This window comes from Chaetodon auriga, chromosome 3 (genome assembly GCF_051107435.1).
Source record: "Chaetodon auriga isolate fChaAug3 chromosome 3, fChaAug3.hap1, whole genome shotgun sequence".
NCBI classification, from domain to species: domain Eukaryota; kingdom Metazoa; phylum Chordata; class Actinopteri; order Chaetodontiformes; family Chaetodontidae; genus Chaetodon; species Chaetodon auriga.
In genome coordinates, this window is record NC_135076.1 from 30,567,223 (window position 1) to 30,638,913 (window position 71,691).

The following is a 71,691-nucleotide window of genomic DNA, read 5'->3' on the forward strand; positions in this document are numbered from 1 at the left end:
AAATAATCAAAACTCCCCGATTTTTTACCCGATTTTCACACGGTTTGGTACGGAAACGTATTGCTGCCACACCAGGGAAAAAAGGGGGCTCAGTATCACGTAAATACGTAAAATGTTTATTGTTACAACAATATCTTTTTCACGTTATTTCGTGATAAGATGTTTTCACGTTATAAGGAAAAATATAGAATATCACCGGACGTATTTTAAGGAAAGTTAGTGTATGATTTGTAGAAAATCCAGCGCACCATCAGAAGGAGCCTTAAATACTCCCCATGATCTTCCTGATTTTGTGACACTCTACTTTGCCTTTCTTTAAAAAATAATTTTAAATATATTGACAGTTGTGTCTGCATAATCACCGAGAATCTACTTAAAATAACGCTGACTGAGAGAATTCTGATGGTGGGCTGGATTTTCTGCAAATCATACACTTTAACTTTCCTTAAAATACATCCGGTGATATTCTATATTTTTACTTTACGTTGACTTCTGTTGACTCTGGTGCGAGCCGAGAGTGAGGAGACCCAACCAATATGGCGGCGACGCTAGATTATGCTCCAGCACGTAATGAGGCGTCTACGTGGGTGGGCTCCCTTTTCTTCTTCTTCTTCTTCTTCTTCTTCTTCTTCTTCTTCTTCTTCTTCTTCTTCTGAAACTGTTCACAGAATCCACATTAAACTCCACAGTTTAACATCGAGTTTCCATCTCTCTGTGTTCTGCTTTGGGGTGGGTTATTATTTTTTTAAAAAAAATCTACTTTAAGTACATATTTACACATGTACTTGTATTTTAGTAAAGTTTCTTTATATATATATACACACACACACACACACACACACACACACACACACACACACACGCACAAAAGAGTGGGAAAAAAGAAAAAGAAAAAGAAACGTCATCCCAAAAAAAATTGTAAATAGTATTTATAGATTGTTATGTACAGGTTGTCTTTCACAGATTATTGCATTGATTACTTGGAGTAGCTTTTATTGTACAGTCTGACAGCTGCAGGGAGGAATGACCTGCGATACCGCTCTTTCACACACTTCGGATGTAGCATCCTGTCACTGATGGAGCTCCTCAGTGCAGTGAGTGTGTGTTGGAGGGGGTGGCAGTCATTGTCTGTCATGGAGGACAGCTTGGCTGTCATCCTCCCCCCCCCCCACCTCCTCCACCAGTTCCAGAGGGCACCCCAGGACAGAGCTGGCCTTCCTGATGAGTTTGTCCAGCCTCTTCCTGTCAGCTGTAGTGATGCTGCTCCCCCAGCAGACTACACCATAGAAAATGGCAGAGGCCACAACAGAGTCATAGAAGGTCTTCAGGAGTGCCCCACGCACCCCAAAAGACCTCAGCCTCCTGAGCAGATAGAGTCTGCTCTGTCCTTTTTTGTAAAGTGCAGTGGTGTTATGAGTCCAGTCCAGTTTGTTGTTGAGATGAACACCCAGGTACTTGTAAGATGTCATCATCTCAATGTCCCTTCCCTGGATGTTCACTGGGGATGGTGAAGAGTACGGGCACAGAATGCTATGCGGAAGTCCACAACAAGCATGACCAGTATTTTGTTTTAGAAAAAAACCCAATCATAACACAGTATCAATTAAACTTACTTAAACAAACTAATCTGCGATCAGTCTCAAGATGGACTCTGCCTCCTCCACTGGAGATATTTATAATTCATTCATATTCTGTGGGAAGCTGGAGCAGGCCAGATGTGGTCTTCAGGCTGCTAGTTGATGATCACTGATCTACAGGTTTTGAAACATGACAGCCTTAATAACATCTATAAGATGTAAAATATGTCACAGCCTCAATAACAAACAGAAGATCAACAGAAAATACAAATGTTCCATTTGTCCATTGTTGCGTCCACGTCAATCGGTGGTCAGAGCACATTTTCTCTCAGACTGTTTTCTAGTCAGTTGTCTGTCACTGATTTTGGGTCAGCTGTCTTTCTGTCTGCATTTTCTTGGTCAGTGCATCTGTCTCTGGTCAGTTCTCTGATTGGGTTAATGTATGAATTGAGGGCCAAGCTTCAATACTGCGGCCTCCCTCAGCTCCTTAAATCAACAGAGGAAATACCAGAAGAAGAAACACAAACACCTCTTTTACTTTCCTGGACACTCCACCCACAGGAGGCAGTTTCTTGTCTGCTCCACCAATCAGCTTCTCCAGCAATCACAGGAAGCAGTCAGAACAGCCAATCAGACACTGGTGTGAGTGTCTCCAAGGGCAACAGTGGTGACAGACAGACAGACAGACAGACAGACAGACAGACAGACAGAGACAGAGAGAGCCTGCAGACAGACAGAGAAGATCTGTAGGTAAGAACAAATTCAAAGGTGAGACTAAAGACAGGCAGACAGAAAGACAGTGAGACAGACAGAGACAGGCAATACTACAAATAGTAATGTGTATCAAACTGTTTGTTATAGTGTATTATATTGTGTTAAAATGTATTAATATGTATCATCATGGGGCGGCACGGTGGCGCAGCAGGTAGTGCGCGTGCCTCACAGCAAGAAGGTTGCTGGTTTGAACCCTGGGTCAGGCAGGGCCTTTCTGTGTGAAGTTTGCATGTTCTTCCCGTGCATGCGTGGGTTCTCTCTGGGCACTCCGGCTTCCTCCCACAGACCAAAAAACATGCTCGTTAGGTTAATTGGTCTCTAAATTGTCCGTAGGTGTGAGTGTGAGTGTGTGAGTTGTCTGTCTGTGTGTGTGTGTGTATGTAGCCCTGCGATCGGCTGGCGACCGGTTCAGGGTGTACCCCGCCTCTCGCCCATAGCTAGCTGGGATAGGCTCCAGCCCCCCGCAACCCCGAAATGGGAATGCGCGGGTAAAGAAGATGAATGAATGAATGAATGTATCATCATGTATTGTAGTATGTTATACAGTATCATTAACTTGCTTTCTGTTTGCACTGGACATTTTTACTTTTAACTTTTAGTTTTTTGCTTGCTGTGCTTTTGGATTATTTATTGCATGCCCTCTACTTTAAATTTGTGAAATATGCTGGAATTTGTGAATTTCCCTTGGGGATGAATAAAGTATCTATCTATCTACCTAGTATCATATTATAGTAGATCATGGTGTGTTATAGTGTGCTACAGTGTGTTAAATGTATTAATATGAATTATTGTGTATTACAGTACATTAGATGCTGTTGTGGTTTCTCCTCTATGTCAGAAAAGTGGTTATTGAATGTAAAATTACAGGCAATCATAGCACAACACACACTAAAAGACAAGTGCTTTAATTGTTTTTCTGTCTTTGGTACGAAAACATGATGTTTAATTTTTTTTAAAAAAAAAACACCCCACCAAATTAATTTATTAAAGTTTCAGTTTCCTGTCTGGAAAAAAACCTGATCCAGATGTTGAGAGTGAGAAAAAAAAAAAAGATATATAATGTATAGATTTCTCTTTGTCTCTTAGAGGAAATCAATAGCAGTAGTACTGATCATAAGCTCTATCTTCATATTTAAGCTTTCACCTTATTTCAGTGTGTAGATTATTATCAGTTCATTTACCATCAGATTTATTGTTTCACTGACAACAGGTTTGACACATTACTTCACTGTGTATCACTGCCAGTCTAAACAATGAGAAACACTACAGGAAGGTGCACAGTGTCATGTAGTTCTCAATCTCACAAAATACAGACATTTACAACATATTTAACTGCTAAATTATTACATTTATCTAGCTGCTTCTATTCAAAGCACATCACAAAAAGTGCCTTCAAGCATGTGGACACAACACACAAACTGTAATAATCATGCAACTACATGACCTTCATAAAATACGTTGAGTCTGAACAGGTGAGTCTTAACAGGTGTGGAGTTTCTGCTGTCCTGATGCTGATGGAGAGCTTGATCGACCACTGGACAGAAAACAGTCTGGATTTTGTTGAGTGGTAGCTATCTTGACTCTGTGTGTCTGCACTGGAAGGTGGAATGAAAAGCAAGCCGTCACTTCAAGGTGATGTTGCGTAAATACAGAAACGGTACAAGCCTCTGGTTTGTGTCCGCATTAGTTTTGTTTTTAGAACATTCAATACTCTGGTGGGATTTGTGGGGTTATCTACCTCCAGAGCTCCAGTGGTTTCCTTCCATTGGATCAATGTGTTGTCTGGTGCATTAATTCAGTCGTCAGGTTTATGCTGCTTACTGCCTGTCAAAGACTGAGACATCTGTGCAGGTTGGAGGAAACAGTCTTTATGTTGGTTTGTCTTTGGATCTTGTCTTTATTTTGTGGTTCTTTGGTTTTAAGTCATTTTGGTTCCGGTTGGTCTCCAGCTGAATGCGTCCTCTCGTGTGTCACTGACAGTCACTTGTCTCATTAGTCTCATTAGAGTTGACAGGACGTGGGAGTGGAAAAGCATTACAGCAGATTCAGCTGACGCTCATAGAGAAAATAGGTGTTATGATTTCTATGTTGCTATTTGATGTTTTCTGAAACATTAAATGCTTTGCACAGATCATTTTCTTTCACAGAAACTGTGATCTTAAAAAAAAAATGTGTTTCAGTCTGAACACAGCAGCATTCAATTAAAGTGATTCATTACTGTGTGTTTATGAATCATATTTCAACTCCAAGGTGGCGGTGCAAGAGTGGCAGCTAGTTACAGCAGTTTTGACCACTTTTCTTTGTTTTAGTACTTTTTTTATGTTTCTTTCATCACCAGTCTCAGTCAAACACTTGCACCTATGGATGAACAACTGGTGAGACAAGTTCTATGCTTTCGAGTCTTTTTTGGACTATTTAAAACAATGTCGGGTGATCCATTTGGTCATGGCTCTGTTGTTTACACTGAGGTACAGCTGTTTGCGCTGTGCAACAAGTGGGTACCCCCAGTGGAAAGACTGGAGATCCCCACGGAAATAAGGAGAAGGAGGAGGGGATGCAGAGCTGGAGCAAAGTGCCGTTAGACAATTGGACAGTATAAACCATCCATACTATCGTTTATTATGGGGAACTTGAGATTGGCACTAATGAGGCTGCAAAGTAGCGGGGAGTGTAGCATGATGTACAGAGACATGGCTGAATGAAATCACACCAGTGCATGTTCCTCTGGAATACTTTCAACTTCTGAGAACAGACAAGGCAGCAATGGAGTGTGGTAAGAGGAAAGGTGGGTTAGGGTTAGTATAGTGATGGTTGTGAACAACAGATGGTCAAACCCAGGACACTTCAGTGTAAAGAAGCAGCGCTAGCTGTTAGCATTCAGCCATATTATCTCCTGGGGGGCGTTCTTGCAAATCATCGCGTTAACGGTGTACATCCCCCTGTCAGCTAACGCAGCAGTGGCGTACAAGCTCCTACACACTGTGGTTTCGCAGCTGCAGACATCACACCCCCAGGCCCTCCTTCTCATCTCTGGAGACTTCAATCACACTTCCCTGTTGTCCACTCTCCCCACCTTCACCCAGTATGTTTAATGCCACACCAGTGACAATAGAACACTGGACCTATATGCTAATACAAAGGACGCTTACAATTCTTCTCTCCTCCCCCCACTGGACCGTTCTGATCCCAACTGGATTCATCTGCTCCCTGCATACTTAATTTTGGCGAGTAAAAAACCACCAACCATCAGTCCAGCATGGCACTGAGCGACTATAGTGAAGAGGGTCTTCATATCAGGGGACGAAGATGAGCTGAGGAGGGTGCAGAGAAAGCTGAACCAGAGATAAGGACAGGAAAGACAGCTACAGGAGGAAGCTAGAGGAGCGCCTTCAGGGGAACAATGCCAGAGAGGTTTGGAATGGCCTAAAAACCATCTCAGACCACAGCAGTGACAGTGGGTGGGACCCAGAATCTGGAGTCCGGGAATGGACAAATGAACTGAATTTTTTTTTTTTTTTTATTAACAGATTTGATTTTACTCCTGTTCTTTCACTGACCGACCAGAGCCCAGACCAGATGGCATTACTTCTCCACAGGAATGTGCCACAAACTACACTGGTGAACATCCAAGGTTTGGACATTGAGATTATGGGCAAGTACAAATACCTGGGTGTTCACCTCAGCAACAAACTGGACTGGACCAACAACACATGTCCTGTACAAGAAGGGCCAAAGTCTTTTTCCATCTGCTAAGAAGCCGCTGGTCCTTCATCCCAACAGTGATGAGAGGCTGTTTAACTCAAACATGGTTTGCCATAATACTGTATTAATGTTGTTTCCCATTACAATATCACAAACCTACTGTTTATACCATGTATGTTTTTTTCCTTTAATTTTGTTTTTATTGGGGAGATCATTCACAGTCCAAGTTTCAAATACAGTTAAGTACACAAATTTTATTTATATAACTACATAAAAAAAACAAATCTGAAATTATTGCATTACAATTTTCTATACCAAACTTCTTATTCTAGTACTCTACCTTTCATTTCACAAGTATGTATAAACATTTGAACAGAACAGTGTCACGCAATGCTTCATCAGCAACATTCAGCTCCTTGTAACACAGTCTTTTCCGTAGTGGAGTGAAGATTGTAATTTCAAGCTGAAGCAGATCTGGTCTTGTGTGATGATGTCCTCAATCCATTTTCATCACATTTCTTTAAATTTATTTTTCTGCATTTTTATAGAAAATGTTTGTCTCTCCATTATGTAAATTTCATGAATAATTTTTAACCTGTCTTTTAATGTTGGAGCATCTTGTTGTAGCCACTTCTTCGTCAGGGCTTTTTTCACTCAAATCAGTAATATTCTCATTAAGTATTTGTCCACTCAAGTTTGAACATTTCAGTGCTTTAGTACCCATATACATGGTCAAGGCATCAATGATTTGAAATACAGTTTCCAAACATTTGTGGATCTCCTGCCAGTAGGATGTAGTTTGGGGGCAATTCCAGAATATATGATAATGGTTAGCTGTGTTTGAGCCACATAATCTACAAGAAATCATTCCAACACTTTGATATTTCTTTTTGACAATGATGATGTTTTCCACCCAAATTCTCTTCTAATGTGAGGATGTAGTTTTCCACTGTGATTTAATTTTTTTTCCCATTCATCTTCTGTTATAACCATTCCTCCTTCCTTTCCCCATTTAATTTTTACATGTTGGGTGTTGGCGGCACGGTGGCGCAGCAGGTAGTGCGCATGCCTCACAGCAAGAAGGTTGCTGGTTCAGGGCAGGGCCTTTCTGTGTGAAGTTTGCATGTTCTTCCCGTGCATGCGTGGGTTCTCTCTGGGCACTCCGGCTTCCTCCCACAGACCAAAAACATGCTCATTAGGTTAATTGGTCTCTAAATTGTCCGTAGGTGTGAGTGTGAGTGTGTGAGTTGTCTGTCTGTGTGTCTGTGTATGTAGCCCTGCGATCGGCTGGCGACTGGTTCAGGGTGTACCCCGCCTCTCGCCCATAGCTAGCTGGGATAGGCTCCAGCCCCCCGCAACCCCGAAATGGGATGCGCGGGTATAGAAGATGAATGAATGAATGAATGTTGGGTGTTTATCTGTACATTTATGTTTTTTATTGACATTTTTATTGAAAAAAATGGCACATGACACAAATGTCAGTTTTGAAATAAAAGTCAGTCAAGTCATAGAGGCATAACAATTATATACGTGAAGTGCTGTGCATACCAACAGATCAAGAGAACAAGCTATACTTTCTTCTTTTTTATTTTAACAAAGTTCAGTTTTATACAAAACACAGATCCACAAATAACTAAACACAGCAACCATAGGAGAAACAATACAAAAGAACTAAATACATTAAAATAAATATAAAGGGGAAAAAAAGAAGCTGAAGAGGGAGGGAGAAAGGCCCAGAGTGAAAGAATTTATCTCCTGTATAGACCATTGAACAGAAAGTCACTGTGTGTTTTGTCAAGATGAACGAACAGTAACCTTGTTACTGCAGCAGTGCCTTCTGGTTTAGGGCAAGTTTTAGAGGATAGACTTATATAAACATAGAGTAAGAATATCCGTCTGGTTAATTTTTTCATAGGTCAAGTCAAGATGAGTGTGGGGCTCACCGGGAAAAACAAAATGAAGGGGGCTGGATCTGTGGATGCTGAACTTAACAGAGGTCAGATGGCTGCACGTCTTACAGTTCACATATTATAAGATGGAGTCAGAAAGTTTGTTTCTGTGTGGGGAGGTGGAGATGTCCTGGTCAATGTGACTCAAGAATCACTGTGTGTGTGTGTATTGTGTGTGTTTTCTGTCTTTTGTGTATTGTGTGTGTGTACTGTGTGTATAACCTTAAACTTATTTTTGGATATAAAGTGACAACAGTGTATTTTTTAGGACAATCAACAACAGAATATTGACAAACTGAAAAACAAACATTCGAAACATGCAACCTTTTTTTTTTTTCAGGGGAGAATCACCTGCCATGAAGTATTTCCTATTTGATGACTCGCTGCTTACCTAGTGTCACCTTACCCACCTCTTCACCTGGTGATGCGATCCAGATTCTCAGGGCCACAGGGTTTGGACCTGGCACCAACTCTTGATGACTCCAGCTCCTGCTGCAATGATGGGGACTCCCCTGGGTCCAGCTGCATCTCAGCTGGTGAGCTCCACTCGCTGGCCGATGTGAGCAGTCTGATGGACTTTGAGTCAATCTCCACATGCTCTTCACCCAAACACTTGGTGCACACCTGGACATGCGTCACACCTGGTGATGACCAAGGGAGCCTGCAAGAGGAGCTGAGGAGGAGCAGCTTCCTGTCTTTGAGTCAGAGGGTCCAATTGAACCGCAGGATCCTCCAACACCTGCTGACCAACCACAGGGCACACCTGTATGGTAGCCAATCAGAGAGCAGAGAGCACAATGACACAGGTAAACCACAGGTGTTCAGGACAGGGGGCAGACCTTAACTAAGACCTGCTGTCTTACGTCTGATCTGTAAATCTGTAAACATCTGAGTTTCATCATAGTTGACACTTCATTCTTGATCACATCACATTCACACATAAGATTAACAAATGATGGGACACATTTTTGTTTCATCACACTCATAGATTGCTATTTACTTATTATTATTTATGTTTATGTTGACAGTACATTGGTTCTATTGTTGTGTGCATGCACCTCTACATAGGCAATGAAGTTATTTAGGTTACGTCTCTGCCAAGATCAAAGTGAACCATGGTTCACTTAATTTCTAGAGTGTAAACAGCCTTTTGGACCAATTACAAGAAGTTCTGGCAGGCAGTCAGCAGAACCAAAAGAAGGAAAAACAACACAACAAAACAAAATGAGCCGCAGTCGCACCTGAGGAGAGGAGAGCAAAAGTTTAATTGACTTTGTTCCTGCAACTTTATATTCAGTTGGGAAAAATCTCCAAAAACCATCTGACACTTTTCAATTATTTTCCAAGAGAATGAGAGAAAGCCGAATTGAATTAAAGTGACAGCACACCAACATCAGATGTATGCCTCCCAACAGACCAATCAATGTCAAGTATAGAGAGACCCAGCTCACATAAGTGATGACGACAGAACAGAGTTCTGTCATGTATAGTTCTTTAGTGCTCTTCCAGAATTGAAATGTGAAAGCAAAGCTAACTGGATCAAATGTGAACAATGTGGTAAAAATGCGTGTTGGTTTGGACCTTTGTTCAGACCGTCAAGTAAGTTTGACTTTGAATTTATTTCTGTTAAGTTCCATTTGTGTCTCTTTGGTTCACTTCAGTTTTGTTTAATTCTGTTTCTGTTAATTTCTGTTCAATTCAACTCAGTCTTTATTTAAACAGCCTAGAATTACAAATCACAATTTGCTTCAAGGGGCTGTAGATCCTCGATTCAGTTCAAGAGAAACTCCCAAAAAAAATCTTTAATAGGCCAAAATGAAAATGAAAATTGTTTGGTTCGGTTCTGTTGAAGTTCTCTTTAGTTCTGTGTGGTTCTATCAGGTTCTGTTTAGTTCTCCCCGTTTGTGGCTCCACAACTATTATTGCTTTGAACCAATGAAAAAACAGAATGTGATGAAACATCAGCCATCTTATTTTTCCTTCTTCAGGATTGATTCTGAATGATTCTGAGAGTCTTCAGAGAGATGAAGACAACCAGAGGTACAACCAATACACAGCCTACACACACACAATGCACAGAATACACACACAGTGCCCACTATACACACAAAACACAGATACACCCAGTACACAGAATACACACACTATACACACTATACACAGGCACAATACACATAAGACAAACACAGTACACACACAGTACACAGAATACACACATAATCCGGCCACACATAGCACTGATACACACAATACACAGAATACACACAGAAGACACATAAAACAGAATACATGTACAATACACAGAATCAGAATCAGCCGTATTGAGGTATGTGTGCATGACACGTACAAGGAATTTGACTCCGGTTTGAACATTTCACTCACTGTACTTGAAAACAGATGTACAAGAAACAAAAAAACATAAGACTGAACAGTAAATTAAAATCCAAAATAAACAATAAACAATTCATGCAATGAAGTTTACACTGCGCAGGTAATTATGTAGACAGTGACAATGGATTCTAAATGTCCAGTCAATGGACGGACAATACACACAACACACATAATACACACAAAACACACACAATACACACACACACTCAGGGTAACACACACACAGTGAGTGCTGATGTAAACAGTCTGTGGTCTCGTCAAGTTAATTAGTCCTGACGAGCTGCTCAATTTAATCCTCCTTCCTCTGTCACAGACACCAATCAGAGCTGCTGATGTCACCCTTTCCCCTCCCCCACCCCATCTGTGTGTGTGTGTGTGTGTGTGTGTGTGTGTGTGTGTGTGTGTGTGCGTGCGTGTGTGTGTGTGTGTGTGTGTTCAGCTTCTTTGTGTCAGCCTGGTTGCCGCGGCAGCCACAGTTTGAGGACAGAGCTTGTATGAAGCGTCGCTGCGTTCCTCTGAGAGCCGACCATAACCTGCTGACCCCCGACACACACGCCGTGTGAGTACACACACACACACAGTTGGTGTTTCTGTTTCTGTCTGATGTCTCCTACAAATGAGACGTCATTTTTAAAGAAAACATTATCAATGCTGTTTGATAACAACACAAGGAAACATTTTAAATGTATCAGCAAACTATTCACTGAACATTAAATCTGATCAGTTTTTCCTGGTGTCTTTAGATCCTCGATGTTCAGGTTCTTTGATTCATTGTCACTTGTCTGACAGACAGACAGGACAAGTTCAATTTTTCAATACTGAACCAAAACCACCATTTTTCCTAAAGGAGAAAGCGTCATTATCCTGTTTCCGTCTGTTCCTCTGTGAACATCTCGTCGTCTGTTGTTGATCTGCAGCAGCTGCAGTTTTACTCTGTGACCTCGGCTGCTCTGAGTTTGTTGTTGTAAATGTTTTTTTCTCTGTCTTGTGCTGTAACGTGGTCGATGATGAGAGCAACCAATCGCAGCTGAGCTGGTACGTTGTGGTGGTGTTACAGGACAGTTTGTCGAACCTGTGATGTTGTGCTCCGTATACTTACAGCTCCCCGGCTGTGCAAACATCAACAGACCTTATTCAATGTAATTAATTTACAGTAAACAATCAGCATCAGCTCAGTGCAGTGAGAAGTAAAACTGTTAAAAAAAGAAATTTATTTTGGTACCAGATTTAAAATGTGGACGTAAAATGACACAAATTATATCAATCGCTCATAGTATGATGATAGGCTGAATGTTTCAGTGAATCCATCACAGCAAACTGAGCCAAGTCCTGTTGTTTGGACTCTCAAGCCGTCTAACCGTGGTCTGTTCACAGGTCGGGGGTCAGGCTGCATCCTGTTGACCAGGTGAGGTCGGAGGTTGCGGCCTCTTTACCAGGACACCTGAGTGACTTGTCCAGCAGCGAATCAGCCGTCAGGTTGATGAGGCGACACCCCCCTGCGACATCTCCAATTCGTTTTCTGCGATTTGAGGATGAGACAGAGACAGAGGCGGAGACTCGTTACCTGGAGCGACAGAGGAGACGGGTGGGGCAAAGAGGAACAGGTGTCCTGGTCTCCAAACCAGACCTGAACCTGTATGTCAATGGCAGAGCGGGGCCACAGGGGTGGGGGAATGTTGTTGACAGACAGCATAGAGAACAGACACTGGTGGAAAACCTGAGCCTCCATCTACAACCACCTGTACCTGAAGACCGGGGTCGAAGTCTGTATAGGCCCCACCTCAACCTGCGGACTGAGCCAATCAGAGAGACTTACATCGGCTCTGTCACACCTGGTGAGACTAGCAGGGGAGGCAGTGGAGAACGGCGTGTTGCCAACAACCAGGTGAGGAGAAGGACAAATCCAATGGAACTCAATGGAAATCAGGTGACTTTCCCACAAGTCATGCCCACCACGGACCTGCCAATCAACCCCTATGCCCCCAATCAGCTGACCACTCCGACTCAGCCTTCATATTTAACCCCACCCATCTCCAAATGCTCCTCCTCCTTGTCTCCGCCATCACTGATGATGTCACAGAGTATTAGGCTCAATGGCACAAATGTGGAGAAGAATCAGAACCAGAACCAGGAGGATCTTGGGACACCTGAAGCAGTAAAGCCACACAGAGAGCTCCAAACTGGTGAAGAGCTGAAGGAGATGAGCCCCTGTGTGGAGGAGCATGGTCTACATCCTAGGATGAAGAACTCCTCCTTGACCTCAGAGATAACAGGTGAGAACATTTTCATGACACTACATTTACTGACATACTGACTGTTTACAGACAGAGATAAATATATATGACAAAAACACCAGTAACAGAGTACAGTATACTGTCAGCCACATCACAGAGTGCTGATGCATCATATGGAGTAGTAGTCAGTGTACAATCTTTGGCAGTCTTCATGTCCGACATGTAACAGCCACTGTGAGTCTAGTAAGCAGACTGAACTGTGATCAGAGTCCTGCTGGAGGCCTCACTCAGCTTCATTACATTTCATTACGAGTTTAAGTGTCAGTCAAAGTTTAAAATGCTGCTATACATCCAGGTACTTCACCTGTGAGGATCTATCTTCTTTTTCTAAAGGCAATTTTACCACATAGATAGATAGATAGATAGATAGATAGATAGATAGATAGATAGATAGATTCACAAATTCCAGCATATTCCACAACATAGGTCCAGAGGATTTTCTTGTCAGCCCTGGATGTTTCACGAACTACTATACTTCTCTGTCAGAGATGTGAAAATATCTTATATCAACTTCATCAAGGCAAATTGTCACGACAGCTAGTGCTGTAAAATGATTGGATCTGATGTTAAGATAAACTTAAGTGACTGACGAAAGTTCATCAGCTGACCTCACTCACACTGCGAGCGTGACACTTGTGTTCTTCTGATCTGATTGCACTTGCATTGTTTGACAAACAGGCTACATGATGTCACACATACCTGTAAACACTAATGACTCATTTTATGATTGGTTTACAGCTGACAGCCAAGCTTCACCATCCTTAAACAGCAGCAGTGATGGACAGGTCAGACATCCAGTGAGAAAAGAGCTTCACAATGATGACACTTCGCTTCCTGAACAGTGAGTTTAAACCCAAACTGAGTCAGTGTAATGCCCCCAGCCCTAATCCCTGATCCAACACTAAGCATGTAAACTGGTGTGTCTGACCAAGACTACATCTCTACTGAACAAACAATCCAGCTTGTCAGCTACATTGTATTCAACAAGAGTTGAATCAAGAGCAACTGGACTTGGTTGTAGATATTTGAAAATGTTTCATCTCTAATCCAAGGGTCTTCTTCATTTCTAACTGGAGTCCCAGGTATTTTACCTCTGCGTGGTTGTTATGAAGGTCATCGATACCAGTTGTGGATCATTGACCCAAGTGGTGGGTAACAATGACGACAGTCATTGGAGTCATCACATGCGGCCAATTGTGAATAATTGTCGAATCTCTTGGGAAGGGATGAAAGGACACTATAATACCTCCTCTTATGTTGATAGATGGTTTCTCTGTTTGTACACAAACAGCCTCCTTCACCCCTCTTTCAAAACACGTGGCCTCCCTGTCCAAATTATGTACATTGTTGTCCTTTAATGAGTATCTCTTATCTTTCAGGTAGATGATGAGTCTTCACCTAAGAAGTTGGTTCTCCTGTGTTGAGTCATATGTTTGTTTAATGATTTTTATTTTCCTGATATATATGTCTGTGCATTCCTCATTGCATTGGACTACATGCACTAGATAGCGTTATTTGTGTTTGTTTGTTTGGTCTTTCAGATGGAGTATAGTTTCTGTCTTGGTGTGTGCTGGCTTAAAATAAACACAGGGATGCAGTGTTTTTTTGAGTTTCTCAGACACTCCAGGCGTGTCTTTAATGAAAATGTTGCTGTGTTTCTTCTTCTTTTCTTCACCACCTACAGTGTTGGTGTTTTTCCTGGATCTTGTGGCCGTTTTCACAAATGTCCAATTAGGATCCACAAGCTTTAGGTGGATCCCTCAGATGTTTGAGCTCCTTCCGTTGGGCCTGGGGAACTTGTTGGTACACTATCAGCTCAGTGGCGCAGGTTTTTGATGCCTCCTAATGGTTTTTGATGCCTCCTAATGGTGGTGAGAGTCAAAGAGTATTGTTTTGTGTGTGGGTTTCCTGCAGTTTGCCTTATTCCTTGCAGAGGTTGGCCATAATGGAAAATACTGGTAAGCCATTGGCATGGGCATGCCTTTTTCTGTAAAACCTACTATTGTATTGGAAGTAGGTTGTGTTCAGACAGTTGAAGACAGCTGAAGTTGGTTCTATTGTTGAGGGTGTTGTCTTTTAGTAGTTTTGTCCTTGGTTTCCACCGCTTCCATAGTTGGGATGCATGTGAACAATGAGGTCATATCCTAGGACACCATGGTTTCATCTACGTCCAGTTTCAGTCATCATTCCTTGTTCACAAAGTCCACGTAGTTTTGAATATGATGAGGCACGTTGCCAACCAAGGGGGCAAAGGTGGTAGATATATGTGATGGGATCTGGGAAAACCAGTCACGTGTCGAAATTTTACCTTTTGGAGATTTTAATATCACCTAGAAGCTTATTTCAAGCTCTTTTCAAATCTGTTTTCATGATTTTTAGATCTGGTTTGCATCAAGTGTTATGATCACTCAAAGTCAGCTGATCAGTAGGATTTTTTGGAACAGAATTTTGAGAAAAACAGGTTTAAAGACAAGGATTGTAAATCAGAACATGACCAGCTCCCTCAAACTCTCTCCGTCTCTGAAGCTTTGACATCTCTTTGTGTGTCTCGTAGCATCTGACTGAGGTGTCAGAATAATGTTTGATGATGAGGGTGACCTGATGTCCCGCTGTGTGCAGGACAGCCACGCATTTCCATTACTTTTCACACGTCCCACAAATTGTGATGTTGTCGCAAATTGTTAGCGACACTGTCAATAATAATTCACAACAACATCACAATTTGCGGGATGTGTGAAAAGTAATGGAAATGCCTGGCTGTCCTGCACAAAGTGGGACATCTGGTCACTCTAACTATGATCGATAAACCGTCTACGTAGACTGTGTAGACTAACACGTTAGGGGCGCATTTCATGCGCTGTTCGTTTTTCATTCGTAGGAGATAACAACAAACAGCGTGCCTAATTTAAATAATATTTTTAACATATTAAACATGCGAAATATAATGAGATATTTCCAGGAATGATAGACAAGAAGTTGTAAAATAATAATTTAATGAAAACCCAATTTCACCAATATTTTGACTTTCGACCTATTTTCATGTTTTCCTGGAAAAGTGCCATCCAACGGGTTTTCCCAGATCGCATCACATATGTTTTGCAATTTTCTAAGTAACTGCGTTGATGCTGCTTATAATCTGCCTGAGGGATTCCTTCTTTGTGAATCTTGGGGAGCCCATACATTCATGGGATGATTTCTACACGATATAGGTAATCATGTTGTTCATGATTGATGAGCTTCTTTTTCTGTAGCACTTCTAACCATTCTATGGCCCTTTTCTGGTGTTCACTGGTGTGATCTCGCCTCAGTGTTTCCTATGTATTTGTGTCACCGAGTAGTGAAGTGTCCCTGGCATGGCAGTTGACTGCGTTTACAACCAACCTCCTTTTCTGAATGGTCAGGTTGGTAGGAGGTGCCTTTCTGTTCAAGAGAGGCACTGATGCCTTCAACCTGATCTGTTCTGCATATGTTTCTGTTGTTTTTTCTGATGGCTGATTCTGTTGTTTTGATGAGGTCAACTATTGGTAAATGCTATGGTGTGATGGTGAAGTTTAATCCTTTAGCCAGTTTCACTGTTCACTCATGTCCTCACAACAGGTTTACAGGCTTTAATTTCTGCCTGTATGCAGTACTCAGAGAGACTGTGACATGGTCAGAGAGACCCAGTGCAGCATAGGGATTGGAGTGATAGACTTTGTTGATTGTAGTGTAATAGTGATCCCAAATATTCTGTCACAAGTGTTGGTTCAACTGGTTTGTGGAGTCACAGGGAAAGCAGCTGCATCAGGCTAAACCGATTTATTGATTTATTTTCATAAATGAGCCTGCATCTTGTTTCAAACTGGATGAACTGATGTATTCAGCTTACCAGGTTGTTTGATCGATATTATTGATTAATAACAGGAGCTGTACAGCAGTTTTTGACTGTTTCACTTGATCTGCCTCAGCAGATTCTTCTTCTTCTTTTTCTTCTTCTTTGTCCAGTTGTCATAGAACTGTACATGTTTAAATTTACATTTTATTTTAGCACTTTAAGGACTCCTATTCTGTCTTGGTTGAAAACCTGACATTGAAAGTTCATTCTTGACTTTGGAAACAGTAGTTCAGATGCAGATGTACTTTTCCATCTTTTTCTCTACTGACACAGATTCTGACTCCTGAACTCAGATTATGTGTTGATACACAGAACTGATCTGATATCAGCTAGTCTGGTTTTTCACAGAAAATCTGTAAATCTCCTTGTGTAGAAACAAGAAAAATAATTTGGATGTAAAGCAACATTAGGTCAGCAGCTGAGATTGAATGAATATAACACACTGAGTTTTCTAACTGATACGCAGAAATAACCTGTATTTAATGTGGATCCATCTGATACTGATACATGAGCCACTTAACTAGGTCAGTAATACCACCAATACTGATTTAGAATAGTGTTGGTGCATCTGAACCATCAGCTTCAATTCTCTGAGTGTTTCAGAATCTGATCTGATCATAAATCATTTCTGTTTCTTTCAGCTTCATAATGAGAGATGAATCCTCCCGTCTTTCTCTGCGACGCCTTTTTTCCACTGTCACACTGAGTAGGACTCGAACTGGCAGCCTTGACCGCCTCAGCTCACGGCTCTACCCCTCAGTGCATGATCCCACCCCATCATGTCCCAGGAAGTCCTCGAGCCTGCTTAAGAAAACCCTGTCTGTTCAGTCACTCAGTGGGGTGAGGAGATAATCAATTATTATATCTCAGCTGCAGTTTTTAACTTCTGCAGAGGTCACCATTCTTCTTCTTCTTCTCCTCCTTCTTCCTCTTTTTCTTTGACCCTGTATGATTCATGTTTGTCTAAAAGGGGTCACCCTTTTTGCAGTTGAGGAAGTCATCGTCAGTTCAGAACTTTGGGTCAGACCAGAAGAGGAAGAAGGATCGTTCAGCTGACTACAGACCATCTGCTGAACAGTAACACACCAATTTCTGATTTTAATATTCTGTTCTCCAGAGCAACTCAGATCATCTGGAAATAAAAATGAAACCAATCGCAGCTTCTGTCCTCACAGGCTGTATTACTGTCTGTCTCTCTCCGTCTCTGTCTTCCCGTCTGTGTCTCAGGTTCTTGCAACGATGTCTCAGTCTTGAGGATGTCGGTTGTCCATGTTCAGTCCGGTCTGTTGGTCGAGTTCTTCAGGTTTATTCTGATGGTACATTTCTGTTGGAAGTCAGTCGACCAAAGAACCGAATATATGGATTCATCATCAGCAGAGGGAGAGGACGACCTGACTCTGGTACTGTAACGACCAAAAATTTTACTGCAAATATTATTAATAGCACTACTAAAACATAACCCAAGTGTCCTGTTTAGTACCATTAACCAGCTTGTAAATCCCCCTCCTCCTGTCATTCCTGCCTCGTCTTCTGCTGACTGCGAATATTTCTCACCTTTATATATATATATATGTAATATAAAGGTGCACACAGTGGATGTAGTCTGTTGCTGAAGGAGCTGCTTAAGGCCTCCACCATCTCATGCAGAGGGTGAGAGGGGTTGTCTGTGATGTCAGCTTTGCTAACATCATCCTCTCACCCACCTCCTCGATGTTGTCCGGAGGGCAGTCCAGGTCAGAGTCAGCTCTCCTGAGCAGTATGTTCAGTCTTTTTCCGTCCCTCCCAGAGTTCCCACAGCCCCAGCAGACCACTGCATTAGAAGGTTGTAGATGCCATCTCAGAATCGTGAAATGTTTTTATCAGTGTCCTGCATTCTCCAAAGGACCTCAGTCTTCTTAGCAGATGGAGATGACTTTGGCCCTTCTTGTACAGGGCATGTGTATTGCTTGTCCAGTCTAAACAATACAGCTGTGGCTGAATGGATTTCCTGATGTTGTTTTAAATAGTCCAGAAAGTAAAAAGCAAATCATCAGTCTCACCAGTTTGACATCCATACATGTACATGATCGACTGAGACTATTGATGGAAAAAACATGGAAAAAGCACAAAAATACACTAAAACAAAGACAATGGCTGGAGCTGCTGTAACAAGCAGCTTATGGCCAGCATGCCAATTCCTCACTAGGTAGGCTGGCCCATCTGACATCGGCCAGAATTGCCAGATTGCCAGTTCAAGTCCAGTTGAGGAAGTCAGTTTGTTAGTTTGTAGTTCAGCTCTGATACTGTACTGATCAGCAGTGACACTTCTAATACTGACAGTCCTGCTAATAGGCATCTACCAATATTCCATTCAATTCAATTCAATTTTATTTATATAGCACCAAATCACAACAGAAGTTGTCTCAGGACACTTTCCATACAGAGCTGGTGCAGATCAAACTCTTAATCTACAGAGACTCAACAAATCCCTCATGAGCAAGCAGTTGGCGACAGTGGCGAGGAAAAACTTCCTTTTAACAGACAGAAAGAGAGAGAGAGCGAGAGACAGAAATGCAATCACAGTAACAGTGACAGCTCTAATAATAAGACTCTTAACTAAAGGTAGTATATATAGCATAGTATACACATGTAAGTGCTATCGTATAGTATAGTACAATACTAATACTACAATTATTTTTACTTATGGTACTGCAGCTATAGGACTGGTTTCAGTGAAACATTTTTTGTTGACACTGAACTATTTACTCAACATGTTATTGGTTTCTTACAGTTTTTGCAGAATGTAGGTCACTGATGATGCTAATACAGAATTGACAGTGTATTACCAATGTGTTAACAGTGTATTAACAGAATAAAAACATGTGTACTATAGGTGTATATGTGGAGGACATGGTGGATAGCAGCACTGAGAAGTTGTACGCTGGCCTGCTGACAGTTGGAGATGAGCTCCTGGAGGTGAACGGGGAGAAGGTGGCTTCTCTCAGTCTGGACCAGGTGACCCACCTTCTGATCCAGAACCCCTCTACCACCATCCGGGTGCTCCGACACAGAAGGACATCTTCACAGTGACCACAACACTGACTGTTTGCAACTACAACCACCATTAAAACAAACACATCCTCAGAGTAGCTACCTGACCCTCACTTCACAATCAAATCACACCTTCTGGTACCTGGTCCAATCACAACTGAAAGTCCAGAACTGAAAAATGTACTTTACTGAAACTTTTTTGCATTCTGAAACTCTTAGCTTAGCACAAAATGACTGGCACTACAAACTATAAACAAATGGTCCAACCAGGACACATCTATTGTTCCAACCCACTTAAGATGAAACCAAGGCAACCAAACCTCTGTATGACAAAATCCTCAAGAGCTGATATCCCAGTTCATCTCTTCAGTTGCTGTCATGCCAAAGTCAGCAAGCTAATTTTCTGTCTCATTTGTGATCTGATAAACATTAAATTCAAGAAATTCAGTCTCCCATGTCACTATTTTCAAAGCTACTATAGCTGCCATATTTCATGGGTCCCACGTGAGTGGTACCTCGATGGGAATGTTGTCATTAAGGCTTTCATCATACAGAAGTGGAACTAAAGTGGGCTGGGAAAAAGGACCTCCCAGGACCCACCTCTGCCCTCACTTCCACCTTGGACTGTAGGTATCAGACTCTGAATGGTTAGAATAAACAGGAGTCTAAAGTTATAACTTTATCATCACCTGACAGTCATTTGTTCTGCAGCTGTGTTGGCACAACATCATGTCTTTATATCTGACCAACATAAAGAAGAAGAAGAAGAGACGTACTTTATTAATCACTCCACACAACCACATGCATTACATTCACACACCATGCTTGAAATTAATTCCTCTGCGTTTGACCCATCATGGTAGTCCTTCCTCTGCGGCAGACCAGGAGCAGTGGGCTGCCAGCTGACAGCAGCGCCCGGGGACTCAGTTCCTTCCTGTCACCATGGTGATCTTTTCCATTCTAAACAACCTGTTTTGCTGCGTCTGGGATGCCCCATGAAACCCCAACACAAAGAATAGCATGTCAGATTTTTATTGTCTTCACTCAGCTAGTGTGACATCTCCCACAATATGTTCCTGCACGATGACCAATTAGGTGGTCTCTCCAGAGCACAGTAAGGTAACCATGGCAAGGAGGAGGAGGAGGAGAGATGCAGAGGTTACTGCTGTCAGGTGAGACAATGAAAGAGAAGAAAAGTTGGTTGAGCTGTGGCAACAGTACCTCTGCCTGTTTCCTCAAGGCTTGAGTAAAAAAAGACAAATGTTGGCAAGAAACACTTGAAGCTCTTTTTCAGCTGGTGAGTAGCTGCTGTGCTGTCATCACATCATCCCCGGTCCAAACTGCAGGAATATGGTCATCATTACTAATTCCAGATCAAAGGCTAAAGTGACCTGTTTGACAAGGCCAACAAAGCTGAGCCTGCTGCTTGTACAATAAATAACTATGGAAATAAAATTACTATATGTAAACTTGTTGTATCTGTCGTAATTGTTACCCAGATGCTACCCAGTGGATATATAGATAATGACGCCTCTTGCATTTGTATTTAATGTTATGTCATCCACAGCTGTTCTCTCTTTCTTTTTTTTTTGGTGAAGAAGACTGCCAGCATCCTACAAGTTTCTGTCAGTTTGATTAACAGCTGCTTCACCTGCCTCCCTGATGACATCTGAACTGGTGCGTGAATGTGAGATAAGACGTGCTGTGATCGATTGGGGTCATATGTATAGTCTGTTACACATATACTGGTGAACAGCTGTCATCTGCGTTAACCAGTGAAGTCACTGGTGATATTTATTTGAGCTGCAGAGGCGCTACATATTTGTTATTCAGTCAAGTCTCTGATGAGGCAGAAAAAAAGCAGATTGTTGTAAAATGTGGGGTGAGCTCAGTGCTGTCTCTAGTGGCAGAAAAGCATCAGTTAAGTAACTGCAGTATCAGCGCTTTCTGCTCTCCAGACACCAGAAACTTTATTCATCTGAATAACAGTATGAATATCAGCAGGTTAATCTGATAATGAAAAACAGTTTTTGTTTTGGATACTTGTTGTACTTTTCTTCACCTTCAGAGCTGCTGGAAGGATTAATAACTAAAATGACATTAAGTTAACTGACATTACGTAATGCACTAACAGTGTTGTACTGGGTCATTTGTTATCTCACATAAACATTTAAAGAATTTAAAGAAACCTCTGCAGTGTTTCTGTCATTTATTTTTATGTTTGCTTATATTTTCAGACAAATTAAAGAACTTATGATCTGTAGCTTCATATCTCCTGTTGTATTGTTCTGAGATGGGGAGGATGTAAAAAATATAAATATTCAGTTTTAATAAATAATTGTTTCCCTGTTCATTTTAAAGGATTTTTTGTTTTCATTTCTTGTGTCTGTTTGTATTTCTTTCATTTGCAGTTGTCTGGTAAATACCCTATGATTCTATATAGATAGTGTTCTGTGTTCCTGCACATCTAAGCTGACACTTAATGTGGACCCTAACAAACAAAAAAATCTAAACATTATGTGCAATATTTTAACTATAGAATACAAATTCAAATTCCCAGAAAAAACATGGGAACTTGTCTAAAACCTAACAGAAATAAATTCTAATTAAATATTTGTAATGAAAATAGCCAAAGATTCAATACCAAATTACAGTATGTTATCAGCCATTAATTATTTATATACTTGTGATAAATGTCAAATATGGGGTCAATGCCTGGTTCTGGCTGCTGTTGCAAACATGAAAAATTTTTAAAGAGATCAGTCTGTTTTTCTTTTTTGAGATCAGTTTATTGAAACAAAATTCATCCACAGACACAAAAATTCTCAGCTTCTGCTGTTGACAAAAAAGAAAATAATAAAGACAATGTTTTCATTCACTCATCAACAACATAGTTTACCTAATTAAACTGATCAGTAACAGTTTTGGCCTTCACTCAGTTGTATTTCAGTCATTGATCTGTTTTGTTGGTCTGATTCATGATATGTCAACAAGATACAGAGTTATTATTATTATTATTATTATTATTAATTGTTGTTTGTTTTCAGAAATTAAGTTAGGAATATAGCTCCTCAATGTATATTTAAATAATTAAAAACACTTAACAATAAAATGCAGTCTGACAGTAAAGACCAATTAAGATTAATTAAAGATGAAATGTGAAATTTTTGCCTGAAAGAAAAATGCAAAAAATAGTCACTTTTTTGTGAAATGTGTTGGAAAATGACTGCATTTAAGAAGAGTTGGTGCTGAAACATGCCGACAGATTAAACAGAACAACACAGTCACTAATTGCTGAAGTTAGTGAATTTAATTTCCATCAGTCAGAGGTCTGAACACTGCGGTTTTATTTTTTCACAATAGTAACAGGAAATAGTTTTACTTCTAACAACATTTCATCACCTTCAGCTGTGCAATTTTCACTGCCATGCGTACCGTAAGCCTGTTGGTGGGGGATGATGTAATTAGCTATTTCATGCAACTGTTACCTGATTACAGCCAATTTATATCATACAAGCAGTGACCTCACTTGCTAATCTTCAGGACACTTCCTGCTGCTGTGTCATAATAAAAGCCTTCCAAACATTGACTAGAGAGAGGCTTCTATTGCAGAGAAGCAGCAGGAAGTGTGTGGTTTGAATTAATGATAATTTAACACTACAACAGTCTACTGATCAATAAACTGATCGATACGGTACAGGAAACAAAACATAACATAAATGAAATAAACCATATGAGGAAACTAAATAAAAAATAAAACATTAAAACACAGTTGTTTAAATTCAATGAAACAAACAAAAACAAACACAAACTGTAAACGGAAAAATCACAAAAGCAGTTTTAGTGTTCTTACACTATTATTCAAAAAGATTATTTTCTTTCCAGAAAACCTTCAACGAGCCTTAACCTCAGAATACACAGCAGGATTAAAGTTGAAGGTAAACCAGGATTAAACTGATGTTAACATAGACCAAAACCGTTAAAAGTTACACTGGGTTTAAATGGAGAAAACCTGAAGTCAGAATTGCACTTAACTTGAAATTAAGATGGAATTTAACTGGAGTTAAAAGAAAAAACACAAAAGAGGGCTAACACGGAGTTAACGTAGACACAGACAGAAGTTACACTGGAGTTAAATTTCATTTACTATAAACTCACAGTCAAACTGGGATTAAACTGGAGTTAAAACACAGATAAAGTGGAGTTAAAGGTGTGATATGTAAGAACTGACCTCCAAAGAAACAGGGGCAGCATATCAGCAAAGTAACTGCCAACTGCTGCTCACTACACTCTTTGCTGTAGCTTCTAGCTGCCATTAGCAAGATAGATCAGTTAGCCGCGCAGCTAGTGGCCCTGTGAGCTGACTGGAGTCTGCCCTGATTGAAAGCTCGGAGCACCGGGAGATTGTTGAGGTTTACATCATGGGCAACAGAACTAGACTCAACAGCCTCCCAGTGAACACAGCTGGACCAGAACTGAACACAGAGGGAGGAGGCCAGAAGACAGAGAAAACGCAGAGGTGATTTACAGCGGCTCTGACCAGGACCCTGACTCCGAGGACGATGAAGACACGGCAGGCTGGGACAGGAGAGCCGTGAACTGGGAGAGCAGCAAGAGGAAGGTCGGTCATCAACTATGTGGAAAAGCAGCGTCTATAGCCGCAATATTTTCACATCTAACTGAAAACCAAACCTGGTTTTTCAGAGTTGGTGACTGTTCTAACAGTTGAAAGATAAGATAGTTTTGGTGAGTTTGAATAAAGTGTGATTTATGATGAGTTAACTTAGCAATTAAGCTAGTCTTAGTTAATTAAGGAGAGAAACTTGAATTCAGAAAGTGTAGTGTTGTATTTTTATGTTTAACAAGGAAAACAAGAGTAAAAATATTTCTTGTCTTGACATTTTGTAGATTATTTTGTTCATTGATTACGCTAAAAAAAGCTAAGAGAGCTTAAGAAATGTAGCAAACTTGCATACATCTCCCACCTGAAACTATGGGTCCTATACTACTGGACAGGACGGGCTGCAGCTAGCTGGTTAGCATGCTAATTTCAGTAGATATCTCTGCAGCACAATACATACGTCTTTGACACAACATCAGAACTATTACTTCTTTATGTTGGGTTGATCATTTACATGTTGTAAGATTTAAACTTAAATTCTTATGCACTGCATCTTTACAGTAGAATTAGACTGAAGCTAAAGTGGAGTTAAATTTATGTTACTAAACTCACAGTTTAACTGGGATTGATTTGAGAGTTTAAGAGGAGTTTTACTAGGTAAAGTGGAGTAGATTTAGACTAAGTTAAATTGGGATGTAACTGGAATTGAAATTTTCAGCCCTTTAAATAAAACATCCAAACAAACACAATCATAATTTTGTAAAACGTGAAACATTAAAACACATCAAAAATGTTTACACTTGCTTTGACTTTTGACCTCTGCCACGATTGTAACAGTCAAACACTCAAAGAACCAAAGTGCCTTTTCAGTCCCACTCAGAGGAAATGGAACATCCAGTAGAGTCCAGCAGAGTCCAGTAGCTTCCCGCACAATCTTGTATACAGAGTGTGGTCCAACAAAGTCTGTCTGTGGTATCAGAGATCAGTAAAGTCCAGTTTAAACAGTAACTGGTTCAAACTGAACAACAAGCTTTTGGTTTCCAGATTTTAAACAAAGTTCTTGTTTAATGTAATTACTGAGAGAAAAGGATGATTTTGTTTGACAAAGACACAAGTTCAGTTTCACTAAAACATGACAGAGCATTATCTGCTGTTAAGTTTAAGTAGAGCTAAACTGGAGTGTGCCTGTTTTACGATCTCTGTTGTGCCGATCTTAAACAACATTAAAAACTATTTGTATGTAACAGTGAGTTTGAAGGTGGACTGATGGTGTCTGTTCTTTAAGATTTCAGGCTGCTTCTGCTGTTCCAGGAGCCTGATTGGGTGATTGTTCTCTGCCAACTTAGGTGTGTTACTTGTCCTTAGGTGTAGATCTATGCATCAGGAGTCCAGCTGGCCCAGGGTGAGGAAATAAATGGACTGACAGGTGTTTGATTTTTGACTTTTCGTTTCAAAGCGAACCACCAGAGTCCAGGAGAGTTCAGTAGAGTCCAGGAGATTTCAGTAGAGTCCAAGAGATTTCAGCAGAGTCCAGGAGAGTTCAGCAGAGTCCAGAAGATTTCAGTAGAGTCCAAGAGATTTCAGTAGAGTCCTGGAGAGTTCAGCAGAGTCCAGCAGACACAACATTAGGACGGGTTCTGTGCTGACAAGATCAATCAAAGGATGAAGAAGAGGAGGATGACGACCAAGAGGATCGCGAGCAACACACCAATAGCACACCACTGACGACGATCTGCAAAAACACAGTGTTAATGACTTTACAACAACTATAACTATCACTATCAATAATCCCAACTATCACTAACTTTAGCTAGTAATAATAAAACATGAATAGAAATAACTAGAACTGACTGTCTAACTAACTTAAGCTAACTATTATTATCCATATCTAAGTGTAACAGTAACTGGTCCTTTTCTCATCTTTCTGTTGTCACCTTAAAATTTCAGTCTGAGGAGCTTCATCCAATCAGAACACGGACTGATGCTCTAATACAGGTGAGGTTTTGATTACAGAAACCTGATTAATGTTACTCTGTGATGCCGTTTCTGATATCTGATCAATACTGAGAGCTGGTCACATTCGACAGAGTATTTACAGTAAATCTGGTCTAACAGAAGCCTGAATCCATAAAGAGATAAAGTAAACACCTTTAGAGCTAAAAAAAATATTACTTAGTTTTCTGTTCTGTTGTTTTATTTCTATCACTAATCCAGTAGAAACACTGAGGGAAGATTACCACTGGTCATGTGGGACACTTTGGCCAGTTTCTTCATGACGTTGTCCAATCTCGACTGAGTGTTGTCCATCTCATGACTGAAGTCGTCCAACATCCTGCAGCAAAAACACAAAATAATTTCACAAGGCCAGAAAACAACCAGAGGCCATGTGTTCCCTGAAAACAAGGACCTGTTCTCAGCCCAAACACCTGTTGTCCTTCACTTTCCATTTTTACCCCAAACACCTCCTGGTGTGGACTCCACCTCTTTTGTTGAAGTTTGTTGAAAGTACAGTTCACAATTTTGGACGTACGATTTTCTTCCTGCAATGTACTGGGGCAGTGGAATCAGAGCTGGAGACCAAAACAAACTGAACATTCTCTCAGCAGCTTAACAAGGTCGTCACCTGGAATGATTTTCCATCAGTATTGAAGGAGTTCCCATAGGCTTGCAAAAGTTTGGGTAAAAAATAACCTGATTTCCACACTGCATTAAGTCAAAGATGACACATTTTTTTCTTTAATATTCCAAATGAGATTACTTTTTTATTTCCATCTTTTACAGTTTTAAAATAAAAAGGAAAAGGCTCAGAAGCAAGTTTGGGCACTCTGCATGGTCAGTACTTAATAACACCAACTTTGGCAAATATTACAGCTTGTAAATGCTTATTGTAGACAACTGGGAATCTTTCAGGTCTTTGGATGTTTGGGGTTTTTTCACCGATTTTTCCTTTCAACAGGCTTCTAGTTCTGTGAGATTCTTGGTCTAGCATGCACTGCTCTTTTGAGGTCTATACACAAATGGCAATGATGTTTAGGTTGGGGGACTGTCAGGGCCACTGCAAAATCTTGGTCCTGATGAGGTAGTCCATTGTGGATTTTGAGGAGTGTTATGATCATTATCCTGTTGTAGAAGCCATCTTCTTTTCATCTTAAGCTTTTTTACAGACATTAACTTCCAGAGATTATTGGTATTTCATTGAATCCATTCTTCTCTCTACGATGCAAAGCTGCCAACAAGGCAAACAGTGGCTATTTAGAAGAATCCAAAGAATAAAACATATTTTGGTCTAACACGTCTTTGTTTACTACATAATTCCATGTGTTCTTTCATAGTTTTGATGTTTTCAATACTTATCTACAATGTAGTAAATAATAAAAATAAAGACAAACCATTGGATGAGAAGGTGTATCCAAACTTTTGACTGGTACGGCACTATGCTTCACTGATGTTGCTGCTTCAAATCTCACCATTATGTCACTTTGCTTGAGACAGTATTGTACTAGTTCAAGTACAAGACGTCACATAAATAGATTGTTGGAAATAAATTTACAACGTAGAGGATTCTCAGTGATAAAGAATCTTCATAATTAACGTAGTGACTCTAAGTTCTTACACAGCCTGTTCGTCCAGCTCCATGCCAATCCTCTCTGACATGTTCTTCAGGACTCCGATTGTTCCTGAAACGAGCTCCAGCTGTTCATCCTGCTGCTCTGCTATCAGCTGACAGAAACAAACACATACGCTTTATTTAATTGTTTTATTATTTTTTTCTTTCATCCTAAACTTTCTCACATCTTCATACATATTTTTTAAAGCAAATTCTTGTTTATATCCTTAGTTAAATTGTATTTTTAATACATTATCATAATATTATAATATGTATTATATATTATAATACATATTATATAACTATATATTTAGTTAAATTCACTGCTGTTGTTCCTGTCTATATTTTTTTGTCACTTTTCACTTACTTTTTAAAAAAGATTCTTGCATACATTCTGTGGTCGTCTGTATTTTTAATTGCTACTGCAACAAAATAATGTCCCAAATTGGGATCAATAAAGAAGCAGTCTAAAGTCTACTGATGTCTCAGAGGTCCACTGTTGCCTGTTTTATTGGTCAGCTGTTACTGTACCTGCTGCTGGACCTGCTGCTCCTCTATGAACTGAGAGTTGGCGTTCTGCAGTTGCCGGTCCAGTCGGCTGTATTTATCAGGACTGGGCTGCCAGATCGGACCCTGAGCACCACGCTCACCAAGCAGAGCCTGGATGTCACAACAACACAAACACATACTGTTAGTTTTGCTGCAGCATCTCAATATACTGGGTACCCAGGGCAGGTACTTCACCGGCTCTTTGGCCTTTCTTAAAATTTTATATCCATCGCTCACTGTTGCCTTTGTGCCCCAGTTTCCCCAGTTCTGAGTGTTTTGTCTTGCTCTTTCCAACAGTTTCCCATGGCTATCTAATTCCAAGGCAGCCACCTTTGTGTTTTTGAAAAATTTTAATTCCAACAAAAACCAAAACTATTGTGCCTTTCATCAGAAAATTGCTTTGTTGTGCTTATACCAAGCATGTACACATTATGGTACTGGAGTGTGGAGGCAATGGGGAATGACACATTCACAATTTCTGCAAGATGAAGGTTAAATGATGAACTACCGTAATTTAAATAAAAAAAAAATGCACTAAGTCACTCAAAAAAATAAAGTTAGGGTCTGATTAGTAAGTCATGCAGGGGATGTGAAGTATTGTTCATTATGTTGAGCAGTTTGTGCAACATTCTTCTCTGAACAACCAACTCGAAAATTGCACTTGCAACAACAGAAAGATCTGCAACATCTTGCTACACACACTAAAGAACCAAAGCTTCCTCGATAAATAGAATATGCTCTGTCCCTTCTTGTAAGCAGTCTGTCAGTGTTACACTTCCAGTCCAGTCTGCTGTCAAGGTGATGGCCTGTACGCTACATTCATGTTCTTTGCCAGTTGCATGCCTGTCGAAGCGATGAAATGCACTAATTGTGGGGGTTTTTAGAGATGTAACAGAAAGTTTTATACTCATGCTACAGTTTGTGCCAAAAAACTTTCAACACCAGCACCAGTACAATGGTATGTGCAAAAATGAAATGTACAGCCTTGATATCATTACCACTTTCTTTTGATCAGACAACACATCAGTAGACCCCACTCTTTAAAGTCTTTAAAACAAAATAACAAACCTGTTCTGGTAGGTTACCAGGTGAGTGTGTGCAGTTACCTGTTTGTTCTTTCTGTCCACTGATGCAGCAGCTGGACTTGACATATGCTCTTTCATTTCCTTCAAGAGAAAAGTCGGTTTCAGAAGGAAATGGAACAAACCTGCAGAGCCTGCTCACCTGAGCACATGTCAACAGTCAGGTGAGTTTTAATTAATTTTATAAATAAAACATACCTTGACAGTCTGTCTGGTGCTGGTGATGAAGGCCTTCCTCTTTGACAGCTCAGCTGCGTCCAGGTTGAACTTCTTTGGGTTGGACTCGACGATACGTTCACGAACAGTTAAGTAACACATCAGTCTTTACGTTTTCACACTTTAAATTGCCGAACTCACAGAGACAGTAAAAACACACACTGTCACTGTTTAAAGGATATTGATGGTCTCGTCAAGGTCCTCCAGGTCCCACTCGATGGAGCGCAGACTGTTCCTCAGTTCATTGGTCGTCCAGTCCATTTCTTCCTTGGAGGCTCCACCCCCCTCCTGCAGCAGCTCGCTCCATCTGTGATGGAGGCTCTGAGCTGCGTTCACCGCCTTCTGAACTTCACTGATAACAATCAAACAACATGAAATAATGGCTGTTAGGGCTGAGTGAATGAAAATAGGAATGCACTGAAAAACATGCAGACTGCTGAAGTTTCACGTTTCTAACTTTTACTATTACTATTATTATTATTAGTCACATAATCTCCATCTGGATTTTAGAAAGAGAATAAAATCTACAGTTCTCAATCTCTTACAGTGTTGTTCAGGATCAAGTTTGAACAGAGCGAATGATCTCCCACATCAACCTCTTCTTACATGGACATGAGAGGCTCGGATCAATAAAGGCATAAAAAACTAAATATGTCCTTTAAATTTGAGATGAAATGAAAAAATGCCTTTTTAACCCTTTTAGATTACATTCTCAGGCGTATTCTAGACCTTATTTAACAATATATTCTTAAAAATAAATTTCTTTGTATTCTCATGTCAAAATCCAATTTTGGAATTTTTTCCCTGGAAAATAAATGATGTGCACTTACGCAAACTAGCACCAATCACTCAAAACCAATAATATCATGACATCCACTCATCAATTAATCTTCAACTTTTAGCAGCACAGAGCTAAAATTCTACAACAGGATGGTACATTGTTGTGTCTTGGAGTCTTCACCCCTTCAAACCTTATTCCGTTTACCTAAAATACCCTGATTACAGGCCTGCTGGCTAGAATTTATTCACTTTGAGGAAAGTGGTATATGACAGCTCCAGATTACGTGCAAGGCATTTTACAGTGGACTAGTTCAGCAACTTCATGGGGCATACAAGGTGCTTTGTCTCTCTCTTGGTGTACGCCTTCAGGATACCAGTAACCCTCCACCTCTTACAGTTCCAGTGGATGAAGGTGTTGAAGGAGACGAACAGTCCACTATGATAGAATGGAGGCTAGCATCCAACTCTGAATCACTGTAATTCTCTAAGTTTGTGACAGCATGCCCAAGATTCAAATTCCTCCCAACATTATGTCAAGCCTGCCTATGCGCTTTAACTAGGAAATACATCATGATATGGAGGGTAGATAGTCTCCAAACGCTGTGTCATCTGGATTTTAACCCCCTGTGCTTGACAACAGCGGTAGCGCGTTTATTTGATTTTTGTATAAACATCTTTTCAATAATAAAGCGCAGAAATCCGGTTCAAATGTTGTCAAAGTCTGTAGCGATGAGGAACATGAACCTTCAGAGTGTGAGAGTTTAACTCTAACCCTATGATGAAGATCGATATCAATTTTATCTTTTTTCCATATCATGGCAAGAGTTCAATGTGACCATCTTGGTTGAAGGTTGCTTCTGTGACTAACATGAAAAAAATGATTTGTGGATCAATAGTTTTAATAGAATTGACTGTCCATTAGAAAAGATTTCCTCTGTATAAAAGATTTATTATTATTATTATTCTTTTTTACAGAGGACTCACAGCCACCGGGTGGCATTTCGACTTTTCTTTTAAATGTATCTACTATTTTATTCTTATATTACACTTCTTTTGTGAAGCTGACACTTCGGGAAACCCCGAACTTAAAGTTAAACTGCTTCTTTCCAAAATGCTCCAGGACAAACAGGGGCCTTTTTCCTCAAAGTTTGAAATTTAACACGTAGACAAAATCTTCTATGTAAAGTCTATGAAAAGGTGAACTTAAAAAGTCGCATTAAAATGGAGAAAATGAAGTATGACGGGGTTTTAACATTTCACTAAAACGGAGTTCAACGAAGAAAAACACAATAAGCCTTTGACACTTCATGTCTGACATCACTGTTACATTATTATCATTCATAGAGAGAAAACGCCGCGATTTGATTTACAATAAATAGAAATGTGAGACTTTACTGTAGACTTGACTCTGATACCTGACGAGCTCTGTGCTAACATCACAGCATTATGCTAACATGCTAACTCACTCACAAACGGCTGATAGCTAACGTTAGCATAGCTGTTAGCTAGCTGCCTGTCTGTGCGCAATTAAACCACGAATAAAACGGGTGTCCATCCCTGTGGCTACACTGATTAACGATAAGCTATCAGCTCTTCGCAGGCTAACACTAGCAATTAGTCCCTGTTAGCATTAGCTTGGTTAGCACGATGTAAACAGTTCTGACCCCTTGACGACGAAGAACGGGTCTTCCATGGACATGTTGCTGGTTCCGGTTCAGTCGCAGTGGGGCTCCATCACACAGACTCTCAGCTCCGTATCCGTTTTAACAAACTGAACTTTATTCACTTAATCTCTGATTAAAATGATTTTTTCTCCATTAGACCTGCTGCTGCTAACACCGCTTTGTTTACATGCAGTAACGTCTTCCGCAGCGGAAATGACCCCCTCACGTCACATACACATGGGTAGGGTCATCACCAAAAAAAAAAAAAAAAAAAAGACGCTGATGAAAAATAGTGCAACGACTAAAAATAAAAAGCACAGACAATAAGAACAGTATCTATGTACCATAATTGAAGCTAATAATAATTTGGTCCAGACCAGTGTGTGCTGAATTGATGATGGATCAGCTGATCTGGAGTCTGTCTGCTGCTCAGATTACAGTTTGTATGTAACGATCCATAAATACTCACACTCCTTCGGGCCCCCAAACAGCAGAACTGGGAGACTTACTGCTGCGGACCATACCATCCCAGGGTACTCATGCACATGACCCCTGTCTACCCAGTAATGCCTACCTGTCTACCTGTGTACCCTCTCAACATCTTCTTTGGGAGGTTTGATGCACGAAACAGCACTCCCACGGAGAAAGCTGTTCCCCAGCAGGATGAAGAGGCACTCTGTCTCGACGCAGCTGATGTGCGGAAGTCTCTGAGGGGAGTCAATTCATGGAAGGCTCCAGGCCCTGACAATATACCTGGGCGGGTGCTCAAAGAATGTGCAGATCAGCTGGCTCACATTCTAACAGACATTTTTAACACCTCATTGCATCAAGCCAAAGTCCCGTCATGTTTCAAGTCTGCCACCATCATCCCAGTGCCAAAAAGACCTCAAGTCACATCATTCAATGACTTCCGGCCTGTCGCACTCACTCCCATCATGATGAAGTGCTTTGAGAGGCTGGTAAAGGAGCATATCATCTCCAGACTCCCCCCCACGTTTGACCCCTTCCAGTTTGCCTACCAGCCTAACTGCTCCACCGAGGACGCTATCTCCTCTACTCTCCACCTGAGCCTCGCTCACCTGGAGTAAAAAAACACTCATGTGCGGATGCTGTTTCTGGACTTCAGTTCAGCATTCAACACCATCATCCCCCAGCATCTGGTTGAAAAACTGGGACCCCTGGGCTTCAGCACCCCCCTGTGCAACTGGCTGCTTGACTTCCTCGCTGAAAGACCTCAGTCGGTGCAGGTCGGACAGAGCACCTCCCGTGTCATCACCCTCAGCACAGGCTCCCCTCAGAGCAGTGTCCTGAGCCCACTGCTGTTCACACTGATGACACATGACTGCGTCCCGCTCATCCTCACTATATTCTACAGAAGCACCACAGAGAGCATGTTGACCAGCTGCATCTGTGCGTGTGTGGAGGCTGTAGCACCGCCGACTGGAAGAACGTGAGGAGAGTGGTGAGGACAGTGGAGAAAATCATTGGGACATCTCTCCCCTCCATTCAGGATATAACCCTAACCCTGAAAACATCATCAGGGACTTCTCACACCCCCACCATGGTCTGTCCTCCTGCTGGCCTCTGGAAAGAGGTTCTGCAGCATTCAGTGCAGGACCTCCAGGTTCTGCAGCAGCTTTTTCCCTCAGGCCATCAGACTGCTGAACTCTAAATGAGTATCTTTTGCACCACTGTTGTCACCTCAAGTCATTCTTCTCAAATACACTTTAAAATTACTTCAATTGTATATTTGTGCTACTCGTTTTTTCACTTCCAACATATATTCCTGTTTATTGTTTACACTGTTTATTCACATACTGTATATACCATAATTATTCTGCTGTTTATTTTAACATTCTTTAGGGTACTTGTACATATTTTCACTACATACTCTTCATTTATATATTTACATATATTGTACATACATGTATACTTTTTAGCTGTTTTCTACCCTATGCTGAGCCTGCTGCAATAGAAATTATGTTCAGTGTACACCTGCTGTTTACTGAATGACAATAAAGTTTCTGTATGTCTATATCTACGTCTATGTCTAATGTAAAGATGTTTTAAATCTGTGGCCACCAGTAATAAAGATGTTTTTTTTTTTTTTTTTTTAACTGAGTAAGCTCTATAGAAAAGTTCAATGGGGAAGTAGTTCAGGGGATTCATGATGAAACTGTAGGCCACCTGCAAGGACCACCAGACCTGACTGCGATGTGGTGACAGCATGACACATGGTGGGGGCAAAAAAACCCAAAGTATTAATAAGAGAAGTGTTCACAGCAATTTGAGTTTATGTTTTAAAAAAAATTCATACAGTTCATATGAAACTGCTGGGATGATTTAGATTTTATTCAGTGTTTGAACATTAAATAAGTTGGCAGGTAAAACATATGTAGGGTAATGTTTTATTCAAGCATGTTCACAAACATCCTGAATATGATCCAGACAAGGAATAGACTACAAACAGAGATTCAGTGCTACCAGTTAAAAAAACAAACAAACAAACAAACTAAATCTAGATGTTTGTTCCTGAATTAGCAGTAGTCAAAAACACACAACATGAAAAAAACTGCAGCAGTTTTTTTTTTTTTTGTTCAATTTATCTTCCTTTCTTCATTTTGCGCCGCAGCTATATACTCTCCTAAACTGAGTCCATTGGAGTTAGGGTTAGGGTCAGACTGTCACACACAAAGGTTCCAGCCATATGCATGTCAAGTGTGTGCTCTCTCTGTAATAAAATGAAGTCAGTCTACTTTTACAGATCAATGCCTGACTAATGTAGAGCAGAGTAATGCAGTGTTAATGTGCAGTATAAATAGTATACATATACACCACAGTAGATACAGAACATTAATTACTATCAGATCCTGACCAAAGCTACAGCTGCTCTGTCACATGCATAAATGTGCACATCATTTTCTCAATGTCCAGACAGACTTATCATTTAAGATGCTGTGTGATGCTGCAGGTGTTGATTAAGCATAAAGGAAAGAATCTGACACACAGCCAACTGTGAACAGCAAAGACAACAACACCTAACACATTTCACTCCTCCCTGAGTCACATTAATAGCAGTATTTTGATTGGCATTTCAGTAAATTATGTTGTAGTATACATGAAAGTTGGTTTTTGTGTTGGAGCTGAGTAATACCATGCAAAATGACTTGGCTTGGGTGGTCTCTGTAATTTTCATTGTAGACCCATCTCTGTGCTGAAAGGTGAAGGAAAGCACTGGAGACAACTTGTCTCACTGTAAAAACAACTTCACTGATCTTATAATAGCTACATCCATGGCCTGAACTATGTATCTTCAATTCAGTTCAATTCAATTTTATTTATATAGTACCAGATCAAATTGTCTGAGGACAGTTTCCATATAGAGACAGAAAGGCAAAATGCTCTGGCTCTCATTCTACTTTTGGAGACTTTCGGAACCATAAGCAAGGCTGCATTCTGGGAACACAGTGTTCTAGTGAGGTAATAAGGTACTATGAGCTCTTGAACATAAGATGGTGCCTGACCATTTATGGCTTTGTGAGTAAAGAGGAGGATTTCAAATTCTATTCTAAACTTTAATGGGAGCCAGTGCAGAGTGGCTAATATCAGAGAAATATGATCTCTTTTCCTTGTTTTTGTCAGAACACGTGCTGCAGCGTTCTGGAGCAACTGGAGAATTTTCAGCAACGAATTTGGGTAGCCAGATAGTAAAGAATTGCAAATAACAAATGCATGGACTAGTTTGTCTGCATCGTTTTGAGACAGGATGAAATAAAGCAGTCCTTGAAATTTGTTTTACATGGGAGTTAAAGCACATGTCCTGATCAAAGATAACTCCCAGATTCTTTACAGTGGTGCAAGAAGTCAGCACAATTCCATCCATATCTGCCATATCATCAGAAAGTGAGTTTCTAAAGTGTTTAGGGCCGAGTACTATAACTTCAGTTTTGTCTGAATGTAGCAAGCAACAAAAAAAATTGCAGGTCATCCAGGTCTTTATGTCCTTAAGACATGCTTGGAGTCTAGTTCATAACGAATTTCCCAAATTGGGATCAGTAGAGTAAATTCTAAGTCTAAGTCTAACTGATTAGTTTCTTCTGGCTTCATTGATAAATACAGCTGGGTATCATCTGCACAGCAATGTAAATTTATGGAGACTTTCCTGATAATGTTCCCTGAAGGAAGCATATATTGGGTGATATATAGGCATCCTGTTGTGTGTAACACTGTATTCCCTGTGTCCTCCAAAACTCCATGTTGTGTTCTGCTCTTTTTGTCACAGTGAGTGATTATCAGACCCAAACCAGGATGAGAAACAGTTTAGCAGTGTCAAACAGTTTATTGCATTTGAATGTGCAAAACCCCAGAAGAGCTGAGCCAGACGAGCTGGGAGAGTGGCAGAAAAATGACAGACCAGACGGGTTAGGCAGGCAGAGTTGGCTGTCTTACGGCTGGAGATCCAGGTGGTGAGAGGCTTGAGGTTTTCTACACCGGAGACACACAGCACAGGATGACACAACACCTGGCAAAACACAACTAGTAACGAGAGCAAAAGTAAGAGCTGAAGGGTCAGGATTTACATATCGCAGGGGTTGATTGACTGATGAACCTCAGGTGTGCAGGTGGGCTGGCATTAGGAGGGATTAGGTAGCCACAAAACTGATGTCATGCCAATTTCAAAATATGTGGCCGGGGGGCAATTTTCGACATGGTGGAGACATGACCTCTGCTCCCCACAGCAATTACAAACATATATAATATCACTTTGTGTACCCAGAGAAAGACAATTTGAGGTTAGGTTAGTTTTGATGATGGAAAAGACTGGCAGAAAACTAAGGGTTACATTTCCACGTTCAGGGCCAGGACTTGAAAATGTAATTTAATTGTAAACATGTATTGCATTCAGCAGCACACTCTCTCATCACAAGTACATGTAGATAATTTGGTAACATCCAATTAATTAGGAATTCAGTACAATTACAACCCTGCGGATGCTCATTGTATTCTCCCATTAGATGGGCAGCCCACATATTGCCAATACTGCTGCACTGTCCGAGCTAAAGGACTGTACTCTTACCATCAAAACTTGATGATACAGTGGTACTGGAATGATTTTTTTTAATGATATTTCAGTTAGCAAGCAAATAGTAGCCCAATGCAAAGTACATAGTATATAACTTGTTAACACCTTCTGCTAGTTTTGCTGACTAATTGTTTCTGTGTGGGATGTAGCTTGAGTGAGCATGCCAACTGAGGAATTTTAATTAATCTGTTCTATTCATTCTTGTTAATTGAGTCGACTCATTTAAGTAAAGGTCAGTTTTCTAAAATACTGAGTTTTTTTCATTTCTTTTAGAATGGTTTCAGTTATGTCTGCTCACAATATGGTAAAACCTTTTGTTTCTGTCTGCATATACATGCATATATGCATTGGGACAGATCTTGACTCCCCTGAACAACTGGTCATTACTTTTACACACAGGGTTAGGGAGAAAGAAATACCTGTGGACAGCATTTCATCCCTTCTCTAAAAAAACAAAAGCAATAAATCTGCAATCATAATTCATTTTGTGAGCCGAAAAACACACACACGGGAGAAAGTTTAGGTGCACAAACATGTGAACAAACATTTGACCAAGAAAATTGCAGACACTGATGTACAAGAGCTGTTTGTGTCAATGACCGCAATCTGATTGGTTTAATGTAAAAGACTAAAATGCCCAAGTGTGTAGTTCAAATTGTGTACCACAGGTCTCATAAAAGATGGAATGCAGACTCATTTATGAATGATGTTAAAGATTGAAAGTGGTCTGATGTTTGTCAAGAAAATTATGTAAATGTTGCTTTGAAAGTTTCATGGATTACTGATATTGGTGAACATGCATGGTCCACTTCAAGATAGGCCTGTAAAGGGCAGAAGTGCACCGTGGTTAGATGTCAAACTGAGATCTTTCATGTTTCAAAGAGACAGTTTCAAAGCTGCTGGTCAGAGATCAGGGTGCTTTTTTGATAGCAAAAAATTGGATATCTATAAAACATCATTATGGAAAAGAAGTCAGGCAACTCCCCAAAAACATGTTGAATGTGCAAGTCAGTTCATTCAATGCTGCTAATTATTTAAACAAGTTTTTTTTGTCAACAAAGTGGACCCTAACCCTAACCCTCTGCATATGTTCCATCTTTTGTTATGAATGATGTCATTCGCTCACTTGTTTTGTCACACCTGCCCAGTCATCTGCTTAAATGCTGCTGGAAAATATATACATAAAAACTTGATCTGAACAGAACAGAGCTGTCAGATTAGTTCTACATTGACTAGTTCTGCCCATGCTAATTAGAGTAAATTACATAAATGACTATCCCCACTAACTGTGGAGGCTAGGGTTATTCATGCACACTATCATAATACACAGCGCTTCTTCTGTGAAAAGGTAGTATAAAGCGGTTTGTCATGGGTATAGGACACGACAAATAAGTTGTTGGCTGGCAGTAGCTAGTCCTCCTACAAATTGCATGATGAAAGCCGTTCTGTATACAGGTTTTTCAGCCTGGAAAATGCTTCCTAACATCAAACAGGTCAAGAAAAGATTTTCCTTCAAGAAGTCTCTTAAATTTATATCACATAATTTATTGTAGATGCTAATGGTGTTTGGTACCTGTATTGACAGCCCTTTTTTGTCCTATGCGTTTGTGACAATTTGTGTTTTTGTTTCAAATATGGGTTACTGTCATTGTTGTTCTATTTCTGAGTGATATGTGAGAAATGAGTTATTTCATGATTTCTGATCTTTATGCCATGTTCATATTGTGTTTTTGGTCTTACTGATAGAGTGTGATTTTAATTTGCATTTTGTCAGGTATCTGTAGATTAAAGAATATGGTCCTGACCTGCTCTTAATGCCAAGTGTTCTGATACAACTTCTGTTGTGATTTTGCATTACATAAACAAAACTGATCTGATTTGATTTTGATTTTTGATGATGTGTCATCTGCGGATGCTAATGGGGTTCCTATAAAAACTAAAAAATAAAGAATATGCATGGTTAATAAAGCAAAGCAAATGACCCCTATATTTCCATGCTATTTCCCTTCATTTTACATAAATTTCTTGTTGCCAGCTCGAACATTTGTAAAATTTTGCAAGGCCATTGAGGATATAGCAATTTATACAGAGGATGAGCATATATGTCGGTTGACTCATGCACATTCAAGCAGCAGAGGTTCCTATGAAGTGCCTGTCACTGCACTTGACACTGCTAACAGTGGTTTCAGTCTGCATTCATTCGTTCAACTGAAACCATGAGTGCCGCAAGGGAAGAACGGCATCAGCCCCTATGATGGAGAGAATATATGGATACACTTTGGTAGCAACTGAATGACAACTTGTGGTGATAAAAATTCATATGTACATCGCTTTGGATAAAAGCGTCTGCCAAATGACTAATTGTAATTGTGAAAAAAATTTTGTGTGTATTTTTAAAAATATTGAGTGACAGACTTATGAATTTACCATAGGTTGCCATAGGCTGTTATTTGTATAGCACCAGAAATGTAAATTGTATTTTTTTTTTATTTTTTATTTTTATAAAACATGTCAACATGTTTTTGTCACTCTGTTTCGTTTCTATCTAGAGGCTGCGTTTCATTTTGAGGCCAGCAGGTCGCGGTAATCATTTGATTATGCAACCTCCTGTTAAGAAGAAGAAGAAGAAGAAGACGAAGAAGAAGAAGCAGCAGCAGCAGCAGCAGTAGTAGTAGTTGTGATATCGCGATACTTTGCTGCACTCAGTGCGAGTTTTCTTGCTTTGTGTGGAGCGTAGATCAGCTAAACGCTAATCTGTTGTGTTAAAGCTTGTTTGTTGGCCAAGCACCAGCACAACGTCCGTCCGCGGATTAATATAAGAGAGTATCCAGACAGTCAGTCACCTGCCCACCACGGTAACAGGTAAGAAAATGACGTCTGTTAGCAACCTTAGCTCCTGCCTTTAGCCGCTTAGCCTCTTTGTGTGGCCACGGTGCTAACATGTGGCCGAGGTTAGCGTGGTTAGCTGCTCGTTTGTTGGTTTTAAGCTCCGTATTGCAACATTTTCCTAATTACAGACGCAGTAACACAAACTACTACACATCGGTACACCTCCGCCAGAAGGCCTGTTACCGGAATGTCCGCAGGAACCGGCTTTGTTCCGGATCAGTCCCGGTTTTAGTGTCGGCGGGAAACGTTCCAGAACGTTTAAGCGGAAACGTTTGGTGCAGTCAGATTTCATTGATGTAGAATCGTAAAGGTTTCCCGATGATTCAGATGGTAACAGACACAACACGGTGTATTGATTAGTCTACAGCTCAGCCTGCAGTGGCACCTTATAGCAGCTAAACTGAAGTATTCCCTAACCCTGCTGAGACCTGATCAGAGACCAGTCATAACACCTCTAGACGTGTCTGACTGAACTGATCAGATTGTGATCACAGCATGTTCTGCTGCATTAACACATTTTATCGGTCCAGATCACATATTAATGCCAGGTGGAGGTGGGTTAGTCCCGACTGATCACTGCTGAGTAATGAACAGTTAGTAACATGAAGCTGGTTTGTTTCAAGTGCAGTGAACCACCGGAGTTGTCTCCATGGCATTAAGACGAGGACACATCAGGTACCTGAAGGTAAGTTGATTAATAACTTCCCGACTAGATCAATAACTCATCAGACACAGATGTAGTAATCACTCTAGATCAGGTGACAGGTGAAACACCCCAACGGTGGGACTACATTACCTGTACAGACCTTTGTATTGGTGTGTTTTTTGTGTGTAACGTGAGTGTGTGTGTGTTTCAGGTGTGCGAGGTTCAGACCTCTCAGAATGACATCAGAGATGGTCAGCATGCCACCAAAGGAGCTGCTGGAAAGGTGACTGCTGCCGTCTGATTGGCTCAATCAGTTATCATACAAATGATATTGATGATCTGTCTTGTTGCTGCTGTAAGATGTGAATTTCCCCCCATTGTGGGATAAATAAAGTCTATCTTATCTTATATTGGCGTTTGAGTCCAACTGTTGAATTGTGGGAGCTACAGGTGAGTCGGTGATGTAACTAAAGGTAGGTTTGTGTCTCTGTGTGTGAACCCAGGAGCTGTATGATAACGGATACAGCGAGCAGATGATGGAGGACGATGACTCCAGAACCAACCTGATCGTCAACTATCTGCCGCAGAGCATGAGCCAGGATGAACTGCGGAGTCTGTTCAGCAGCGTGGGCGATGTCGAGTCTGCCAAACTCATCAGGGACAAAGTGGCAGGTAACTCCCAACGTAATACTACTGCAGTAGTGCTGTTGACACTGCAGAGTACTTGTACTACAACACCAAACCTCCAACGTGGCAGAACAGGGTTAGCCCCCTAACCCGCTCCGAGCTGCGACTCCTTCAAATGTACGTTCAAAAGTACTGCAGCTGTACCACAGAGCAGACACGATAGTATTGTATTATTATGTCGTCTCCTTTGTGCTAAAGCTGCTAAGGCTAGTTCAGAGAAATGGCACAGTACCACTGAGATAGAGTAAGTATGACTAGAACTACTGTAAAGCTTGGGATCTGATTCACTGTACTACAGTACTAATACCGCAAGTGGAAATTACTGAGTAAATAAGTGTACTTCATGGCACTTCATTGTTGTAGTCCTAGCTGCAGTAGTTGTAGTAGTTGTAATAGTAGCAGCAGTAGTTTTATTATCGTAGGAGTACTATCTGCAGTATTTCTTGTGTACTCTGCAGCAGCTGTTAATATTTCAGATTTTTAAAAAATGTTTTCAGGTTTTTTTCTTTCTCACTGCGAATCAGCAAATTTTTGTTAATTTAGTTTTTGTTTTTAAATACACTGTTTTTTTTTAAGGGCAAGTCTGTGAGTTTTTTTTTTTGTCTCAAATGAATATTTTTCTTTTCTGCACTGTTGTAAGATTTTTTTACTTTTCACACCAGGTTTACTGACAGTCTGAGTGTTTAAAAGGTATTTGATGATAATTGATTAAAAAGGGTTTGGCAATATGGATCAATATTCAGTCACAATACTTTTTATTTTATATTTGTGGCATTGTTGTGCATCATCTTACAGTAAACAGAATGTTGATCCTTTATGTTGTAAAAATGCTTTAAATCAAACAGATAAATTAGTTAAATATCATACAAATGTGTCCTGCACATTGATGATCACACCTACTGATGATGGTCAGATAAACTAGTAAATATTAAGATATTACATCATGTTGTTACAGAAGAAGTTAAATGCAGAGACACTTCAACGACGACAAAATAAGTATTGCCCAACCCGACAAACTGTTTGTTTTTAGTATTTCAACTGATTTTAACAAGAATGTACACCTTTTTTAAAAGCTGTTTTCACCTGTTTTATTTTATTTTTCAGGCCTTGAAAATGTCTGTAAAGTTTTAATAACAAGTGTTTGAACATCCTGAACTTTTTGATCTGATCAAGTCTAGAAAACTGTTGACTGACTGATATTCCACATTCAGTTTCTGCACTCAAATTTTCCTCAGAGTGATCCTCCAGTCAATGTTTATTCCTTTTTCCCAAACGAGAGGGCACCACCAAGTGGCCAAAATGTATATACATGTTTCATTCATATATATATATATATATATATATATATCTACACAGACACACACGCGACTCTTTTATATATGTAGGTGTATATAATATGTCAGCATGCATTCAGGGAGCATCGTTCACCTGAGTTCACCTGGGAAGAGATCCAGAGTCGACTCCGGCGAAACAGTGACGCCTCGGCTCTGATTCGTCACCGTCGTCATTGTAATTTGTCGTTTTGAATGTCGAAATGTTGGTGATTGATGAGCAGCTTTTGATGGGAGGTCTCACTCTGACGAAATAACCAGTGTTTAAAGAAACTGAACGAGTCATTGTGAGTTTTCTGGATTTGTTCAGAAGAATTTAATGGACACACTGTATGAAAGGTTTTCTGCTGTTGATTTATTGCCTGTACTCAGTTTGTGAATATCCAGAATGTGTGGAGGCTGTAACACAGACAGTTTTGTTATTTTATTTTGTTGTTTTCCTTTGTGTTTCTCTAGGCCACAGTTTAGGTTACGGCTTTGTTAACTTTGTTAACCCTAGTGATGCAGAGAGGGCTATCAGTACCCTCAATGGCCTGAGGCTACAGTCTAAAACTATCAAGGTAATGTGCAAAAGGTGCTCTTTGATTTTCCTGTCTCAACTGATAGATGTGTTATGTTCCCTGGACAGTAGAGGGCGCTATCTCCTGCAAACTGTCTGATGGATGAAGGTATTTTTAAAACTCTGCTGTCATGTTTCTGTTTTTCTGAATTGGTAAATTATTTTCAGCCTGTTTTTAAAATCGACACATGATGACACCGAATCTGTGATTTTTCTTCAGTTCAGTGTGACTCTGTGTCGAACTTTTATTTTCATAAATTTATTCTTTCATTTTGACAACATGCCTAATGATCTGAGCCTGTTTGGATGTTTTTATTTTGTCTTTATTTTTATATTTTATTTGGGAAAATTCTGGATAACGAGTTCTTTGTTGTATTTCTTCACATTGATATTTAAACATTTAATACATTCCTGGATTTTCTTTAAAGACCGGATGTAACTGTATATTTTATTTTGTTCAGTGTTGATTATTGTTATTTATTTGAATTCTTTCTGGTTTTGATGACGACAGCCTGAGACGTTTCCTGTTTCCTCCCGTAGGTTTCGTTCGCCCGGCCGAGTTCAGACATGATCAAAGATGCAAATCTGTACATCAGCGGATTACCAAGGACGCTCAGTCAGCAGGACCTGGAGGACATGTTCGTTCGCTACGGACACATCATCAACTCCAGAGTGCTGGTGGACCAGGCCTCCGGTAACGCAGTCGTTCACTAATCATACAGTCACGTAGACAATCACAGTCCCTCAGTCCTGACACACCTCACCATTAATCTCATTGGCTCTTCAGGTCTGTCACGGGGTGTGGCCTTCATCCGGTTTGACAAGAGAGCTGAGGCCGAGGATGCTGTCAAACACCTGAATGGACACACGCCCCCGGGGAGCTCTGAGCCAATCACAGTCAAGTTTGCCGCCAATCCGAATCAGGCCAGGAACTCCCAGATGATGTCGCAAATGTACCATGGCCAATCACGGCGTTTTGGAGGACCTGTCCATCATCAGGCCCAGAGGTTCAGGTACAGTTACCTGTCAGTGTTTGTCCAATGGCAGGACAACAGCCAACATCATGTGACAGATTACCGTTTCCTGTCACCATGATTTAAGCATTTAACATGGTCACAGTAATCGGATTACTGTAAACTGACTGGTGAGTTATCAGATTACTGAGATGATGTGATGGGAATTCCGTCTCTTTCGGCTCCCAAGTGGCTCCTCAGATTTTTTGTCACTTAAATTAATGTATTACCAAAAACAATGTAAAATTATGTGTAAAATGAATTACTAATGTACAGAACATACATTATCGCAAATGTTTATTATTTATATGGCTTATTATAGTCAACGGGGAACAGAATGCTACAAAAAATACATTTTAAAGTGCAAAAAACAATTACCCATCTCAGTTTGACAAAAAGATCCAATCTGTGCTTGTATGTATAAGATTTATAAACTTTTAACTATTTACAGTGAAACAACATAAAGAAGCTTAGAGAATCACTCTGCCTTTGTATTTTCTCTGTCATTAAAATGTGTCCAAATTTTACTGCATTTCCTGCGGCCACTCACCTTTTACTTTGCTCACCTTTCCAGCGTTCTCTCTCTGTCTCTCTCTCTCTGTCTGTCTGTCTGTCTGTCTGTCTGTCTGTCTGTCTGTCTGTCTCCCTCTCCCCCTCCCCCTCTCCCTCCCCCCTCTCCCCCCTTCTCTCTCTCTCTCTCTCACCCACTCACTCTCTCTGTCTGCCCCCCCCCCATCTCCCTCTCCCTCTCTCTCTGTCTCTGTCTGGCTGGCTGTCTCTCTCTCCCTCTCTCTCCCTCTCTCTCTCTCTCTCTCTCTCTCTCTCTCTCTCTCTCCCTCCCTCTCTGCCGGCTGTAAGAGCCATTTCGTTCGCAACCGACACATCACTAATGAGATGCTGCTGACTGATTGGCAGCTTTCATTGTACTTCCCATTTTGTTTTAGGTTTTCTCCAATGAGCGTTGACCACATGGGCGGCGGCGGCGGCGGCGGCGGAGTCTCTGGGAACTCGTCCACCGGTTGGTGCATCTTCATTTATAATCTTGGTCAGGACGCAGATGAGGCCATCCTGTGGCAGATGTTCGGGCCGTTTGGTGCCGTCGTCAACGTAAAAGTGATCCGAGATTTCAACACCAACAAGTGCAAAGGCTTTGGCTTCGTCACCATGACGAACTACGAGGAGGCTGCCATGGCGATCCACAGCCTGAATGGGTACCGACTGGGAGACAAAGTCCTGCAGGTGTCCTTCAAGACCAGCAAGGGACACAAGTAAGGAGCAAGTGATGGATGAAGAGGGGGAGTCCCGACTGTGTTAAGAAGAAACAAACAAGTCAGATAAGTTTTTTGTTTTTCTGCAGCTGTCAGTTGAGCCGAACAGTTTTTGGGTTAGGGTTTGTCAATGTGGGTTTATTTTATTCTTCCCAGCATGCCCGGTTTCTTTCAGGCTGTATGACATCATTTGTTGCAGTAAAAAGTTTTTGGTTTGTTGATTGTCTTGATCTGTGTGAGCAGCAGAATTTGGTTTCACATGTTTGAAGTTTCTCTGCTTTGAAAACAAGGTGGGAGTCTGTAATATGAATCCAAAGTTCTGCAGATGTTTCAGAGGAAACTACTAAGTGATACTGAACACACAGACTCAGACTGTAACATAGTTAAAAAGGGGAACTTAATCTGCTGTTGGACTTCCTCAGTCAAGGTTGTTTTTTTAACAAAGTGAAGCAGTTGGTCAGTTTCTTTTTTCTGTGTAGAAGTTTCTCTTGCATACATGAGTTGGTAGCCATTAAAATGTATTACAGGTATAATTAAAGGTTAATGTCACAGATTCAAATGATATAAAACATAAGTGGTTCAGGTAGAAGAAGCGTGTCTGAACTGTTAAGATGCTGAGGTGAGGTGATTGACAACTCCCTCAGCCACTAAGCACACAAAAGGCAGGGCTCCGTGGCACATGCAGTTTGCAAAGTTTCTGCATGAACAAAATTGGATTTCATATTTTTACAAATGGCTTCCAAGTAAAAATCACCTAACGTACAGAAACTGCAACCTTTTTTGTATACTGATCCATTTTTCTCTTATTTTCATTTGTATTTCGTTTTTGAATTGCAGCTAATTGTGATGTTGGACTGTTTATTGAGTAATAAAATTCTTTATGGAACCCATTTCTTTGATGCATTTTTACTTTCTCATGTCTTTTGCAGTTTAGTGCAAAACATTTATAGAAATGGAACAGAGAAAGATCTTTTTCCTGTTATATTGGAGACCTTTTATTTGTGTTTATGTAGTCAGTATTATCTTGTTTAACCCCTCCTGTGGGCTGTCTAATTGAAAAAGTGAGGCTTGACCTGGTCTAATCAGTGCATGCAGGCTTACACTATGTTTACACTTAGCTGGCTATTTTCATAAACGGACATTTCACCGTCTCCGTTTTCAAAAATAACAGCGTGCTCACGTGTCCGTTTTCAGAAAACTTTTCCTTTACACTGACCTGTGTATGTCGTCGACGCTGGCGGTGACGCGGACTGGGTCTTTGTGTTGGGGGGGGGGGTGTCGCAAAATTGCTGGACTCCGAGCCCTCATTCGTCTTGCTCCTCGATATAATAGAGCTGCTGTAGCAGAGCTGCACATGCAAACATAGGAAAAGGGTTTGCACCAACATAAATGCGACTGCTGCTCTGAATGCATCCATGATCATAGGTCGCACTTTTGGTGCAGGTGCAAGTTCTGTGTGACGTTGGCTACCTAAAACTCTGTTTTTCTCTGTTTACACGCCAACGTGCAACCGCAGTTGTCCAAAATCTCCACTATGACCAGAGTTTTTAGAATGCATCATTTCAGAGGCGAACTCTCCATTTGCGTGTAAACGAAGGGCACAAATGGAGGGACATGTCTTCATTTTTCAAAATATCCATGTACATATAAACAGGACTTCAATCCATTGCACATTTGGCAAGCCAGGATGAGGAGGTGCGACTACGTCAAACCAGGTGTCAGTAATTTGGATAAGTGCGTGTTCATGGCTTTCTTAAACAGACCACAAGGTTGATCACTGATTAACTGATGCAGAAACGGAAAAGACACATACTGCATACTTCTCCCCAAGTGAGCAGCAACTGATAATGGAATCTTATGAGGAGGTAAAACATAAGTAAAAAGGACAATACGCCCCTGTAATTAAACAGAGAGAAAAAGCCTGGCAGACAATAGCGGACTGACTGAATGTGTAAGTAGTAGGGATGAGCGAGTACACCACTATCTGTATCTGTTCAACCATCTGAATTATCTCTATCTGTGGCTGTACTCGGAGTGGGCGGGGCCTGAACCGGAAATGGGCGTTGTAGTAAAAATCTGAAATTGGAAATGGGTGGGGCTTAAATCGGCACATTATATTAAGTCTGAAATTGATATACAATAAAAATATTAATATCAGCTACTTTGTGTGTTCAGCTATATGTGTGTATGTGTGTAAGTGGTGTGTAAGACTGTTTATTTTTTAATGATCTGTGTGAACTTGGTGATTCATGCAAACATCCAGTGATGGCAAACAGGGAAACAATGTCAGCCTTGTTCACTGTATTTTTCTCAAAAGTCGTGAGAACAGAGCAGAGCATGAAGACAGTCAGTTACCCAGTGAGGATTTTCCTTCAGCACAAGCACGGATAGTGACGAGTTTCACTCGTATCATGCTCGTACTTGTCAAAAATGCTTTATCCGTACCGGATACGATGAGTATCTGGCTCAACCCTAGTAATTACTTCAAGAATATACACTTATTGACCAATGCTCCACTGAAACCATAATAATTACAATTCAAGGAGTTTTCATGGGCCAGCCCCATCCCTCCCATTGAAATAAATAATGATTTATTTTTATCTATGTGCATGATATACATTATATATTATATTTTGTATCATACTGAATGTCTATTCGTATACAATATCAATATACACATATGTACATATACAATACACATATCCACACACACACATATATCCATATATCTATATCTAAATTGACCTATATATACACACACACACACACACACACACACACACACACACACACTCATATATATCCATACACATATCCATATATACACAAATCTATACAGTTATCTATATCTAAGCCATTCACCTCTAAATCTGCTTACACACACACACACACACACACACACACACACACACACACACACACACACACACACACACAGGTTAGGTTAAAGGAGAATGATTTGCACCCTCTAGAGGTGCAAATCTGCACTGGCACAAGTTCTCTGTCATTTTATGTTAAAATATGTCTTGTATTTTCAAAGAAACAACTCCCTAAAATTTCAATGTAAGACCCAAAAGAAAATGTAAGAAATCAATAAAAAAAGAAGTTATAAAGAGAAGGGGGTAAAAAAAGATTTACCAAAACACAGAGGAAAAGAATATATGTGAAATTATAAGAAAACCAAAGGAATTACATTTATATATATATTACCCTAACCCTACCTATAGATCAATGCGCACTCCATCCAGCCCCCCCCCAGGGATGGGCCAGCCCCATCCCTCCTGGTAAGTATATGGTAAGTATTTTGTTCTTTTTTATGCACCCATATATATATATACACACACACATTCATATATAAGAGAAATACACATAGATATGTGATATGTACTACATTATATTTCATTTATATCCATCTATCAATCCATCCATATAAACACTTATCCACATCTATCTATCTATCTATCTATCTATCTATCTATCTATCTATCTATCTATATATACACACATTAATACATATATATCCATATTCATATTTATAATCATATGCATCCATCCATATATGTATAGGTAAGTATTTATATTTAGGCCCTTCACCTCTCCATCTGCCTCCCAGGGTTATTAAAAATTAAAGTGTAATAGGCAAAGCAAGGCAAGGCAAATTTATTTGTATAGCACAATTCATACACCAGGCAATTCAAAGTTCTTTACAGAAGCATAAAAGTACATTAAAATCATACATTTCAAAGAAAGAAAGAAAGAAAGAAAGAAAGAAAGAAAGAGATAAGAAGAGAATAAAAAATAAAAATAAAATACAGTTAAAGGAAAATTTAAAACAAAAGCCAGTAAAAGACAATAATTTAGCATTAAGAATGATTCAAGTCATTGAACAAATACATTTACCTTCAGTAAAAGCTGTAGCAAATAATAATGTTTTCAACCCTGATTTAAATGAGCTGACGGTTGGTGCAGACCTCAGGTGTGCAGGGAGAGTGTTCCACAGGTGAGGAGCATAATAACTGAAAGCCGCTTCACTTTGTTTGGTTCTCATTCTGGGAACACACAGTAGACCAGTCCCTGATGACCTGAGAGGTCTGGATACTTCATATGGAGTTAATAAATCTAAAATATATTTCGGTTCTAGACCATTTAATGCTTTGTAGAGCAACAGTAAGATTTTAAAGTCTATTCTTTGACTCACAGGAAGCCAATGTATTGATCTGAGGGCTGCTGTGATATGGTCCATTTTTCTGGTGTTTGTAAGGACTCGTGCAGCAGCATTTTGAATCAGCTGTAGTTGCTTAATTGATTTTTTGTTTATGCCAGTAAAGGCTCCATTGCAATAGTCTAACCTACTGAAAGTAAATGCATGAACCAGTTTTTACATGTCTTCTTTGGACAGACATCCCTTAATTCTGGTTATATTTTTCAGGTGGTAGTAGGCTGATTTAGTAATGAGCTTTAACTGGTTGTTAAAATTCAGGTCAGAATCAATAATTACACCAAGATTTCCGGCTTTATCTGTTGTTGTCAGTGACATGGCATTAAGGTGAGCACTGATCTTTGACCTTTCATTTTTGGGGCCAAATACATTCACTTCTGTCTTATCTGCATTAAGCTGAAGAAAATTCTGGCACATCCACTCATTGATTTGATGAATACACTCACTCAGTGAGAGTAAGGGACTGTAGTCATGTGATGACACAGAAACATAAAGTTGTGTATCATCTGCGTAAGTATGATAAGAAATATTATGATGGTCCATAATCTGAGCTAGGGGCATGTAGATATTGAAAAGAAGTGGTCCGATAATGGACCCTTGTGGCACCCCACGCATCACACATGCTCACCAATTGACACAAAGTAGTCTCTATCTTGTAAACAGGATTTGAACCAGTGTAGGACAGTACAAGTAAGTCCCACCCACTTTTCCAGTCTGTCAAGAAGTATGTCCTGATCAACTGTATCAAAGGCAGCACTGAGATCTAATAATACTAAGACTGAGGTTTTGGAAGCATCATTATTCAGATGTATGTCATTTAAAACTTTAGGGTAGGACAGAAGATTCTTAGATCCCGTCGCTCCCGAAGGCAGCGGCGGGATCATTGCACACTCCATGACAGCCCCCCAGGGATGGGCCAGCCCCATCCCCCCCGCACATACAGGTAAATATGATTCTATTAATTTATTATATAATATGTTATAAAATATATACATCCATATATATAGGAATACAAATCACATATCAAAAGTATATAACCATCTTATATATATATATATATATATATACATACATATACATATAATTATGTAATAATAACAATATTGATATATAATAAAATTATTCTAATATATTCTTTTTCTTCTTTCTTTACAGGTCCATCATCCCTAAATCCGGCTCCCAGGTGAGTAAAAATTAAGGTAAGTAGGGTTAAAATAAAGGTAAGTAAAAAAATATAGGGTTAGAATAAGATTAATAATTACATAGGGTTAAAGTGGTTGGGAGAGATCAAATTTGGACCCCGTCGCCCCCAGAGGGGGTGGCGGGGTCAGTGCACGCTCCATCCAGCCCTCCCCAAGGCGGCCCAGCTCCATCACTCCCCCCGGAGACTCCAGGTAAGTGGTAAGTATTAATTTTAATTTTTTTGGTTTTTTTATTCTTTTTTTATTAGGGTTAGGGTTAGGTTAGGGGAAAAAAAACCATCTCCAACAGGGGATGGGTGGTGCACGGTCCTTCACACCCAGAGGAGCTCCCGTCCCACTGGTCCCGTGGGTCCACCACCGGAAGGTGGTGGGGCTTCCAAAAATTGGACTCAGATCGGTCCTATGCCGCGACGTTTCGGCCTTAATTGGCCTTCCTCAGGCGATACCGATCAGCCTGGGAGGTGGGGTGCCTAATTTGGCTTTCTGTCCTCACTCCTGTCCCTTCTAACTTTCTCCTCCTTTCCCTTCTTCTTTCCCTTTCTCCTGTATCCTTTCCCTATATGTGTCACTAATTTGTGTTTTTGTTCTTTCCCTACAGGTTCCCTTATCCAGGTAAGTTAAGTTGTGTTTGTCAAATTTTGTCTTCAATGTAAGTTCAGTTTGAGTTTTCTAATTTGTGTTTCTGTTCTTTCTCCACAGATTTATCCAGGTAAGTTAGGTTTTTTGTGTTTTGAGTTTCTAATTTGTGTTTGTATGTCTAAATACAATAAAATGATTTTATATAAAATTAGTCTTGTGTTGAGGTTTCTTTCCCCTTATCCTTACCTCTATTCCACTCTGTCTCCATCCTCCACTCCTCCGTTCCATCTTCTCCCTCTGCCACACTCTTTCCTTTCCTCCCCTTGGCCTCCTTCTGTCCTTGACTGTGTCTTTTAGTACCCTCCCCTTCCTTTTTGGGCTTTATACTTGGGTTAAGAGATACTAAAGGCATGACCAATTAAAATTAGGATTAAAATAGAGGGACAGTGGGCATAGGGTTAGATTAGTAAAGTGGGCAAGGGATAAATGAGAACAAAAGAAATGAATTTTAGAGCCAAAATAGGATAGGGTAGGTAAGATAAATAAATAAATAAACAAAATTGGATAGGGTTAAATTTGGTTGGGGTTAGGCAAGATAGGGCTAAGGTTAAGGTCAGGGTTAGGGAAGGGGTTGTGAACCGGTGCCCCCTGACGGGAGACCGGAAAGGCACGGGCCATCCCCTGGGGTCCCAACCCCCGTTGACCCCAGGACCGTGTATCAAAATCAATGTTGGGAGGACGGCGTTGCCGTCTCCCATAGCGGACCTCCGTCCACTCACCTTGAGCGCGGTCGCTCATCTGGAATTATAGATTATATATAGAAAAAAATGAAATTGTTTTTAATATATGAAATAAAACTGTTTTTAATTATTTATTTATCACTGTAAATGAAAATATGATGAAATGTGAAGTTTTTAAATAAAAAGTATTTTTAACTTATTTATTATGCAAAAAAAATATAAAAAAAATAAAAAAATAATAATCAAAATCACCAAAAAACTCCCTCAAAATAAACTGTGTGCCACGCGCGACGTTTCGCCGTATAGACGGCTTCCTCAGGCAAGGCACACCAACAAAACCTATTTGTGGCAATGGCTATCAATAGAGATGTTCTCTCTTCGAAAGTTAGAGCAGAAATGAGAAGGCTCTGCTGGAGCACCTCTATTTATACCCTCTCCCTTTGTTAGATTTAACTTTGGTTATTTTCCCACTTTCTTAAATCTGACTTGTTTTAGTTTCCTGCTTTCTATGTTTAAAACCCCTTAGTGTCCATAAAAATAAAATGTACATAACACCAAAACATTAAAGTTGCAAAGGAGAATGTGAAATTATTTTTATTTTTGTTTTTTCTTTTTTGTTTTTTGTTTTTTTTATATATATTTTTTTTATGTTTTTATATATTTTTTTTGTTTTACTTTTTTTCTTTTTTTTCTTTTTATGTGTTTTCTTCTTTTAAACAATTGTGGTTCGTGTATTAGTGTGTATATGAAGTCCCAATGATTTTTGTAAGTAGTGTTTTTTAATTAATTGGATTTTAATATCGATTTTAAACAAAAATACATCGCTCCAATGAATTGTTTTTAATAAATTATGTTTTTAAAGGGCCATTTCACCATTTTAAACTTAAGTTATTAGGGTTATATACATTGTTGAAAAAAATATAAAAATATATAAAAAAAATATAAAAAAATAATAAAAAAATTAAAAAATAAAAAAATTAAAAAATAAAAAATAAAAAAATAAAAAAAGGGGGGTGGTAAGGGTTAGGGATAGAGAAGAGGGAAATGTTAAGATGAAAGATTTTTGGGTCGGGTCGGCCCCGAAGGGGTTAGGGTTAGGGTTAGGGTTAGGATAGGGGACAAAATCCCTCCTCCGGAAGGAGGTGGGAGGTGCACGGTCCTTCCACCCGTAGGACCACCCGTCTCCACGGTCCCGTGGATATTGGGGTTGCTGGGCACGCTCCCGGCGTCTGCCGTAGCGCACCTCAGTCCAACCCCCATCCATACTGTCACTTGTTTTTAATCAAAAATAAAATCAACCAAAATCACTCTCCAAAAGGGAAAGGATGTTCAAATGAACTTACAAATTCTAAAGTGTTTTTACTGAAAACAAAAGGAAACTTACCGTTGTAATACTATTTTTTTAGTTTTTTAAGTGTTTTTCTGAAAAATAAAAGGAAACTTAGCGTTTTAATACTATTTTTTTTAGTTTTTGTATTTTCTAATTTTTTTTGTGTTTTTTATATTTTTCTAAAAACAAAGAAATAAAAACAAACTGAGAGTGCTTTCCAAAAGGGAAAGAATTGTACTATTTAACTTAAAAAGACAAATAAAAATATATAAATGAACTTAAAGTGCTTTCCCAAAAGGGGAAAGAAATGAACTAGTTGTTCAAAGAAACCAAAAAAGCACTTGTTTTAGTGTTTCCAAAAACGGAATAAATAAAGTTGTTTTGAATAAAAAAACAAAAAAGGTCTTGCTCAAAAGAGTATTAAGAGACAAAAAGAGTGTGCCAAAGTCGACGTTTCGACCCTGGCCGGGTCTTCCTCAGGAAAAGGCACACTAACTAAAGCCAAGAAAGGCTGAAAAGAAATAAAATGGCTGGCAACAGACAAAATGGCGGATCAGCTGTCTTACCGCAATTGCTGGAGAGATGCTTTCCCCTCGGCTGCCAGAGAGCAAGTGAGCTCTCACTCTAAAATGGCCGGTTATATAGCGCGACCCCGTAGCTCCGCCCCCTCGCGCGTCACTTCCGCATAACTCCGCCCCCATAATTTGAACATAAAAACTAACAAAATGAATTTTAATCATAACCAATAATGAAAGTAGGGCTTTTAAATGCATTTTAAGCAAACCAAATGAATTAAATTAATTAATACTCCAAATAAGGGCTGAAATTAAGGTTAAGGAAAAAACAAGGTTAGACTTAAAACAGAGGGGGGGAGGGGTTATGGTTAGGGTTAGGGCAGGTCAGGGGTTAGACTTTTAGGAAAAAAGGCGGGGTTACGCCTCGCGTTCGCTCCGCCCCCTTCGCGTAAGTTCGCGTAACTCCGCCCCCTCAATTTTGGCCAAATAATAATAAAAACCATCTGGTTAAGGTTTTGAACATAGGGTTAGGGTTAGGGTTAGGGGGGTTAGGGGGGGTTAGGGGGTTAGGGGTTAGGAGAAAACATTTTTGGGCAGGGGTTAGGATAGGGGACAAAATCCCTCCTCCGGAAGGAGGTGGGAGGTGCACGGTCCTTCCACCCGTAGGACCACCCGTCTCCACGGTCCCGTGGATATTGGGGTTGCTGGGCACGCTCCCGGCGTCTGCCGTAGCGCACCTCAGTCCAACCCCCATCCATACAGTCCACTTGTTTTTAATAAAAAATAAAATCAACTGAAAGCGCTCTCCAAAAGGGAAAGGACGTTCCAATGAACTTACAAAATCTAATGTTTTTACTTAAAATGAAAGGAAACTTACCGTTTTAATACTATTTTTTTAGTTTTTTTAAGTGTTTTTCTAAAAAATAAAAGGAAACTTAGCGTATTAATACTATTTTTTTAGTTTTTGTATTTTCTTATTTTTTTGTGTTTTTTATATTTTTCTAAAAACAAATAAATAAGAACAAACTTAGAGTGCTTTCCAAAAGGGAAAGAATTGTTCTGTTTAACTTAAAAAAATAAAAATATATAAATGAACTTAAAGTGCTTTCCCAAAAGGGGAAAGAAATGAACTAGTTGTTCAAAGAAACCAAAAAAGGACTTGTTTTAGTTTTTCCAAAAACGGAATAAATAAAGTTGTTTTGAATAAAAAAAATAAAAAGTATCTTGCTCAAAAGAGTGTCAAAATGTAAGAAGAGTGTGCCAAAGTCGACGTTTCGACCCTGGCCGGGTCTTCTTCAGGAAAGGCACACAGTAACTAAAGCCAAAAAGGCTGAGAAAAACTAAAATGGCTGGCAAAAGGACAAAATGGCAGATCGCTGTCTTACCAGAGTGCTGGAGAGATGCTTTCCCCTCGGCTGCCAGAGAGCAAGTGAGCTCTCTCTCTAAAATGGCCGGCTATATAGCGCGACCCCATAGCTCCGCCCCCTCGCGCGTCACTTCCGCGTAACTCCGCCCCCATAATTTGAACATAAAAACTAACAAAATGAATTTTAATCATATGCAATAATGAAATTAGGGTTTTTAAATGCATTTTAACCAAACCAAATGAATTAAATTAATTAAACACTCCAAAAAAGGCTGAAATTAAGGTTAAGGAAAAAACAAGGTTAGACTTAAAATAGAGGGGGGGAGGGGTTATGGTTAGGGTTAGGGCAGGTCAGGGGTTAGATTTTAAGGAAAAAAGGCGGGGTTAGGGTTAGGGTAGGTTTAGGTAAAAGCGTAGTGCCCCTGGGGGGGAGCACTGCGAAGGGCACGGGCTCTCGGGGGCAATGGGGATCCAAAGGATCTTGGGACCCTCCTTAATTGTAATAAAAATGGATCTTTGATCCTTAAAAAATACTTAAAAGTGTGGTCCAATTTTTAGAAGTGCATGGAGGATTGGGCAACGGTGCAGGCTGGCAGTGGGACTTTGTATATTTATCAAAATGTCCCCTCCCCCTTCAGGGCCCCTGCCATGATACTTACGGTAGTCATTACTTCATAGGAGCAAGTTTTATAAGAAAATAACTAAATAAATAAATAATAAGTGCTTGTTTGAAATTTTAAAAGGTTAGACATAAAACAAGAGAAGTTAATAAGACATAAGTGCTAAAATGATAAAAGAAGTGCTCAAATGATAAAACAAGTGCTCAAATGCTAAAACAAGTGCTTACAAACAAGTGCTGGTAAAAAACACACCGTATATGCATGCAATGTATAAAAGAGAACCACACATATGTACATTTTAAGATTGGAGTAAAAACATGCATAGTACTGTTGTTTATTGTCTAAAACCTTTCTTTAAAAAAGTTCAATTTCAAAGTAAAAAACGCTTGCTCCTGCTAAAAAATGATAATCATAATAATAATAATAATGACAACAACTTTCCATAGGTTTTTTATAAGATATGTTTTATTTGAAACCAGGATTTGCAGGAACTCCGGCTGCGGTGAGGGGCTTCACATGAGGAATAAATGTTTTTAGAGATTTTAGAAAGAAATAGTAAAAATCAAGTATATATATGTGTGTATAAAAAGAAGTTAAAATTATAGTAAATGCATAAGAAAATTAAATAAATAAATAGTTAAAAGATCTTTGTAAAATAGTGAATCAATAAATAAGTAAGTAAAAAATTCATGATTTATAGGAGGTAAAAGTTACAATTAAATAAATTTAATATATAAATATGTCTTAAAATATAGAAAATTAAGGAGGTAAATAAATAAATAAATTTAAAAAAAAAAAAAAAAAAAAAAAAAAAAAAAAAAAAAAAAAAGGACAAAAGAGTTTCCTTCTTGGGTCACCGCAGTCGGAGTCCTGCTCAAAACCTGTAGGGGGAGAAGCCCTGAAAAGGGAGGAGGTGAGCACTTCTAGCAAATGCTGCAAAAAAGGTTGTTATTTATCAAGTGGAGATGGACTCATCAACCATACTTTTCGTTTAGGCCGGTAGGGTCTATGGTCTTTAGTAGATGAATCCATCTCCTCTCCGCTGCCTGTCTCTGGGCCGTGGTCCAATCCCTCCTGCTCTCCAGGCCCATGCTCTGGACATTGTGTTGGCCATGGAGTTTAAAATGTGCATACAGGACACTGGTGCCACTCCCGTTGTTCATGATATAAAAATGCTGTTTTATTCTGGTTAAAATTGAATGTTTAGTCTGCCCCACATACATTTTGTGGCAGGCCCTGCACCTAATGGCATATATGACATTATTTGTTGTTGGCTTCAGGGCCTGCCCCGGGTTTATACCTGTTTTTGCGTAAGGGTTAAAAATGTGGGGGAGGGAGATAAAACCAATTGCCGAGCCTCGACGCGCTTCCCCAGGTGTCCTTGAGTCGTTCAGGTCAGAGTGCACCAATAAATCTTTAAGATTTTTGTTCCTGCGGTGGGCGGAGATCAGCCGGTAGTCCCCCAGCGCGTCGCAGTTGTTCCTTGCTCTTTCAAAGTTTGTCTTAAAATTGGAAAGAAGGTTTCTGGTGGTCTCCGAATAGGTGACCACCAGGGGGACAAGATTCGGGCTGGCTGGTCGGGGGACGTTATGGTGGTATTTTTCTTTGAAGGTCCGGCTGACCTCCGCCTTGACACTCCTGAGGAAGCGCCTCGAGTAACCCCTAGGCCTCAGCGCACTAAAGAGGGTGCTTGTAGCTTCCTCCACATGCTCAGGGAAGGTGCAGATCCTGTGGAAGCGTATCAGCTGGGACTTTATCAGACCTCTGTACGTGTGCCTTGGGTGGTAGCTGGTTTTATGGAGGAGTGCATGGCGGTCGGTGTCTTTGAAATGGACTTTGGTGGCCAGTATCTTGGTTTGGTCGCTGGAGTCGCGGAAGAAGACACTCGTGTCCAGAAATTCTATTGAGTGAGGTTGTAGATTGTACTTGATTTTTATCTTCGGATGGTGTGAATTGAGTGTGTCGGTGAAGGTGATGAACTGTTCTGGTGTGTTGTCCCAGAGGCCGAAAATGTCATCCAGGTACCGGAAATACAGTCGGGGTTTGACGGGGATGTTGCTGAGTGCTGTTTCCTCCCAGTGGGCCAGATATATGTCCGCATAGGACGGCGCATACTTCCGGCCCATCGCGCAGCCGCACAGCTGGAGATAGTGCTGGTTGTTGAACATAAAATCATTTCTGGTGAGGGTTATTTCCAAAAGTTTCAGGATGTGGTGGTCAGGGCGAGTTGAATCTGGATGTTTGTTGAAAATTGACTGAACGGCGGCTAATCCTAATGGAGTTTCAATGTTGGTGTATAAAGAGTCTATATCTATTGTAAAAAGGAGGGTGTGACCGGGTACCTGTTGGTTTTTTATTGTCTGTACAAAATGATATGTGTCTTTAATGTAACTGGGGTGGAGTTTGGCGAGGGGGTTAATGAAATGATCTATATATTCTGTTATGGCATATGTTTCTGAACCGCAGTCGCTTACAATGGGGCGGCCGACCGGAACAACAGAAGGGACCGTCCACGTTTCAGGGGGCTTGTGGATCTTGGGTAACAGATAAAAGAGGCGGGGCCTGGGTTCATCGGGGCCGTCCAGGTACTGTTTTTGTTTTGTAGTGATGTATTTGTGTCTGTGTAATGTGTCTGTAATGTTCCTAACTAATGTTTGTGTTTCCTGCTGGAGTGAGGTGTGTAGTGGTCTATAGTATGTGTTGTTGTTTAACTGTCTGTGTGCTTCTAATATGTAATTGTCCCTATCTTGAATAACAATTTGGCCCCCCTTGTCGGCTGGTTTAATAACTATGTGTTTGGATGTGCCTAGTGTTCTGAGGGTGCGTTTGTGTTCCTGGCTAATGTTGGGTGTTCTATGTGGACGGGGGTGCCAGTGTGTGAGTGCCCGGTTGTTATCAGTGATTAGTTGTGTTATGGTGGGTGAGATGGTGTCCGGGTGTGGTTGCCAAGTGGACGGTCCCGTGAAGGGCACAGGCTCCCGCCTCTGGGCCCCCTGAAAGTGGTCTATCAATTTAAGCCGTCGGTGGAAGGCATGAAGGTCCCTTCTGAGTTCCGGCCGGGTGGGAGGATTGGGGGTCGGGATGAAAGTGAGTCCTTTTTCTAGGATCTCCAGCTGCGCGGCTGTGAGGGAGAAAACAGCAGAGAGGTTAGTTATATTGGAGAGTTGTGGGGGAGGTGTGCAGTTGTCTCCCTTTACAAGTTTAAGTGTTCTTTCCAGTACCTGAATATTTGTTCGGCCACCTGGGCAGTCCAGTGAATGTTGTCGGCCGTGGTGTGAAAAAGCAATGGGTTAATTTCCGGAATGAAGTTGTACTTGGAGGCTATGGTGTTATTGAGTCGAGTGAGTAGTGTTTGCTTTCGCTGGTCCAGTTTCCGTGAAAAATTTATGATGGGGAAGTAAATGGTGGCGTTGGGAAAGGTGATCTGGCTGGTGCTCCACATCTGCTGTGCTTGTTTCAAGAAAGTGGATGGTTCATGTTCTGACAGACAGTTGTTGAGACCGACCGAGAGTATTACCTGTGTGACGGTGTGTTGAGGTGGCAGTTTCTTTAAGATGGCGGTGATGTGGTGGAATGTGGCTCCGGGGAAACTGTCTACCTGAATGTGTGAGTGTCTGAATGTGGGGATGCGGGAGAGGTTTGAATCGCCTATAATGAGTATCCTCTTCCGCACCTCCAGCGACCAATCCTGAATTTTACGAAAAGTGCGTGGGTGTGTGTGTGGTTCTGGGGGGTTCGGGGAGCCAGGCGCCGCCGCAGGGACCCTGGTTGGGCGAGAGGTGGATATCTCAGATGTTAAGGTAGTGTTCAGCTTAGCTTTCATTTTACCCTTCATCATCATAGAGTTGTTATCCACCTCAGAGATTTCTAGGGCTCTACAGGCCCCTGCGGCAAACAGCTCTGGCTCCCTCTGCTGTGCGTGTGGTGGATCTGGAGGTGGAGAAGAGGAGATTGTGTTACTACAGGGGAGAGCTACATTGCTGTATGTCTGTGTAGTCTCTGTGGGGTTATGGACTTTGTGTGGAGAGGGGGGGTGGTGGTGGCGGCAGGCTGGGGGGGAGGAGGAGGGAGCGGGGAGGGCCCCGGCAGAGGACCCAGCCGACTGCGACCCCAGGCGGTCGAGTACAGCTCGAGGGATGGGGTTGAGCTGCACCTTTACCTGTCGCCTGGGGTTGCGTCTGGGCAACTGGGGCTGCATCAATCCATCGGGGCCCCCCACCGCCGCCGCAACCTCGCCCCCAGCCAACGCACAGAGGTCTGAAGAGGGAGGAAGTGTAGTTGGGATAGGAGGGAGAGTGGGGGGAACAGGAGAGTCAGAAGGGGGAGAAAGAGTGTCAGGTTTAGGGGGAGAGTGGGGGGGAGGACGGGGCAGGGGGCTAGGGTTGGGATTGAAGGGGTTGGGGAGGTCAGAGGGGTTAAGGTTAGGAGAGAGGTGGGGGGAAGGGGGTGGGAGGAGGTTAGGGGGGTTGGGTTTAGGGGAGAGGTGGGGGGAGGGGGTAGGAAGGGGGTTAGAGGGGTTAAGTTTAGGAGAAAGGTGAGGGGAAGGGGTAGGGGGGAGGCTAGAGGGGTTGGGTTTAGGGGAGAGGTGGGGGGAGGGGGTAGGAAGGGGGTTAGAGGGGTTAAGTTTAGGAGAAAGGTGAGGGGAAGGGGTAGGAGGGAGGTTAGAGGGGTTGGGTTTAGGGGAGAGGTGGGGGGAGGGGGTAGGAGGGTTAGGGTTAGGGTTAGGGTTAGGATAGGGGACAAAATCCCTCCTCCGGAAGGAGGTGGGAGGTGCACGGTCCTTCCACCCGTAGGACCACCCGTCTCCACGGTCCCGTGGATATTGGGGTTGCTGGGCACGCTCCCGGCGTCTGCCGTAGCGCACCTCAGTCCAACCCCCATCCATACAGTCCACTTGTTTTTAATAAAAAATAAAATCAACTGAAAGCGCTCTCCAAAAGGGAAAGGACGTTCCAATGAACTTACAAAATCTAATGTTTTTACTTAAAATGAAAGGAAACTTACCGTTTTAATACTATTTTTTTAGTTTTTTTAAGTGTTTTTCTAAAAAATAAAAGGAAACTTAGCGTATTAATACTATTTTTTTAGTTTTTGTATTTTCTTATTTTTTTGTGTTTTTTATATTTTTCTAAAAACAAATAAATAAGAACAAACTTAGAGTGCTTTCCAAAAGGGAAAGAATTGTTCTGTTTAACTTAAAAAAATAAAAATATATAAATGAACTTAAAGTGCTTTCCCAAAAGGGGAAAGAAATGAACTAGTTGTTCAAAGAAACCAAAAAAGGACTTGTTTTAGTTTTTCCAAAAACGGAATAAATAAAGTTGTTTTGAATAAAAAAAATAAAAAGTATCTTGCTCAAAAGAGTGTCAAAATGTAAGAAGAGTGTGCCAAAGTCGACGTTTCGACCCTGGCCGGGTCTTCTTCAGGAAAGGCACACAGTAACTAAAGCCAAAAAGGCTGAGAAAAACTAAAATGGCTGGCAAAAGGACAAAATGGCAGATCGCTGTCTTACCAGAGTGCTGGAGAGATGCTTTCCCCTCGGCTGCCAGAGAGCAAGTGAGCTCTCTCTCTAAAATGGCCGGCTATATAGCGCGACCCCATAGCTCCGCCCCCTCGCGCGTCACTTCCGCGTAACTCCGCCCCCATAATTTGAACATAAAAACTAACAAAATGAATTTTAATCATATGCAATAATGAAATTAGGGTTTTTAAATGCATTTTAACCAAACCAAATGAATTAAATTAATTAAACACTCCAAAAAAGGCTGAAATTAAGGTTAAGGAAAAAACAAGGTTAGACTTAAAATAGAGGGGGGGAGGGGTTATGGTTAGGGTTAGGGCAGGTCAGGGGTTAGATTTTAAGGAAAAAAGGCGGGGTTACGCCTCGCGTTCGCTCCGCCCCCTTCGCGTAAATTCGCGTAACTCCGCCCCCTCAATTTTGACCAAATAATAATAAAACCAATCTGGTTAAGGTTTTGAACATGCCCAATGATGAAATTAAATGTTAAAATGAATTTTAATCTAACCAAATTGGAGTAATTTTAAAAAAACGAAATGACCAATATAGGATTGTGGTTAAGGTTAGGGCAAGAACAGGGTTGGGCTTAAAAGGGGGGGGAGGGGTTATGGTTAGGGTTAGGGCAGGTTAGGGGTTAGGTTTAGAGAAAAGGGGAGGGGTTAAGGTTAGGGTAAGAGGAGGGGTCAGGTTAAAACAATGGGGTTATGGTTAAGGTTAGGGCAAGAACAGGGTTGGGCTTAAAAGAAAGGAGGGGTTATGGTTAGGATTAGGGCAGGTTAGGCGTTAGGTTTAGGGAAAAGGGGAGGGGTTAAGGTTAGGGTAAGAGGAGGGGTTAGGTTAGAAAAATGGGAAAGATCAACTCAAGGGTCATTTTTTAACTCATGAAATCTCTAATTAGTTTTAACATTTAACCCAAATGGTTCCCTTGTGCCCAAAGCAAATATCCAAAACCTTTCCCTCTTCTTCCTTTCCCAGTCCGTCCAAGTAATATCCCTCTGTAATCCAGCCATCCTCATGGAAGCCAAGCCATGGTCCAAAAAATGTTTAACTAAAGGTGTATCCACCTCTTTCTTGTTCCTAATATTATATCTATGCTGAACCATTCGTGTAGACAAAGTATTTTTGGTTTCTCCAACATACTTCACTTTGCACTGAACACAATAAATAACATAAATACAGTTCCTTGACCTCGGGGAAAACCCCTGTTGAATCCTAAGAACTGTTCTGTTCTTATCATTTTTAATAAAATTCAGTCTAGAGAATTGTTTGTCCAGCATCACTGGCTTAAGCGAAGTCAAAGCTGGTAACTTAGCATGAACCAATATATCCTTCAAATTGTGATTCCTCTTATATGCTGAAATCACTTTGGAACTCGGAAGTATTTCTGTCTGGCCTAATACAGTCTCAAAATTAGTCTTAAATTTCCCATGAAGAAACTGAGTCATAGGAGAAAATGTGGAAATGAGAGGAATTAAGTTCCCATGCTCTCTCTCTTTCCTTTCCAGAAACGTTTTGAGGATACGTCTCAGAAAGGGCCTGGAATAACCTCTCTTCTGGAGAGCCTGAAACAAGGTAAGTACTGCTTCTCTAAAATCTTCCTCTCTAGTACAAATGCGTTTAAACCTAAGCAACTGTGACTTAACAATACCTCTAAAGGTATGTTTTGGATGAAAACTAGTCTTATAAAGCAACGCGTGCGTATCTGTGCTCTTGAAGTACACCTTGACATCTAATGCAAGAGTTGTCTGAAAATCTGGTCCCTTAAAAACTGTGGTATCCAGAAAATCTATTGATTGGTCATTAAATTCTGTTTTAAGTTTAATAGAGGCATCATGAGAATTAAGAGTCTCAACAAACTCTCGAAATTCCTGTTCAGATCCCGTCCAGATCCCCCAAATATCATCCAAATAGCGTAAATAAAATGCTGGCTTCTTCTCACATTTCAAAAACACTTCCTCCTCCCAATTGGCCATAAAAATGTTAGCATAGGCTGGGGCGAACCTCTTGCCCATGGCTGTTCCTTTGATCTGTAAATAAAAAGCCCCATCAAAGACAAAGTCATTCCTAGTCAAGTTGATTTCCAATAGTTTTAAAAGCTCCTCATCTGGCCTTTTGGGATCAGGATATTTCTGAAAGATCTTTTTAACACAATCAATGCCAGCTAGGATGGGAATATTAGTATAGAGACTATCCACATCCATAGAAAAGAAATAAAACTGTGACGGAATCCTAATACTTTTAACAATGTCCAGGAAATGGTAAGTATCTCTAACATAGGCAGGGTGTTTTGTGGACAGTGGATTCAAATAATAATCTAAATATTCTGCTGTGAAATAGGTCTCACTTCCACAATCCGAGACTATTGGTCTCCCTGGAGGGACTTCGAATGGAACTGTCCATGTCTCTGGACTTTTATGGATTTTAGGTAAGATATAAAATCTTCTTTCTCTAGGCTGTAAATTCCCCATCAGGTATTGTCTCTGTTTTGCATTAATAAATTTCTTCTTTTTTAAGGTCTCCAAGATATTGGCTACTAAAGGAATAGTATCCATATAAATCGGTTTATCTAATTTTTTATAGTAAACAATATCATTTAATTGCCGCTCAACCTCTAATATGTATTGTTCTCTGCTCAGAATAACTACAGCCGATCCTTTATCGGCAGGTTTAATCACAATGTGTTTAGCATTTTTTAACTCACGTAGAGCCTGTACTTCTTCTAATGAAATATTGCATTTTTCATGAACTAACCTATAATGCTTTTTAAACTGTTCCAGATCCTGATGAATTAACTCTCCTACTTCAGGCGGCAAGTCCTGCAATGGCGGTGTCCAAGACGAAGGACCAATAAAAGGTAAGTGTTCTTTTTTATTAGAGTTCTTAAAGTAAGTAGCTAATTTAATTTTTCTATGATAATTCTGCATATCAAATTGAAATTGTGTTTTCTGATCCCTGCCTATCATCGAAGTTGGAACAAACGACAATCCTTTGCTCAAGAGATCATATTGTGGTCTGGAAAGAGCAAAATTTTTTGCTAAAATGACCACATCCCGAGCCTGAAAGGACTGTACTCCATCAACCCCCTCCTGTGGAGGGCTCAGGGGGTCCTGGAGTTTAAAAATGTCTTCCAATGCTCAAACATTGCGGCACCTGTCTCAGCAGTCCAGTGCACCTCGTCACCGTCTACATGGAACCTGCTCTCAGGTAGAAGAGGAATAAAAGGCATATTCCTCTCAATGTGTTCATTCAGAGTCTGGAGATTCTCCCTTTCCTCTGCAGGAAGAGTAGGGGAAAAGTTGACCAGGGGAATCCAGATCTCGGCATACGGAAATTTCCGTTTAGTGGACCTAATCGCACCCTGGACATTCTTGACTGTTGTTTCCTTACACTTGTTCCCCCTGCTGTTCATCCCGAATGACAACACTACTTTCTCAACCACCAAATCTGGTGGTGGGACAGTTTTCTCCATGAGGGCCTGTGCATGGCGAAAATGGCCCCCTGGAAAGCAGTCTATCTGCAAATCAGGGTTAAAGTAGTCAGGAATGTTACGGAGGTTAGAATCACCAATAATCAGCCACTTCCTCTGAACCACCAAGTTCCAGTCTGTTAACTTCCTCTGAGTATTAGGGTGCCTCTGCACCTTGAACTTTGGTGGCGGCGGGGAGGTGAAGTGGTCCGAAGACTCTTCAAAAACCTCCTCCTCATGGGAGGAATGGACCTGAGCGGGAACCTGCTGCGAACTCTGAGCTTCAGGTTCCTGCTCCCCCAGCTCTTCTTCAGAATCTGCCTCATCAAAAAGAGCCTCCAGCTCCCGACGTGTGGAGCTAAGAGTAGGAGTTTCCAGAACTCTTGACTCCTCAAACTGTTCAGAGTCAAGGTCAGAAAGAGAATCATCCTCCGTGAGAACGCGTCCTCTAACTCTCCTTCCTGGCCTGCGCGCTTCCCTGCGCTCCCGAGGAGGTTCTGCCTGTGGTAAATCCTGATACCACTCCTCCTCCAAGTCAGGTCCATCAGTCATGGTGGCCACGGAAGTCTTGGTTTTAGATTTCCGCGGACGCTGGGTCTGGACTGAGACACCAGTCTGCTGTGCGACCTGTACCTGCACCTGTTGTGGAACCTGCGCCTGTGCCTGGTCCGCAGTGTCAGCCCTAGCTGTGATCAACGCCTCCGCATGATCAATGACGTCCTGTGTAACCCGAGGGAGGTTTCGTCTGGCCCAACGAACCGCCACCTCAAAGGCCTTCTTCCAGTCTGGGGTGAGGAGAACTGAAATCTCCCCCAGAAGATCCTCAAGTCCAGCCTCATAATGCTCCATTAGGATCAGGTAAGTAGTATGACCCCAATTTTTAGCATTACCAGCAATTAAGTCCAGCGTCCGTTGAGTTGGAGCTGCTGGCTTAATCATCTCAGAAAGGATCGTCACCATTCTGGAGATCATGCGGGGCTCAGGTTTTCCAGGCTTCGGCGCCACATTTTGCAAGTGATGCACCGTTTTGATAACCGCATGCAGTTTTCGAACCAGCCTCCCGAACTGGGGGTCAGCCGGCTGTCGCCTAACCTCTGAGCCGCTCACCGGCGGAGGAACCCATCTCCGGGCCGGTCGTGGATAGCCTTGGCGAACAACTGCTGCAAAAGAACGAGATTGGGGACCGGTGTACCGAGCGGCCCCTGGGGGAGGCACTGGCCGGCTAGGATAGGGGACAAAATCCCTCCTCCGGAAGGAGGTGGGAGGTGCACGGTCCTTCCACCCGTAGGACCACCCGTCTCCACGGTCCCGTGGATATTGGGGTTGCTGGGCACGCTCCCGGCGTCTGCCGTAGCGCACCTCAGTCCAACCCCCATCCATACAGTCCACTTGTTTTTAATAAAAAATAAAATCAACTGAAAGCGCTCTCCAAAAGGGAAAGGACGTTCCAATGAACTTACAAAATCTAATGTTTTTACTTAAAATGAAAGGAAACTTACCGTTTTAATACTATTTTTTTAGTTTTTTTAAGTGTTTTTCTAAAAAATAAAAGGAAACTTAGCGTATTAATACTATTTTTTTAGTTTTTGTATTTTCTTATTTTTTTGTGTTTTTTATATTTTTCTAAAAACAAATAAATAAGAACAAACTTAGAGTGCTTTCCAAAAGGGAAAGAATTGTTCTGTTTAACTTAAAAAAATAAAAATATATAAATGAACTTAAAGTGCTTTCCCAAAAGGGGAAAGAAATGAACTAGTTGTTCAAAGAAACCAAAAAAGGACTTGTTTTAGTTTTTCCAAAAACGGAATAAATAAAGTTGTTTTGAATAAAAAAAATAAAAAGTATCTTGCTCAAAAGAGTGTCAAAATGTAAGAAGAGTGTGCCAAAGTCGACGTTTCGACCCTGGCCGGGTCTTCTTCAGGAAAGGCACACAGTAACTAAAGCCAAAAAGGCTGAGAAAAACTAAAATGGCTGGCAAAAGGACAAAATGGCAGATCGCTGTCTTACCAGAGTGCTGGAGAGATGCTTTCCCCTCGGCTGCCAGAGAGCAAGTGAGCTCTCTCTCTAAAATGGCCGGCTATATAGCGCGACCCCATAGCTCCGCCCCCTCGCGCGTCACTTCCGCGTAACTCCGCCCCCATAATTTGAACATAAAAACTAACAAAATGAATTTTAATCATATGCAATAATGAAATTAGGGTTTTTAAATGCATTTTAACCAAACCAAATGAATTAAATTAATTAAACACTCCAAAAAAGGCTGAAATTAAGGTTAAGGAAAAAACAAGGTTAGACTTAAAATAGAGGGGGGGAGGGGTTATGGTTAGGGTTAGGGCAGGTCAGGGGTTAGATTTTAAGGAAAAAAGGCGGGGTTACGCCTCGCGTTCGCTCCGCCCCCTTCGCGTAAATTCGCGTAACTCCGCCCCCTCAATTTTGACCAAATAATAATAAAACCAATCTGGTTAAGGTTTTGAACATGCCCAATGATGAAATTAAATGTTAAAATGAATTTTAATCTAACCAAATTGGAGTAATTTTAAAAAAACGAAATGACCAATATAGGATTGTGGTTAAGGTTAGGGCAAGAACAGGGTTGGGCTTAAAAGGGGGGGGAGGGGTTATGGTTAGGGTTAGGGCAGGTTAGGGGTTAGGTTTAGAGAAAAGGGGAGGGGTTAAGGTTAGGGTAAGAGGAGGGGTCAGGTTAAAACAATGGGGTTATGGTTAAGGTTAGGGCAAGAACAGGGTTGGGCTTAAAAGAAAGGAGGGGTTATGGTTAGGATTAGGGCAGGTTAGGCGTTAGGTTTAGGGAAAAGGGGAGGGGTTAAGGTTAGGGTAAGAGGAGGGGTTAGGTTAGAAAAATGGGAAAGATCAACTCAAGGGTCATTTTTTAACTCATGAAATCTCTAATTAGTTTTAACATTTAACCCAAATGGTTCCCTTGTGCCCAAAGCAAATATCCAAAACCTTTCCCTCTTCTTCCTTTCCCAGTCCGTCCAAGTAATATCCCTCTGTAATCCAGCCATCCTCATGGAAGCCAAGCCATGGTCCAAAAAATGTTTAACTAAAGGTGTATCCACCTCTTTCTTGTTCCTAATATTATATCTATGCTGAACCATTCGTGTAGACAAAGTATTTTTGGTTTCTCCAACATACTTCACTTTGCACTGAACACAATAAATAACATAAATACAGTTCCTTGACCTCGGGGAAAACCCCTGTTGAATCCTAAGAACTGTTCTGTTCTTATCATTTTTAATAAAATTCAGTCTAGAGAATTGTTTGTCCAGCATCACTGGCTTAAGCGAAGTCAAAGCTGGTAACTTAGCATGAACCAATATATCCTTCAAATTGTGATTCCTCTTATATGCTGAAATCACTTTGGAACTCGGAAGTATTTCTGTCTGGCCTAATACAGTCTCAAAATTAGTCTTAAATTTCCCATGAAGAAACTGAGTCATAGGAGAAAATGTGGAAATGAGAGGAATTAAGTTCCCATGCTCTCTCTCTTTCCTTTCCAGAAACGTTTTGAGGATACGTCTCAGAAAGGGCCTGGAATAACCTCTCTTCTGGAGAGCCTGAAACAAGGTAAGTACTGCTTCTCTAAAATCTTCCTCTCTAGTACAAATGCGTTTAAACCTAAGCAACTGTGACTTAACAATACCTCTAAAGGTATGTTTTGGATGAAAACTAGTCTTATAAAGCAACGCGTGCGTATCTGTGCTCTTGAAGTACACCTTGACATCTAATGCAAGAGTTGTCTGAAAATCTGGTCCCTTAAAAACTGTGGTATCCAGAAAATCTATTGATTGGTCATTAAATTCTGTTTTAAGTTTAATAGAGGCATCATGAGAATTAAGAGTCTCAACAAACTCTCGAAATTCCTGTTCAGATCCCGTCCAGATCCCCCAAATATCATCCAAATAGCGTAAATAAAATGCTGGCTTCTTCTCACATTTCAAAAACACTTCCTCCTCCCAATTGGCCATAAAAATGTTAGCATAGGCTGGGGCGAACCTCTTGCCCATGGCTGTTCCTTTGATCTGTAAATAAAAAGCCCCATCAAAGACAAAGTCATTCCTAGTCAAGTTGATTTCCAATAGTTTTAAAAGCTCCTCATCTGGCCTTTTGGGATCAGGATATTTCTGAAAGATCTTTTTAACACAATCAATGCCAGCTAGGATGGGAATATTAGTATAGAGACTATCCACATCCATAGAAAAGAAATAAAACTGTGACGGAATCCTAATACTTTTAACAATGTCCAGGAAATGGTAAGTATCTCTAACATAGGCAGGGTGTTTTGTGGACAGTGGATTCAAATAATAATCTAAATATTCTGCTGTGAAATAGGTCTCACTTCCACAATCCGAGACTATTGGTCTCCCTGGAGGGACTTCGAATGGAACTGTCCATGTCTCTGGACTTTTATGGATTTTAGGTAAGATATAAAATCTTCTTTCTCTAGGCTGTAAATTCCCCATCAGGTATTGTCTCTGTTTTGCATTAATAAATTTCTTCTTTTTTAAGGTCTCCAAGATATTGGCTACTAAAGGAATAGTATCCATATAAATCGGTTTATCTAATTTTTTATAGTAAACAATATCATTTAATTGCCGCTCAACCTCTAATATGTATTGTTCTCTGCTCAGAATAACTACAGCCGATCCTTTATCGGCAGGTTTAATCACAATGTGTTTAGCATTTTTTAACTCACGTAGAGCCTGTACTTCTTCTAATGAAATATTGCATTTTTCATGAACTAACCTATAATGCTTTTTAAACTGTTCCAGATCCTGATGAATTAACTCTCCTACTTCAGGCGGCAAGTCCTGCAATGGCGGTGTCCAAGACGAAGGACCAATAAAAGGTAAGTGTTCTTTTTTATTAGAGTTCTTAAAGTAAGTAGCTAATTTAATTTTTCTATGATAATTCTGCATATCAAATTGAAATTGTGTTTTCTGATCCCTGCCTATCATCGAAGTTGGAACAAACGACAATCCTTTGCTCAAGAGATCATATTGTGGTCTGGAAAGAGCAAAATTTTTTGCTAAAATGACCACATCCCGAGCCTGAAAGGACTGTACTCCATCAACCCCCTCCTGTGGAGGGCTCAGGGGGTCCTGGAGTTTAAAAATGTCTTCCAATGCTCAAACATTGCGGCACCTGTCTCAGCAGTCCAGTGCACCTCGTCACCGTCTACATGGAACCTGCTCTCAGGTAGAAGAGGAATAAAAGGCATATTCCTCTCAATGTGTTCATTCAGAGTCTGGAGATTCTCCCTTTCCTCTGCAGGAAGAGTAGGGGAAAAGTTGACCAGGGGAATCCAGATCTCGGCATACGGAAATTTCCGTTTAGTGGACCTAATCGCACCCTGGACATTCTTGACTGTTGTTTCCTTACACTTGTTCCCCCTGCTGTTCATCCCGAATGACAACACTACTTTCTCAACCACCAAATCTGGTGGTGGGACAGTTTTCTCCATGAGGGCCTGTGCATGGCGAAAATGGCCCCCTGGAAAGCAGTCTATCTGCAAATCAGGGTTAAAGTAGTCAGGAATGTTACGGAGGTTAGAATCACCAATAATCAGCCACTTCCTCTGAACCACCAAGTTCCAGTCTGTTAACTTCCTCTGAGTATTAGGGTGCCTCTGCACCTTGAACTTTGGTGGCGGCGGGGAGGTGAAGTGGTCCGAAGACTCTTCAAAAACCTCCTCCTCATGGGAGGAATGGACCTGAGCGGGAACCTGCTGCGAACTCTGAGCTTCAGGTTCCTGCTCCCCCAGCTCTTCTTCAGAATCTGCCTCATCAAAAAGAGCCTCCAGCTCCCGACGTGTGGAGCTAAGAGTAGGAGTTTCCAGAACTCTTGACTCCTCAAACTGTTCAGAGTCAAGGTCAGAAAGAGAATCATCCTCCGTGAGAACGCGTCCTCTAACTCTCCTTCCTGGCCTGCGCGCTTCCCTGCGCTCCCGAGGAGGTTCTGCCTGTGGTAAATCCTGATACCACTCCTCCTCCAAGTCAGGTCCATCAGTCATGGTGGCCACGGAAGTCTTGGTTTTAGATTTCCGCGGACGCTGGGTCTGGACTGAGACACCAGTCTGCTGTGCGACCTGTACCTGCACCTGTTGTGGAACCTGCGCCTGTGCCTGGTCCGCAGTGTCAGCCCTAGCTGTGATCAACGCCTCCGCATGATCAATGACGTCCTGTGTAACCCGAGGGAGGTTTCGTCTGGCCCAACGAACCGCCACCTCAAAGGCCTTCTTCCAGTCTGGGGTGAGGAGAACTGAAATCTCCCCCAGAAGATCCTCAAGTCCAGCCTCATAATGCTCCATTAGGATCAGGTAAGTAGTATGACCCCAATTTTTAGCATTACCAGCAATTAAGTCCAGCGTCCGTTGAGTTGGAGCTGCTGGCTTAATCATCTCAGAAAGGATCGTCACCATTCTGGAGATCATGCGGGGCTCAGGTTTTCCAGGCTTCGGCGCCACATTTTGCAAGTGATGCACCGTTTTGATAACCGCATGCAGTTTTCGAACCAGCCTCCCGAACTGGGG

The 71,691-nt window shown here is 40.9% G+C and overlaps 3 protein-coding genes across 6 annotated transcripts; 2 read left to right on the forward strand and 1 right to left on the reverse strand.

Annotated features, from left to right (window-relative positions):
• The first annotated feature begins 7,982 nt into the window (after positions 1-7,982).
• LOC143318653 (uncharacterized) lies at positions 7,983-21,931 on the forward strand. The gene is made up of 10 exons (XM_076727105.1): positions 7,983-8,049; positions 8,343-8,808; positions 9,991-10,042; positions 10,833-10,952; positions 11,768-12,666; positions 13,426-13,528; positions 17,203-17,401; positions 17,532-17,638; positions 17,789-17,961; positions 19,434-21,931. Exons 2-10 carry the CDS (start codon positions 8,427-8,429, stop codon positions 19,628-19,630), a joined length of 2,232 nt encoding a protein of 743 aa, XP_076583220.1. The 5' UTR covers positions 7,983-8,049; positions 8,343-8,426; the 3' UTR covers positions 19,631-21,931.
• A 955-nt stretch (positions 21,932-22,886) lies between these two features.
• On the reverse strand, positions 22,887-32,328 carry stx6 (syntaxin 6). Its single transcript, XM_076726903.1, has 8 exons — positions 32,111-32,328; positions 29,849-30,018; positions 29,649-29,743; positions 29,475-29,534; positions 28,351-28,479; positions 27,826-27,932; positions 26,450-26,544; positions 22,887-25,944 (listed from the first exon to the last, which is right to left on the reverse strand). The coding sequence occupies exons 1-8, from the start codon at positions 32,143-32,145 to the stop codon at positions 25,868-25,870; spliced, it is 768 nt and encodes a 255-aa protein (XP_076583018.1). The 5' UTR covers positions 32,146-32,328; the 3' UTR covers positions 22,887-25,867.
• A 7,487-nt stretch (positions 32,329-39,815) lies between these two features.
• LOC143318512 (ELAV-like protein 1) lies at positions 39,816-46,476 on the forward strand. 4 transcript variants are annotated; one of them, XM_076726905.1, is made up of 8 exons: positions 39,871-40,055; positions 40,711-40,767; positions 40,940-41,011; positions 41,232-41,400; positions 43,203-43,306; positions 43,846-43,999; positions 44,093-44,318; positions 45,263-46,476. In XM_076726905.1, the coding sequence occupies exons 2-8, from the start codon at positions 40,732-40,734 to the stop codon at positions 45,588-45,590; spliced, it is 1,089 nt and encodes a 362-aa protein (XP_076583020.1). In that variant the 5' UTR covers positions 39,871-40,055; positions 40,711-40,731; the 3' UTR covers positions 45,591-46,476. The 4 variants fall into 4 exon arrangements, with proteins under 4 accessions (XP_076583022.1, XP_076583021.1, XP_076583020.1 ...); XM_076726904.1 differs by having other exon boundaries at positions 39,873-40,055; positions 40,706-40,767; XM_076726907.1 differs by lacking the exon at positions 43,203-43,306 and having other exon boundaries at positions 39,816-40,055.
• Positions 46,477-71,691: the final 25,215 nt, after the last annotated feature.

Coding starts and splice junctions, on each gene's coding strand:
- LOC143318653 (XM_076727105.1), top strand. CDS start 8,427: ATGCGATCCAGATTCTCAGGGCCACAGGGTTTGGACCTGGCACCAACT. Junction 10,953..11,767: donor ACCCCCGACACACACGCCGT/GTGAGTACACAC, acceptor GTCTGTTCACAG/GTCGGGGGTCAGGCTGCATC. Junction 17,402..17,531: donor CTGTTCAGTCACTCAGTGGG/GTGAGGAGATAA, acceptor TTTGTCTAAAAG/GGGTCACCCTTTTTGCAGTT.
- stx6 (XM_076726903.1), bottom strand. CDS start 32,145: ATGTCCATGGAAGACCCGTTCTTCGTCGTCAAGGG. Junction 30,019..32,110: donor CCGTTCTTCGTCGTCAAGGG/GTCAGAACTGTT, acceptor GATTGTTATCAG/TGAAGTTCAGAAGGCGGTGA. Junction 27,933..28,350: donor AGCAGCAGGTCCAGCAGCAG/GTACAGTAACAG, acceptor TGTTTCTGTCAG/CTGATAGCAGAGCAGCAGGA.
- LOC143318512 (XM_076726905.1), top strand. CDS start 40,732: ATGGCATTAAGACGAGGACACATCAGGTACCTGAAG. Junction 40,768..40,939: donor GACACATCAGGTACCTGAAG/GTAAGTTGATTA, acceptor TGTGTGTTTCAG/GTGTGCGAGGTTCAGACCTC. Junction 41,401..43,202: donor CATCAGGGACAAAGTGGCAG/GTAACTCCCAAC, acceptor GTGTTTCTCTAG/GCCACAGTTTAGGTTACGGC.